The 72,089-nt window shown below is 38.8% G+C and overlaps 7 protein-coding genes across 7 annotated transcripts in view; 3 read left to right on the forward strand and 4 right to left on the reverse strand.

The window, feature by feature from the left end:
• Positions 1-2,690: 2,690 nt before the first annotated feature.
• Positions 2,691-3,656, reverse strand: LOC103302841 (olfactory receptor 52N5). The gene has a single exon (XM_008159899.2). It carries the CDS (start codon positions 3,654-3,656, stop codon positions 2,691-2,693), a length of 966 nt encoding a protein of 321 aa, XP_008158121.1.
• A 14,936-nt stretch (positions 3,657-18,592) lies between these two features.
• LOC103302814 (olfactory receptor 52N2-like) lies at positions 18,593-19,555 on the forward strand. The gene has a single exon (XM_008159877.2). It carries the CDS (start codon positions 18,593-18,595, stop codon positions 19,553-19,555), a length of 963 nt encoding a protein of 320 aa, XP_008158099.2.
• Positions 19,556-27,507: 7,952 nt separating this feature from the next.
• Positions 27,508-28,473, forward strand: LOC103302815 (olfactory receptor 52N2). Its single transcript, XM_008159878.2, has one exon. The coding sequence runs from the start codon at positions 27,508-27,510 to the stop codon at positions 28,471-28,473; it is 966 nt and encodes a 321-aa protein (XP_008158100.2).
• Positions 28,474-36,269: 7,796 nt separating this feature from the next.
• On the forward strand, positions 36,270-37,214 carry LOC103302840 (olfactory receptor 52E4-like). Its single transcript, XM_008159898.2, has one exon. It carries the CDS (start codon positions 36,270-36,272, stop codon positions 37,212-37,214), a length of 945 nt encoding a protein of 314 aa, XP_008158120.2.
• Positions 37,215-45,888: 8,674 nt separating this feature from the next.
• On the reverse strand, positions 45,889-46,830 carry LOC103302813 (olfactory receptor 52E8-like). The gene has a single exon (XM_008159875.2). It carries the CDS (start codon positions 46,828-46,830, stop codon positions 45,889-45,891), a length of 942 nt encoding a protein of 313 aa, XP_008158097.1.
• Positions 46,831-59,239: 12,409 nt separating this feature from the next.
• On the reverse strand, positions 59,240-60,172 carry LOC103302812 (olfactory receptor 52E8). Its single transcript, XM_008159874.3, has one exon. It carries the CDS (start codon positions 60,164-60,166, stop codon positions 59,240-59,242), a length of 927 nt encoding a protein of 308 aa, XP_008158096.2. The 5' UTR covers positions 60,167-60,172.
• An 11,636-nt stretch (positions 60,173-71,808) lies between these two features.
• LOC114229086 (olfactory receptor 52E8-like) overlaps positions 71,809-72,089 on the reverse strand; it is a 948-nt gene continuing 667 nt past the window's right edge. The window contains exon 1 of the mRNA XM_054725673.1: positions 71,809-72,089. This exon is cut by the window's right edge and continues 667 nt beyond it. Coding sequence (XP_054581648.1) covers positions 71,809-72,089 — 281 coding nt within the window.

Here is a 72,089-nt window from a genome sequence, read left to right on the forward strand (position 1 = left end):
ACTGTTCTGATTGGGTGCTTTCTGTTGTTCTACTTCCAAATTACTGATTTGGTCCTCTGCTTCATCTAATCAACTGCTGATTCCCTTTAATTTATTCTTCATTTCAGTTATTGTATTCTTCATTTCTGATTGGTTGTTTTTTATGTTTTCTTTATCCATTTTTATGTTTCCTATCTCTTTGTTGAAGTTCTCACTGAGATCATTGAGCATTCTCATAACTCTACATCTGGTTAGAGTTAAATTGCTTTTCTTCCTTTTATGTAGTTCCTTTTCTGGAGTTCTGTTCGGTTCTTTCATTTGAGGTATGTTTCTTTGTCTCCTCATTTTGGCTACCTCCCTTTTTTTGTTTCTACATATTAGGTAGAGCTGCTATATCTCCTAGTTTTGGTATAATATCCTTTTGTAGTAGATGTCCTATGGGTCCAGTGGTGTAGTCTCTGTGGTCACTTGAGCCAGGTGCTCCAGGTGTAGGCTGTGTGTGCCTTCCTGTTTAGTTGAGCTTTGATTATTGTTGGTACATCAGTAGAAGGGATTGACCCCCATGTTAGTTGGTTATACGGGCTGGCCATGAATACAATGGAGGAGTGTTGAGGAGGATTTGCTTTAGCAGGGCTCTGTCCAGTCCCACCTTTGGATGGTGTTGTTTGTGGAGGTTGTTGGACAGTTCTCTTGTGTGATCTAAAGCTGGACCCCATATGGGTTGGTTCTGGTACCTCTTGAGAGAAGCTCTGGTGCAGGCCAAGATCAGCTGCTGCCTGTGCCCTCCTCAGGGCCACTGGGTATGAGTTACAAAGCAGAAGGTTTCTATTTGTGCTGGAGTTGGAGATGCCTGGAAGAGACTAAGCAGTGAACTGAGGCCTGCTGCCACTTGTGTCCAGCGTGGGTCTGCTTAGCAAGAGGTGCATGTAACACTAAGGCCAGATACTGCTTGTTTAGGATTTGTGAACCTCCAGAACCTCACTCTGAACCCAGACAATTAAGTTCCTCCCTATATGTCCCTGGCACCTTTTAAGCTGCTGCCCCAGCACTAGAACTCAGGGCAAGTGAGTCTGAATAAGGATGAGCATGGATCCATTAAGCAAACTGCATGGGTCTCAGCAGCCCTCCATCTCACTCAGCCACAATCTCCTCTGGTTTTCACAGCCAGAAGTTCTGGGGTCTCCTCTTCCTGACATTAGAACCCTGGGCTTGGGCCTTGTGTGAGACTGGAACCCCTCATTCCTCAGGGGGGGACCACTACAGCTGAGATCTCCATCCTGATTTTTAATTGCCACAAATAGGTGTGAGACCATAACTTTTCTCATCTCCATCCCTACCAGTCTTGTCATAGCTTCTTCTCCCTTTATTCTTGGTAATAGGACTTCTGTTCAGCTAGACTTTAGATGGTTCTCAATGATGGTTGTTCTATAGTTTAGTTGTAATTTTGATGTGGCTGTGGCAGGAGGTGAGCATAGAATTTACCTACTCTGCCATTTTGACCAGAAGCCTTTCTGTTCAAATTCTTTTTTTAAAAAATATTGCCTGGGGTGTGACATTTTATTTATTATTTTTTATTTTTATTTCAGAGAGGAAGGGAGAGGGAGGGAGAGAGAGAGATAGAAACATCAATGATGAGAGAGAATCATTGATCGGCTGCCTTCTCCTACATGCCCCACACTGAGTATCAAGCCCACAATCTAGGCATATGCCCCAACCAGGAATCGAACCATGACCTCCTGGTTTACAGGTCAACACTCAACCACTGAACCACACTGGCCAAACCCTATTAAAATTCATAAAGTATTTATTAATTGATTTAAAAGTAGCTATAACAAATCTATTATATTACCATAAAACATAATTTTGTGACTTTATAGATTCCCCAAATGGTCTTGAGGCCCCCAGGTGTCCATTAACAATACCTCAAGTGCTACATTAGATGTTCCAGAGGTAAAAGTGGAGGGAACTGGACACAGATCACTGATGATCAGTGAGCAAGTAAAGAGATATTATTGAACTGAGAGATTATAGTGGAGAGCCTATGTCCAAGATGTTTTCACACAACCAGTGATTGTGAGCACTATGTAAGTGTCCATGGGTATTCTTAATAAGTAATTTTATAAAATAGAGAAAAAACTCTGATATCAGTAAATAACTGAAGAAAAATAAATTATTTTTGAGGACTAACCTATATATTATACATGTTCTTTATTTATTGAGTAAATTCATCTGCACAGCTTTTTACAACATGATTTCTACTAAATGTCATCCTCTTAAAACCCATGACTGCCATTTTTACTTATATATTGTCAGCGTACTTTATAAGCTGAATTTTGGCTTGAGGCACTGCCCAGGCTGGAATGTCCTGCATGAGAAGCCATTTCACTTTATATCTATAAGGAGAATTACAAACATAGATGAGACACTTGGGAACTCTCTGAAAAGGTTAATAAAATATCTTATATGAATATATTAGTAGAAAGTTGTAGTGGCCCCATATCAATGACCTGATTAAACTGGTAATGGAGAAAAAAATAAGAGAAAGGCATCAGGATATAAATCCAGAAATAGCTATAAATTTCTCCACTATCATTGCAGAAAACATACATCTTAGGTCATGGGAAATAAATGATACCATATATGAGTAAACACATGATGTCATTCATGGGTTTCTTTTTGTTGTTTTTCATTCATTTTTCTTCTATCTAATTTCAGTTGTCCTGAATGCTTGCACCTTTCTCACCCCGGAAGAGCTTTATGACACTGTCACGGATCTGCTTTGTCTTTACCCCATAAACAATAGGGTTCAGAGTTGGAGGAAGAAGAAGATAAAGATTAGCCACAATAATGTGAAGAGAAGGGGGAATAGTGTGTCCTCCAAAACGGTGGGTAAAGAAAGTGAAGAATGCTGGAACATAGGTGATGATAATGGCAGATATATGGGCAGTGCAGGTGCTGAAGGCCTTCTGCTGAGCATCTGCTGATGAAAGGTTGACCACTGCACGGAGGATCATAGTGTAAGACACGGATATACAGCAAATGTCAAACACTCCAATCAGGAGGGCAACCATCAGACCATAAATGACATTGACCTTGATGCTAGCACAGGATAACTTCACCACTGACATGTGGTCACAATATGTATGAGAGATAATATTGCTTTGGCAGAAGGGCAAACGCTTGACCAAGAATGGAAAGGGAATCATTAGCAACACACCCCTCAAAAAGGTGGCAAGCCCAGCTTTGGCAATGATAGAGTTAGTGAGTATGGTAGCATAACGCAGTGGGTAGCAAATAGCCACATAGCGGTCCAGAGCCATGAGCATGAGTACACCAGACTCCACACCTGTGAACCCATGGACAAAGAACATCTGAACTAAGCAGGCATTGAAGTTAATTTCTTTGAGATTAAACCAGAAGATGCAGAGTGCATTGGGTAGAGTGGTGGTACAGGTAAAGAGGTCAATGAGGGAGAGCATGGCCAGAAAGAAATACATTGGACGATGTAAGGACTCTTCATGATAAATGAGGTACACAAGGCCAAGATTTCCCACAAGGGAGATGATATACATTGTGCAGAATGGGAGGGAGATCCATACATGTACTCTCTCCAGACCAGGAATTCCATCAAGAATAAAAGATTTTGGAGCCACATATGAATTGTTGGAAGCCAGCATAACTAATTCAGTAGACGAATGCTAGTTTTCCAGAGGTATTTATTCTGAGAAGAAATTAAGAAGAAATTTAATTCAGATCATCCTTGAGAAGGCAAAATTAAGTTTGGAATAAAATTGTATTTATAATGACATTAATAATTTTTAATAATAGAGACTGAAAATACACCATTTATTGAATAATGTTCTATTACAGGTAATATTTAAAAAGTTTTATAAGCAGCCTAAATGTAATTTTTAAAGTCATAATTACAATGTTGTAATTGTCTTTTATCACCAAATAGAATAAGAAACTGAGGCACAGAGAGATCCAATAGTGTTGGACATTACAAAATTAGATTCAGGGGCAGAAATGATATTCATATATTACTCTAACATCCATGTAATGTCTTTACATCCTGGTTTGACAGAGTCTATGGCTTATAAATAACAAGTTATAATTGCCTGAAATTTGTTTATTGCATTTTGTGAAGATTATGATTATTTAAACAAAATGTGATCTTATTCAAATTTCAGGTCTTTCCATACCAATTGTAGGACTTCATATTTGAAGCATCAGTCACTCATATATAATGTGAGGTTAATGATAGCTACCTGAAAGAGTTATGAAAAATAATCAAAAGTTATTTTACCCCTAGGTTAGTATCCTCTGGAACTGGATATACTAATTCAAAATGCAAATGTAGATGCTATATGAATATGAGATACACAAACAGTGGTCAAGAAGTTCAATCTAGCTCGATTGTCCCATGAAAGAGAAAAAATAAAAACCCTGTAATCCCTCAAAGTCATTGAGGTCATCTATTTTTTTTTCATGTATTTTGTCTTAACACAATTTAGAAAAAGCATATTCTCTGGACTCCCTCTTTATTCCCTTTCTTAGAATAATGTTCACTCTCAAGACTTCAAATATAGCCAACAAGAAAATAATTTTCAGAGAACCAAGATGGCAGCATAGGTAAATGCCTATACTTGCTGCCTCCCACAACCATATCAAAATTACAACTAAAATACAGAACAACTGTCATCCAGAGCTGCCAGAAAGCTGGCTGAGTGGAAGTACTACAAGTAGAGAGGTAAAGAAGAAAGCACATTGAGACTGGTAGGAAATGCAGAGGCACAGACAGGCTGGTCCAGCACCTAGGTGTGCCACTTTTATAATTGAGAGGTATATTGTTTCTGCAGAGGCCACCCAGGAGAGCAAGGGGTCCCAGTCCCACACAAGACCCTATGCCCAGGGTTCCAGAGCTAGAGAAATAAGTTCCTACAGGCAGTAAGAACTATGGACTGTAAAACCAGTGCATATAGAGGCTGAGTGACACACAGGTTGCTGGAGACCAAGCTGCTCCTCTTTTTTTTTTTTAATATATATTTTATTGATTTTTCACAGAGAGGAAGGGAGAGGGATAGAGTTTGAAACATCGATGAGAGAGAAACATCTATCAGCTGCCTCCTGCACACTCCCTACTGGGGATGTGCCTGCAACCAAGGTACATGCCCTTGACCAGAATCGAACCTGGGACCCTTTACTCCACTGGCCGACACTCTACCCACTGAGCCAAACTGGTTAGGGCAAGCTGCTCCTCTTGAAAGGCTGGCACCACAAACAGAATTTACAAGCTCCCACTTCCTCTGAGCTTCAGCAATGGGGCAAGGCTCTGGGGTCCCAGACATATTCAGGGAGAAATTGGACTGTCAGGGGCTTTCTTCCAGATGGAGGTGCTTGCAGTAGTCATTGTTCTTGTGTTGGGACCTCCCCAGTGCAGGGCTGACTGGCAGCCATTTCTGTTTGTTCTGCCCTGGTGACTCCTGAGACCCCGCCCCACCCAATTTACAACCCCACCCAAGCTGTGTGCAGCGGCTTTTGCATATGAACAGTCTGTCCTTTTTCAAGCTAAAACTCTGTCAAACAAGCTGCAGCTTTGTTAAGAAGCCCCAAACCTATCAATAAAAGGCCCAAGGCCAGGCACCAGCACCAGCCTGCCTCCCTTCACATCTGAGCCTTGTCTGGGCACTTCCAAACCTGATACAAAGAGGAGGAATCTACAGATCTCTCTGTAGGTCCTGCTGGGTGGCCCCAGCCAGTGGTTGACTTTGCACCTCCCTGGAGACTCAAGAGCCAGTGTACCCAGTGGTCAGTGTGAGACCATACCAGATTACAACTCTTCACATCCACAAGTAACACACTCAAGGGGCAGACTCAGTGAGCACCAAAGCCCCACTGAAGCAAGTCCTGCTGCATAAGGGTGTCTCCACAGCAGCTCTCCCACTGTAGTTGCAGCTGGTCCCTACAACCAATTGGCCTGGAGGTCAATTCCTCCCAGTGACACCAAAAGCAATCAAGGCTCAACTACAACAAAACTGTTCACACAGCCCACAAAGGGGTGCACCAAGAGTGTCCACCTCAGGTGATTGTGGAGGTTGAGCCACTGGGCCTACAGAATACCTACTATACAAAGCCACTCTAACAACTCAAGGAGACTTAGTAGCAACCCAATACATAGAAACAAACACAGGGAAGCAGCCAAAATGTGGAGACAAAGAAACATGTCACAAATGAAAGAAATGGAAGAAAGCAAACAACTGGATATAGAGTTCAAAACCACAGTTATAAGGTTACTCAAGAATCTTTTAGAAACCTCTGAGGAATTTAGTGAAACTTTCAAAGATCTTACTGAGAATGCCAAAAAAAAAACAAATAAAAAAATTAAAAAGTTCCAGTCAGAAATTAAGCATACACTGACTGAAATAAAGAATAATATACAGGGATTCAATAGTAGACCAGAGGATCCTGAGAATCAAATCAATGATTAGAAATATGAGGAAGCAAAAGCACCCAACCAGAAGAGCAAAAAGAATCCAAAAATGTGAAGATAGTGTAAGGAGCCTTTGGGACAACTTCAATTATACCAACATCCAAATTATGGAGGTGCCAGAAGAAGAGAGAGAGCAATATACTGAAACCCTATTTGAAGAAATAATGACTGTAAACTTCCCCTACCTGGTGAAAAAAAATAGACTTATAAGTCCAGGAAGCACAGAGAACTCTAAACAAGAGGAATACAAAGAGGACAACACCAAGACACATCATAATTAAAATGCCAAGGGCTAAAGACAAAGAGATAATCTTAAAAGCAGCAAGAAAAAAAACAGTTAGTTACCTACAAGGGAGCAACCATATGACTATCAGCTGATTTCTCAACAGAAACTATGCAAGCCAGAAGGGAGTGGCAAGAAATATTCAATGTGAGGAATAGCAAGAATCTATAACCAATATTACTCTACCCAGCAAAGCCATCATTTAGAATAGAAGGCCAGATAAAGAGCTTCATAGACAAGAAAAAGCTAAAGGAGTTCATTACCACCAAACAAGAATCATATGAAATGCTAAAGGGTATTCTTTAGGAAGAGGAAGAAGAAAAAGGTAAATATAGAAAATATGAACAACAAAGTGACAACAAATACATATCTATCAACAAGTGAATCTAAAAATCAAATGAATAAAAAAATCTGACAAACAGAATAAACTGGTGAATGGAATTAAATCAGGGGCATGGAAATGGAACAGACTGACGATTATCAGAGGGAAGGAGGTATGGGGGGGTGAGGGAAGAGATTAGTCAAAGATCTTATATGCATGTATGCATTACCTATAGACACAGACAATAGGTTGATGAGGGCCTGGGATGGGGTGGGAACTGGGTAGAGGGGAGCTATGGGCGGGGGTAGGGGGAGGGACATTTTTAATCATCTCAACAATAAAGATTAATTAAAATAAAAAATTAACCTCCAATAAGTAGAATTTTATCATATATCCCCCCAAAATGAAAATAATTTTCAGATAATGAATTTATAAAGAAAGTTATGTCACAAGTGTGCACTCCTTCTGAGGGCATACTAGATATTTTCATTTTAAATTTTCATGGACAGATTAAATTGACCATATACAAGACTAAACTCATCACTTAACCTTCTACCCCATGCCAAATAGGCTCTATTCCTGGGCTCTGTTTTTTGGATAATAGTGCCATCATCTGCCACATGACCTACCAGCATATTTGTGATCTCATCAAATATCTCTCTACCTCATCTTAGTTATAATTTCTTTATAACTCAAAGTGTCTTGCTTCTTATTCTAATCAGGTTACATCAGCATGTCTGTTATTTGTACTCTATCCTCGGATAAGAAAAACTTCTATTTTTAATCCAGAAATATTCTAAGTCAACCTTTCCTTTCTATTACCACTCTATTGTCTTTTAAAGATCACCTAGATACATCCATCTTTTAAAGATCACCTAGATCCATCCATCCGTCCTAGATACACTGCTTAGTCTCTTTTAAAATAAATTTTGTCTTTATAGCAAAATTTTGAAGACATTTTAATCCGCTGCTTAAAAATCCTCAATGTCTCTTCCATAAATTTGAGGCTAGGGCTCAAATTTCTTGGCATAGCATTCAATAAAGTTAAATTTAGATCTTATCTAAATTCATTTCCATTTTATTTCTTTCCATTCCCTAAGCATCCAAAAGTGTTCTGGTTTGAATGATAAACTATATCCTAACATTAAATGCTTAAATTTTGCTCGATTACTTGCTAATCCCAAAATACTGCATATACTTCAATATTATGTTGGCTTTGCTCAATTTATTTCCCTTATTTGAAAGTCACTCTGTCATATACTCATATTGATAAGTCTTTTTTAAACTCTGAAGTAGAATGTCATTTCCTTTAAAGAGTACTGTGTATTTCAGAGTTCAGGGTAAGTGTTGTTATTAAATTCCCTGACCCAGGCACAGGATGTTGAATTTGCTTTCCCAAAGCTATTAGTGATTAACTGAAAGTGAAATCCATGTTTTTCTAGTTCAGACTCATATCTGTTTAGCTAAAACAAAATCCTTTATAAAGGCTAAAAACAGTAAATCAGTGATTTGTTTTCTCATTTATTTGTTTTTGTGTTTGTTCACTTCACCCCCCTTCCCATCTGTTTCTGACTTGAGACCTCTACATCTCTGTTTCTTATAATTTCTGCTTGCCCAGTATTTCAGACATCTCCCAGGTAAAGAATAAGAGGGTTGTATGGAATTATTTATACTGTCTCTTTCAAAGGAGAAGGTGATTTGGTTACAAGTACCATTCAGACTTATCCCAAACCTCCTCCAATTCATTATTTTTGCCTGTGGTTCTGGGGAAGCAAAAAGGAGACATGATATAGAAAATTATCAGAAGTACAATAATGATTAAAGCACAGGAAGCGAGGTACACTTCAAGGTCTTTCAGTCTTACAGTGAGCCTTTTTCAATGAAAGAAACAAATCAGCATTATACTACAAAAAGCATACCACATCAAGATATGCCACACTATACCACCTCATATCAATCACGGTTTCTTTTTCCTTGTTGATGACAGTAGTTTCTTTTACCTGGTCCACATGCCTTAGTCTCCAGGATCTGTTGACTGATGCTCTCTCCCTGCTGTTTCTGCTACTTCCTCATCCCACTCTGGGCGGCCATTTGGCACAAAGTACATACAGCACCCATTTTTGCCTCTGGCTGTTTAAAACAGAAAACAGGCCCCTTTAGATTACCACTTGACTCCAGTGCCCAAAACAATTAGGATGAATCATCTAGAAAGGCCAACAAGTTTTGCTTTTTCACTTCCTTCTCACTTCCATGCCATGCTTCTCTAGAGATGGCCTAGGATCGCAAATTTTTAGAGGAAGGCAGGGGGGCTGGGACACAGGATAAAATACTATTAATCATTTGAATAATCTTCTCCCTGATCTCCTGAAGAAGGATGTCAGGAAAAAGCTATATTTAGAAAGAGTTCTAGATTTTCTAAGACTGTTTCATCATTTTGTTGTTGTTCTGAAATGTTTTTCCTGAAATGTCCAATTTAATTTTTTTGGGGAGGAAAGACACATAGTGTTACCACTAAACCTGAATATTTCAAGTGTATGGACTCTAACTATAGTTAAACAATTCTATTTGTTAATTTTTATTAAGTTTATTGGGGTGACATTGGTTAATAAGATTATATAAGTTTCAAGTGTACAATTCTATAACACATCATCTGTATATTGCATTGTGCATTCACCACCCAAAGTCTAGTCTCCCCTTGACACTATATATTAGACCCCCTTTACCCTCTTTATCCTCCCCCCCTTTCTCTCTGGGAACCATACTATTGTCTGTGTCTGTGAGTTTGTCTGTTCATTCAATTGTTGCTTTCTGTTCTGTGTTCTTTGATGGATGGTTAGATAAAGAAGATGTGGAACATATATACAATGGAATACTACTCAACCATAAGTAAAGAATGAAATACTGCCATTAGCAACAAGAAGGATGGGCCTTGAGAATATCATGCTAATTGAAATAAATCAGACAGAAAACAACAAGAATCATTTGTTAAATTTTCTAAAATTCTATTAATCCTTCATCAGGTGCCAGGCAATGACCCTTTGGCACTTAGCATAAGGACTTTCTATGCCTCTACTCTAGTTCTTTTAGGTTTATCTTGTACATAAATAGCCAACTGGCATACCAACTCAAATATTAACCCACATTTTTATACCTAAAAAACAACAACCAGCAGTACTATTTGGTTGTCTGTATTTACCTATTTAAATATATTCACCTATTCATTATTTAAATTTATGTATCAATTTAGTTACATTCCTGTAAGGAATCAACCAGTTCAATATTATCATAGCCAGTTTATCTAACCAAGATTCAATATGGTCAGCAGCTTGCCAAAAAATACTGAATTCTGTGCTCTCTACACTGAAAACTGGTGAAATACATCCCTTTCTCTCTTAAATTAAACCAGGTTGTATACTTGAAAGCTCCTCTTTGTTACTCTCATAGTTTCCCCATTTCTCATAATGGTGAAGACCTGGGGACTTGTGCTAGAACTATTTGTATAGTTAGCATACCCCTTACTAACCTATTTTACTACATAGTCCAAGTTTGTCACCTATTTTACTTCATGAATGAGGACAGAACCTGGATTTAAAAAAAAAAAAAGTAAATTGAAGTGTGATTGGTTGTTTTTAAGTTATGTTACTGAACTGAAGAAAAGAAATGGGGTGGGGAAGAGTAGACTAGTGACTTGGAAGCAAAAGGAAGTGCCTATTTATCTTTTCCTGATCTGAGACATGGTAAGGTTATTATTGTCTAATTCTCTGTCACGTCATTACAAACATATTTGTAAAAATTGATAAATATAAAGAGAAGAATTTTCTATACTCTAAAGGAGATGTTGAGAGCATCTAGCTTTTCCCTTGTCCACACAGGAACACACATCCCTTGCTGACATTGTCTGGGCTTTGAATGTGGAGTGAACATGTTCCTCCTATTTTTTCCCAGACTAGGAAATCACCAAACATCCTCTATACAACAATGCCCTTCATCCTTGTAACTACACACAGGCAGAATGGAACAAGACTAGGCTTTGTCACACAATAAGCCTAGGATCAACATGTCTGAAAGGCTTTACCTTACCCACAATATAGTTCCAGACAAGAAGAAATGTGAAAGGTGCTCATGCCAAGGAGAGGGACCAGGAAGTATATAATGGTGGCACCCTGTTTTCACCTTATAAAACATAAGCCAGAAGTCTAGCTGACTTCCCAAAGGAAACACACATAATCTCATAATAATCTCATATCGGGGAGACTCCCAAATCTCAATATGAAATAGGGCTTAAGAGTCCCCAGGGACCACACAGCCCTGGGGGAAAGCATGGTACAACATTTCAAATATGCATTTAGGGGGAAAATAAAAAGCCCAACCATAGCTGGCCTCTAATTGAGGGCAGTCTAGAAAGTAATTCACATGGTACAGATATGACATCATTAGGATTAGAAGTTGAAACTTCTCATCCAATCTTTTCTCTCTTTCATGGAATTTATTTTACACCTATTATACTATTTTAAACATTGACATATAAACACCCTAATATGATAAACAAGATACACCATCACTTATGGTCTTCAAACATTATTGCACTTTAACTTTGATAATTTGGCAATGAATTCATGATAATTAAAATAAAACAAAATGCATAATGTGTGTTATTTTACAAGTGTTTAGTTGTTATTCTGAATTCTCAACTATTACACTCATTAATTTCAAAAGAAAAAATGTAATAATAAAAATAATTTTTATATAACAACTTCCGATTCTGAGAAATCCTGTTATTAAGAATTTATTTTTGGATAAATTCTTCCTTTGCCTTGGTAGTTTTCTCTTTTAATGTAAATCCTAGAAGTTAAGCTTTTGTTTCCTGGAAAGAATTTCTACATCTTTCCTTTTAATATTTTTTTACATTGCCTTGTCTTTTTCTTTCTTTTCTGTGATAATTTTGCAACTTTATTTTTCTTTCCTTAAATATTTTGCCATCATTCATTCTTTTTTGTTATAAGTTAGTTTCTAATTGTCTACTTGCTTCTCTTTTTATAGAAATTCTTTCATTATTTTATGGGTGAAATATATTATCAAATATTTCTGAAAGATATTGATGCTGAAAATATTTTCCTGCAAAAAATAGTAAGGATGGTGACATTTGACCAATACAGAGGAAAATATATCTTGATTTTGTTGTAAAGTACATACTCAATATTCATATTATTATGCATATAATAATGCTAAACTTATTTCAGTTATATGATAGGAAAAACAAACAACTTTCCTTTTTAAAAATATATATATTTATTGACTTCAGAGAGGAAAGGAGAGGGAGAGACAGAAACCTCAATGATGAGAGAGAATCATTGATCAGCTGCCTCCTGCACACCCCACATTAGGGATGAGCCCAGGCAACAACTTTCTAATCCCTTTTATCACTAGGACCTCTTACACATTTCATTTCTTTCCTTCTAAGTCCACTCATAAATATGGAAAAATAATCTTTAGTAGACATCATGACATATTTTTTTTTTATAACCCCCTAGCTCAGTGGTCGGCAAACCGTGGCTTGCGAGCCACATGCAGCTCTTTGGCCCCTTGAGTGTTCCAACTCCACTTCTCCAAAATAGACTCATCCAGGCCGAAAACCAACTTCTGCACACGGGCCACGAAGTTTCAATTGCACTGTATGTGCGCGCCTGCACGTGGTATTTTGTGGAAGAGCCACACTCAAGGAGCCAAAGAGCCGCATGTGGCTTGCGAGCCATGGTTTGCCGACCACTGCCCTAGATGATATTAAGAACTATCCTATCTAATAAAAGAGAAATATGCAAATTGACCATACCACCACTATGCCCAAAAGCCATGCCCACCAGCCAATCAGGAGCAAGTATGCAAATTAACCCAACAAATATGGTGGTGGCCACAGAGCTGGAGCAAGCAGGAGGCTTGGGTTGCCCCCAGTGATGGAGGAAGTCAAGCTTCCCGCTGGCCCTGGCCTGCCCTGGCCTCCACTCAAGGCTACAAAATTTCAATTATAGAAGATAAATAAATCCCAGATACCAGGGCCTCCACTTGGGTTGCCGGGGGATGTGGCAGGCCTGCAAACCATCACAGGCCCCTCGCCCAAACCGCCCCACATCCCAAGGGAACCCCCACCCTGATCTGGGACACCCTTCAGGCCAAACCAGCCAGCCCCCACCTGTGCACCAGGCCTCTATCCTATCTAATAAAAGAGTAATATGCAAATTGACCATCACCCCAACACACAATATGGCTGCCCCCATGTTGTCAAAGATGGATGTCCCCATGTGGACATAAGATGGCTGCCACAAGATGGCCAGCAGGGGAGGACAGTTGGGAGGGACCAGGCCTGCAAGGGAGGGCAGTTGTGGGTGATCAGGCCAGCAGGGGAGGGCAGTTGGAGGAGACCAGGCCTGCAGGGGAGGGAAGTTGGGGGTGACCATGCCTGCAGGGGAAGGCAGTTAGGGGTTACCAGACCTTCAGGGCAGGGCAGTTAGGGGCAATCAGGCTGGCAGGGGAGCAGTTAGGCATCAATCAGGCTGGCAGGGGAGTGGTTAGGGGGTGATCAGACTGGCAGGCAGATGTGGTTAGGGGCAATCAGGAAGGCAGGCATTTGAGCAGTTGGAAGCCAGCAGTCCTGAATTGTGAGAGGGATGTCCACTGGGATCAGGCCTAAACGAGCAGTCGGACATCCCTCGAGGGTTCCTGGATTGGAGAGGGTGCAGGCTGGGCTGAGGGAACCCACCCTCCATGCATGAATTTTTATAGATAAACAGATTTCGCCCTGACTGGTTTGGCTCAGTAGATAAGAGTGTCGTCCTGCAGACTGAAGGGTCCCAGGTTGGATTCTGGTCAAGGGCATATACCATGGTTGTGGACACATCCCCAGTAGGGGGTGTGCAGGAGGCAGCTGATCAAAGTTTCTCTCTCATCGATGTTTCTAACTCTCTATCCCTCTCCCTTCCTCTCTGTAAAATATCAATAAAATATATTTTAAAAAAAGAAAATCAAATAAGATAATGCCAGTGTTTTTTAAAAAAATAGATAAACAGATTTCATTTCACCTTTCATACCTATGAGTTCTTACATCATAATATTTACAAGCATGTATACATGTTTAATATAGTTTCTAATTATAAAATCAGACAAAAATATTTTAAGCAAGTATATTTCAAAGTTTTTCTACCTTAAGAAACTTGGAGCATGTTTGCCATCTGCTAGTTTATTGTTTAGGTCATTTAATTAATGTTTTACCCAATGCTAGTAATCTTGAAATGAAGCATACTTCAAGAGGAAGGCTTTCCTAGGCTTTTCACTTATTGCAACTCTCTTTTGGAACAAAGCTGTACTTCCTGTACTTTTATTAACTGAAAATTTACTATGGGTAGAAGCTCTGTGGTATAGAGCTGGTTTTGTTTTATCTTATGTGCTTTAGTGAATGATTCCATTCACTGCAAAATAAAAATCTAGATCTGCTGGGTTTCTTCCCATTTTAGCTGCCTGTTCTAGAAGAAAGATGTACCATTTCACCAGATTCCTTCTCACTGTTGTCATCTTCCAATATATCCTTCACTCACTTCAACAAACCCAAGGGATATTAAATTGTCATGTTGTTCTCTACTTCCTTCCCCCAAATCCCTTCACTATTGAAAACATTCAGTCCAGTCTTCTATATTTCCTTAGACTTGATCAAGATCCACTAAAAATATTTACAACTTTAAGTAAAACTGTATTTATATTGAGGTAGAGGGAAAACATTGCATTTAACAGTGCAATGTTTCAAATGAACATAGTATACAAATGTATTAAATAAACTATATTTTAGTAACTTTCTAGTACAGCTGATCCTGAAATTATTTATTAAACATTTTTGAGAAAGCTTTGAGACCTATACATGCTACATAGGTAAAATTATAGCAAAAGTTATAAAACTTAAATTGAAGTGTTCTGGGAAGTTAGATGCAATTCCAGGTTTATATTTCAATAGATATCAGACACAGTTCATATATTTATCTAAAAGAGGTTGTTAAAATTTGAGGATAATAATTAAGGTCACTTTCCCCCTGCTCAAATACCAGTATATTTTAATATACAGGTGTAGCTCCAACAAAGCTAAATTTACCTCCTCTCCTATCAGAGACCTATGAGACATTTATCTGGGAGCCATAAATAAATATTCATTCCCCTTTTGCTTGGAAAATCCCCAGAGATACCACTAAGTGAGTTAAATAAGGTTCCCAAACAGTACTGTGCAATTTTTCTGAGCAATATCATCATGAGTGGAAATTTTAAAACATCTGGCATCAGGGTGAGTTTGGGTAACAAAAGAAAAAATATACAAGATGCACAGAAAATGTGCAACTAATTAGGAGGAATTTGAGTCAGAGGGTAGTTGATCAAGGAAAACTTGTATTATGTCACTCTTTAGACTTCTGCAAACAAAGAGCATGGCAAACTGCTTTAAAAAGGGAGAAGAAGAAGGGGGAAGTGTTAAATGTAGTTTAGGTAGTGGAGGAAGGAGACTCCATGATGCTGATGTGACCAGGAGAGGAGGATAATGTTACAGGCAAGCACATTTCCATACTATAATAGAAACACTTCTCTGCTCTTGATAGATAGAGGAGTCTTTCTTTGGAAGAGACAATGACAATGAATTAGTGTAAGAGTTTGGAGGAATCCCAGTGACCATGTAGTCCAACTTCTTATATCATGCGTGACACATGTTATCTCCCTTTGCTGCATACATCTGATGATATTTTTTATATTACTGGACATTTCTATCTGCATGAATCAACAACATTCCTTGAACCAAAATCTACATTTCTATAACTTTTCCTATTCACCAGATGTATTCCCTTAGCATGTAAAAAAATAATAGAAAAGGCAGTTATTTGCATCTAATCTGTGTACTCATCCCAATTATAAATATCGCCAATTTCATTTTTTTTAATCTTTAAAATTTCAGATATCTTGTAACTGTGTTTGCCTTCCTCTGATACACTCTTATTTTTCAATATGCACACTAATTTCTTAAGGTATTTATACATAAGTAAGAAGAACAACCAAAAAGAAGGTTTTGAAGTTCATTTATTAATTACACAACATTTTTCTTGTAACAGTCACTATTTTAAGTGCAAAAGATATAACAGTGAACAAAATAACTGAAATTCCTGGATGGACCAGAGGCAATACTAATTGCAGTGGAGTAAGGAAAATATGGAAAGGGATATTTTATACCAAGATTGTCAGGGGTCTGAGGTTGCAATTTTAAACGGGAGGTAAGCCTTACTTTGGGGTTGGCACTGAGTCAAGACTGGGAACTGCTGAAGGTATGTGCCATGGTATTATCTTGGATAGGACAATACCTGCATTGGAAATAGCAAGTGGAAATGCCATGAATTGCACACATGTTTACTGAGATTGAGAAACCTCCAGTGTGTATGAATAGACTGAGAAGGTCAGAGTTTGAATAGGGGGAGACTCATTCAGAGATTTAAAATGGTCTTAATAGTGTAGGATGTTGTGGCTTTTGCTCTGAGAGAGATGTAAGACTACTGAAGGTTTAAGTAGTACATAGACATGGTTTTACTTACATTTACTTTGCAAAGCACAACCAGGGTAATAATATTAACAATACTGTGACTGTATTATATAATTCGTTTGTTATGTTCAAAGCTGCGGTGAAAATCTGCATGGTTTACTCCACTTAGTGTTTACAGCATTTTACAGTTGAATAAATTGCTTTATAAAGTCAGTGCTAATATTTTCCTGTTTTCTAGAAAAAATTTGCTTGTATCTCTTTTGTATGTTGATATTATTTATATAGCATAATTTTAAAAGTTTTCTACTGTTTAAAACTAATGGTTTGAAAAAACACTTATATAGAAAACCTAGGCTAAATCAGCTCCCCGCCCCAAATAAAATAGAGAAAGAAAAAAAAGAGAAACTATCAGAATTAAAATGTTGGAAAAGTCTATTCTATAGAAAAGAATAAAATATATTATATTAAAATATAATATAAATTATAAAATAATTTTTGAAAAGGCTATAAAGTATATAATATTATGCTGTGGTAAGATGATTGATCATGAATGATCCAAGTTCATGATCTCAAATAAACAATATCCAAGGAAAAACTTTTAGAAACATAGGATAAAGAAGATTTTTCAAAAAAAAAAAAAATTCCTGGAGTCTTATTATTTTCATAAAAAAACTTTCAGGCTAGATCCTTGTCCTGAAATATGAAAAGCTAAGTGTTATCAAAATAATTAAATAATGAAGATTCCATCTTATCCAACATAAATTTTCATAGTCATTTGAGGGCTAAAAGCAATACACAAAAAGGAGACACAAAAATTATAAATATTTAGAGATATAGGCCATGCTTATCTACATAGTAATTTGAGAAAATTAATAGAAACTATGAGAATTAATTAGAACTCAATAATGTCATTGGTAAAATGTAAATACTAAAATCTATCATGTTTAGCAGCAAGAAAAAATAAAAGATATAATGCAAAATGCACATAGCCATGTTTTTTTTAATTTATCTTTATTGTTGAAAGATTTACAGATGTTCCCCTTTTTTCCCCATTGACACCTTCTAGACTGCACCCACCCCCTGTCCCAGCATAGCCATGTTTTTTTTTAAGTTTTACTCAGTATAAATTTTTTTTTAAAAAAATCCTCACTCGTAGATATGTTTAGAGAGAGGAAGGGAGAGAAAGGAAAACATCCATGTGAGAGAGAACATTGTTCGGTTACTTCTGTACGTGACCCGAATGGAGATCAAACCCAAAACCTGGGTAATTACCCTGATGGGGAACCGAATCAGCAACCTTTCACTGCAAAGGATGATGCTCAACTAACTGGATGATGCTCAACCAACTAAGCCACTCTGGCTGGGCAGTATACACATTTTTGACCTACCAAATCTTCTGTCCTTGATTATTCTGACTTGGAAAATCCAGACTTGCCAGATTAAGACTTGTAGATAGACCTTTCTCAGCCACATAATATCTGTGTGCAATCAGTAGGTGCTCACAAAATTTGATTGGCTATAATCCAGTGTACATATCTGAAAGGATTTATTGGAAGAAGGACAATTATGTGAGGAATGAATGGAACCAGTGTTATTTAAACAAGGTTCATAATTTGGAAATTGGTCAAGAGGGCAAAAACAAGTATTAGTGACTGGACTGGGAAATTATTCATGTACATACAGACAGAGTTTATAATACAGTATAAAAGTAACTAAGACTATGGCTTTGTTACTATGTTTGCACATGTTTAGATTCTTTTAATTCAGTCACAGGCTCAAGACCTCTAACTAGGATCAAAGAACACAGTGTGAGTACAAAAAGATAATTTCTCTCTTGAAATTATTATTTATAGTATGCAAAAATACTTATTCATCTTTTGTCTCCAGCTAAAAATAAAATCACTGCTATCTTCTTGTTTAGGACATCTTTCTTAATCGGAAAGGTAACATGTTTTGCAATTGACCATTATGCATGGAGCCAACAGTACCAGCCTGACACCAAGATACTTCATCCTCAATGGGATTCCTGGGCTGGAAGCCTCACACATCTGGATCTCCCTGCCATTCTGCTTCATGTATATCATTGCACTTGTGGGGAATTGTGGTCTCATATACGTCATCATCCATGAGGAGGCGCTACACCGACCCATGTATTCCTTCCTAGCCTTGCTGTCACTTACAGATGTTAGTGGGTGTACTTCATTTGTCCCCAATATGTTAGGTATCTTTTGGTTTAGTCTTAAAGAGATTGACTTTAATGCCTGCCTTGTGCAGATGTTTTTCATCCACATGCTGACAGGCATGGAGTCTGGAGTTCTCATGCTTATGGCCCTGGATCGCTATGTGGCCATTTGCTACCCTCTACGCTATTCCACCATCCTCACCAACACCACAATTACCAAGGTTGGGCTTGCCACCTTCTCTCGAAATGTGTTAGTCATGATCCCATTTACATTCTTGATCAAGCGTCTTCCTTTCTGCAGGGGCAACCTCATCCACCATACTTACTGTGACCATATGTCTGTGGCCAAATTATCCTGTGGCAACATCAAGATTAATGCTATTTATGGTCTCATAGCTGCCACATTGATTGGGGGGTTTGATATGTTCTGTATCTCCATGTCTTACACTATGATTATTCGTGCTGTAGTCAATCTGTCATCTGCAGATGCTCGACACAAAGCCTTCAGCACGTGTACATCGCACATATGTGCTATTGTCATCACCTATGTCCCAGCCTTCTTCAACTTCTTCACTCACCGCTTCGGGGTACACACCATACCACACCATGTCCACATTTTTATAGCCAATCTCTACCTGTTATTGCCTCCCACCTTGAACCCAATTGTCTATGGAGTGAAGACCAAGCAGATCCGTGAAGGAGTTATCAAATTGTTTTTTAGAGAGAAAGATATATTGAGTATGAGATAAATCTATGAGGGCAGAATTTTAACTTCAGCATGAAGATAAAGAAAAAAGTTATAGTAAAAGAGTATGTGCAAAATTAGACCATCACGAGATCAGGAGAAAATACATCAATATTCTGTTATTAAATTTATTTAGCAATCACACAATTTTTAACCTAAGATCTCTAATTAGATAGAAAAAAATAAAATACATAGGAAATAATTATACTCTTTGCACAGTTTGACTTTAGTTAAACCCTGTGCAATGGACACAAGAGTGGAATAGTTAGGATATTCCACTTCAGGTAAACTCTTACTGATTCATGCACTGTTTGGCCTAGGCAGTGTGGGGAAGTATATCAGAAAGAATAAAGAAGGTCAGATAGGAATCATCAGGAGATTGGGAAAGGCACATAAATAAACTGCTTCTATGTGTTACAGGGAAGTAAGAAACACTTCCCCAGAATGTCTGTGCTGGACTCCATAGGTCCTTTGAATGTCATATTGATGTGAAGCTTGTATAACTTTATAAACAAATCCTTGTCTGCTCATTTTATCTCTGGTTACCTAGTTAATTATTTTGATTCCTATGACTACACTACTGAATATAGAAATTAAGCGGGAGAAAATAAGATCACTGGAGTTTATTGTAATCTGGGAGGCACTCCATGGAGTTAATATGAAGCAGAATTTTGGAAGACATTGTGGATACTATTTGGCAGCTGTTTGTGGGAAGGATCTATAAATAGTGGAAAGGAGACTTGAAGAAAATCTAATGTAATTCACCAATCAAGGATGCCTGAGTTTCAGTGCTTTGTTTGACTTTAATTCAGAGGGAGAAATAGTTGAGTGCTCAGGAACAACGGGGAAAGGAATATTTTACTTAAATTTCTGGATATAACAAAGAAAACAATGGAATGATTAATGTGGTATGCAAAAATAGCAAGATTGAATGAAAAGTGAGAAAAAATAAGAGCATGTCTGACAGGAAATTGTAGTAACACAATGTGATCCGGTTTGAATACCAATGCAAATGTAGATAGAAATATTAAGTTATATTGATTGAGTATATTCTTATCTGCTATTATAAAAATATATTTTAATGTCATGTTACATAGTCAAATGATTATAAAATATATTAATCATACCATGTATTTTTATAATATAACTAGGGGCCTGGTGCATGAAATTCATGCACTGGGGGGTTGGGGTCCCTCAGCCCAACCTGCCCCCTCTCACATACTGGGAGCCCTCAGAGGATGTCCTACTGATGGCATTCTGGCCTCCCTTTGTGGGAGGCAACCAGGCTGATTAGGGGAAGGCACCAGCCTCATCACCCCGCTGCTGCAGCCACTGCCAGTCACCACAGCCACCAAGGTGTTTTCATCAACACGGACTCCAGTCCCTTCACCAAGAAAAAAATGACAACTTTATTTAGGCATTTTCAAGATGTGTCTTTCATAGGATATGCATTTCTTTCTTTCTTTCTTTTTTTTTTTATCCTCACCTGAGGATATGTTTCCATTGACTTTTAGAAAAATGTGGAAGGAAGAGAAAGGGAAAGACAGAGAGAAACATCAAAGTGAGAGAAATACTTTGATTGGTTGCCTCCTGCATGAGCCCTGATCTGGGCCCCAGCCAGGGAGGAGCCTGCAACCTAGGTACATGCCCTTGATCAGAATCAAACCCAGACCCTACTGTCAGCAGGCTGAGGCATTATCCACTGAGTCAAACCGGCTAGGGCAGGATATGACATTTCTTAGCCCTCCAGCAGTGGACCTTCGTTTTTTTCTCCAGAAGTGTGGTGGAAAAACCCTAGATCACCTTTTTGGATTCTTATTACCCAAGTTACTAAGAACATTACCAGTGGCATACAGGAAGCTTAACCAATGTGCAGTCAGAAAAGGTGTTTCCTATAGAGTTCATACCAATCGTAGGCTGGGCCCTGGCGAAGCCTAAAGCCTCTGGCCGAAGATTTAGGCTTGGGCAGGGGCCCTCCAGCTCCCTCTGATCACTGGCTCCGCCCCTGCCCAGGCCTGCGCAGACCAAAAGCCTTTGGCGGAGGCTTTCGGCCTTGGGCAGGGCACCCCCAGCTCCCTGGGATCGATTGCAGGAGTGGACCCCAGCTCCCTGCAATCAATCACAGGCTCCACTTCTGCCCAAGGCTGAAAGCCTCCACTGGAGCGGACCCCCATCTCCCTGTGATGGATCTCAGGAGCGGACCCCCAGCTCCTTGCAATCGATCGCATGCTCCACTCCTGTCCAAGACCAAAAGCCTTCGGTGGAGGCTTTCGGCCTTGGGCAGGGCACCCCCAGCTTGGACAGGAGTGGACCCCCAGACCCCTGTGATCGTTTGCAGGAGCAGACCCCCATCTCCCTGCGATCTATCACAGGCTCTGCTCCTGCCCCCTCGTTCTAATTGCAGGCTTTGCCCTGTCCAGGACCCCCCTGATTTAGGCCCTTCCCAGACTGCTCTGGGCCCACGCAGCCTTACCTCACAGTGACCTGGGTGCCAGGTGTTCCTGGGACACAGGCACTGGGCGCCTATGTATGCAAATTAACCACCATATTTTTGGGGTTAATTTGCATACTCATTCTGATTGGCTATGGGCGTAGCGAAGGTATGGTCAATTTACATGTTTGTCTATTATTAGGTAGGATTTTCACATATTTTAAAGCAAAACCTGTGTTTAAAAAAATATTTAGCCCAACTGGCATGGCTCAGTGGTTGAGCATCAACCTATGAACCAGGAGATCAGGGTTCAATTCCCAGTCAGGGCACATGCTCAGGTTGTGGGTTTAATCCCCACTGATGGCCATGCAGGAGGTAGCCAAACAATGATTCTCTCTCATCATTGCTGTTTCTATCTCTCTCTCTCTCACCCTTCCTCTCTGAAATCAATAAAAAATATACATTTAAAAAATACGTAGATGAGTGAGTGGATCAAAAAGCTGTGGTACATTTAAACAATGGAATTCTAGTCAGCCATAAAAAAGAAGAAAATCCTGCCTTTTATGACAGCATGGATGAACCTGGAGAGTATTATGCTAAGTGAAATAAGTCAGTTACTGAAATACAAATACCATATGATTTCACTTATATGTGAAATCTAAGGAACAAAATAAACAAAATAGAATCAGACTCATAGATACAGAAAACAGACTGATAGCTGTCAGAGGGGAGGGGTGTTTGGGGGGCTGGCTCTAAAGGCAAAGGGATGAAGAAGAAAACCTCATAGACACAGATAGCACTATGGTGATCACAAGAAGCAAAGGAGGTTGAGGGGAGGTATAAGGGGGGGTGGTGGTGATAAATGGTTATAAAACAAACCTTGACTTGTGGTTCTCAACACACAATACAATATACAGATGATGTATTATAGAACTGTACACCTGGAGCCTATATAAATTTATTAATCAATGTCATCCTAGTAAATTCATTAACAATTAAAAAGTAAAATAAAAAACATTTAGATTATAAAATGCCTCTCTATGGTATAAATTATAAATGCATAATCAGTACATTTTCTATCTCGTGGAGTTGAGTTTTGGATTTGGTAGATTTTGTTCATCAGGTATTCTCACTTAAATCACACCGGGGCAGTAGCAAACAAATTAAGAAATTATTTTTCCTAAACTGCTTCATATATAATGTCATTAAACTTTTACTTCCAAACTATAGGGTTACTGTAATGATCTTTATTTCATAGATGAAGAATATTAGCTACAAAAAATAGGAAGATTGCATGAATATCAGAACATTGAGATTATAATTTAAATATCATATGTTAAGGCTTATGCTGTGTGGAAGGGGTGTCAGGAGAAACAATAACAGCATAAGCAACAAGGTAAAATTGGAACATAAACTTAAAAATATGGAGAAATAAAATATAATAAATGAAAATTGAGTAACAATCTCCAATTAATTTTGCCATCTTCCTCATTGCAAACTGAAAAATGGATTTCATGGGGGGGAAAACACACAACTTTAAAAAGGAAGACTCACAACTGAATTAGAGCAAGCAAGCCAGAATCATTGAGAAATTTAAAAATAATTATACGGTAGATGAAGAGGAAAGAAAATTCTACTCACTATTCACGGGAAGAGAGAGAATGAAGGGGAGAGAAAAGGAAATAAGAGATATGAGAGGTAAGGACTGGGAAAATGGTGTAAGACACTTCATTTCAAATTTCCTCTCCTACTCTAGAAACCAAGGCAGAGCTCAGTGGGCCTGGGGGAAATGCCCAAACCTCCCACACCCACCTCTCACCATTTGATTAGTTCTAGAACCAATCAAGGTACCAAGTACAAAGAACTCATGCCAACATTTCAATTTAGTTAAAGCATATTTTCTTTCAAACTATGAGATATTAATATTCCCAAAGTAAAGGAAGTGGAAGGAAATTACAAGGGAATACCAAGGCTAGTGAAAATTATCTTGTTCCCACAGAATCTCTAGAACCATTTGGACAACCATTTCAGACTGGTCATATGTGTAGATGTACAGAGATAAGGCAAATGAAACAACAAAACAAAACCATACAAATGGCAGAACACAAAGTACAGTGAGCATTCTATATGACCTTCTCCAAGGTCTCTCCTAACAGATGGGTTTTATGCTTTACTAAATGGCAATATTAAGTCAAAATATATAATTGGAATCTCATCTCACTCTTTCCCTGAGTTCTGTCTCAGCACTGAATAGCAAATGTACTTTTCCTTAAAATTAAAAATACCATAGACATAGCTTGTCTTTCAAAAACAAAAACAAAACCTAAAACTATTTCCAAAGCAGTTTTATAGAAAAACTAACAAGATTGCACAAGAATGGCTTTTGTCGGATGAGAATCAGAGGTGAGAATTTTGAATTTAACATTTTTATATTAGAGATCAGAAATCAAAGTACTTTAAGCAATAGAAAACAGGTTTGATATTGGTCTGAGATTCTCCCTTGATTCCTTTAAAGGGATTAATATCTGTAGAAATTGTGCATACCTATCTATATTTTGGGTGATTTTATGTTAGATTGTCACAGCATAGATTTGTTTTTCAAACTAATGCTATGTTTATGCACCCAAATACACCCTATACCTTCACATAACAGTAGGGAATAAAGAGTTTGTAGGCAAATGTATTTGGGTTTGAGGGTAAAAAGTGTTGCCGGGAGATGGAGAGGTGCTATGCAGGAAGAGTTGTGTGTGAAGTAGGGCATTTTCCTAAGTATATTAAACATTAATACTTTTATTGTTTTTCATTTTTACTCCTGCTTAAAAAGCTGATAAATATAGAAATAATCTCAGAAGTCCCAAGGGATCTTTACTCACACCAGAGCCCCCTGAGGGCATCTACTATGGAGATCCAATCAGGTATAGACACTCAAAATCCTCAAAGGGTACAGAAATGCTATGCAGAGTGGGACCTGGTTGTTGTAGAACTCTTCGATGCTCTGGAGTCTCAGCCATGCCCATGAGTCTGGTCTTTGCCAACACTAAGGTGAGTTTAGATGATTCCCCAAAACTTGTGTTTCCTCCAAATGTAAATAAAGCTTGTAGTACAAGAAATATCAGTGTTGGAGATGTGGCTGATTGGCAGCTCAGTAATTCTTCTTCACTCCAAACAGAATAGATGATCATTTGTGGGACTAAGAAGAAAAGCAGAGTTCCCTTCATTGTGAAATAAAATTTAAATTACCTCATAATTTAATGAACATAAAAATGTCTAGACAATAGTAGACACCAACAACTTGGAAAAAAAGAGGTTTTTTTTTTCTGAATTGATGAATATTGATAGTCATCTGAATAGCTTCTAGTGGAAATCTTCTTTGTGAATAAATAATAGAAGATTAGACTTGAATCCCAGAGGCACTGAGGCAGATTTCTGGAAGGGCTTCCCTATAAAAATCTTTCCATAGAACTCAGTGTATGTAGACAAGACCAGGATTAGAATGGCAACTAATCTCATAGATAGGTTCTCTCTCACAGACAGGTTCTCTCTCACAGACAGGTTCTCTCTCACAGATAGGCGTTCTCTGTATAGAGAGCTCCCTTAGCTAAAGACTAACTTTCTGCAACTTTATACATTTGTTCTATCTACTCCATAAGATATTATTAAAAAGAAGCTTTCTCCTATGCCATCATGATTTGTTTAAGCTAGTTATGTTCAGTTTATGCAGTTATATCTCAAAATTAGAATCTGTAAGTTAGGAAAACATGTATAAATTGATCAAACCCATGGCTTCAGTCAAAATCATCTGGATTTGAACCATGGCTCTACCAACTTTTAGTATTTGTGGACTTGAGCATTTTATTGATTGACCCTGGACTTACATTTCCTCATGTATAAAATGAGGACTTACTTTTTGTAAGTTTGAATACAGGATTAAGTATTAGCTCCATAAATGTAGAAGGTTTTGTCTGTTTGGTTCATTAATGTATTCCTAGAAACTAGAAGGATACCTGGCATGTGAAAGACAATCAATAAAGATTTGTTAAGTATATTTTAGCACATAACATGGCAATTATTATTCATTATAATAGATAATCTACATTGATTACCTACTAGATTCCAGGTACCACTTGGAGGATTAACTCTCACTGAATCATTCTAACACATCTATAATCGGTATTTTTATCATCCCTCCCCCTTTAAAAGTCACAAAATTATAAAAAGGACGGCTTAGCTTGTTCAAGTCCATCCAGCTAGTTAGTATTAGAAACTCCTGGAGTCTGCATGTCTATGTCTGTATAAACAAGCATGCAGTAAAGCTCTGCTCTCATATTTTCAGAGAGCAGACACTTATCTATTTTGTTTTCCTTCTTTGGAATATGCTCTAATAGCAGAATTCATGTACCTCTTTCAGAAAGAACTGGCAGGGAAGGTGTAAAGAGAGATCATTTACTGAGGAGGCGGGGAGGAAACTGGCCCAGAGTTTATCTGTTAGTTTGTTTAGTTATGAGTTGAGTGTAGATCAATTGTTTAATTAAATGGTGTTGATGCTTGGAAGAGGCTGAGGATTTTCCATGATGGATGATCAGTTTGAGTTTACAAGCCAGACATGCAAAGACAAAAATTCTTCCTCCTCTGATATCTGAATATCCTGGTCTTTTCTTTTCAGTCTTGTGGCTCCAGTGCCCTCTGGCTGTGTTAGAAGGAAGTAGACATCAGAGGTGTCAGCTCCTGCACACCGGTTCTCATTGCAGAAGTTCCGATGTCCACAGGCTTAGTTACCTAGATCAGCAGGAGCCTTTCAAGGCTTTAGCTGGACAATATGTCCCTGGATTTCATTCCAGGGTTGAGACATTTATAATGTTTCCTGTCTAAAATGTGAGAATATATTTTAGTCTCTTGGAGTCCTTAGTAACCAGCATTTGCTTTCTAAAGTTCACTTTTCAATCACCCCATGTAACTGCAATTTTCAAAATCTCATACTACCTTTCCCACCATAAAGTACACAATACCACTTGAGTTACAGCAGGGTTGAGCAACTTCATTTGAATGTTCTTGATATATTAATAAAGGTAAGTTTGATCACATGGGGTGCTTTATACTGTGGTAGAAAATAATAATAGTAGTAGTAATAACAGTACTATTACAGCTAATATTTATTGAGTATTCATCATGTACTCTGCACAATTTTAACACATTATATAAATGGTTTTATTGAATAATCTGAAAATTTTCTGAGTTTGGCACAATTATTAGCCCCATTTTAGATTGAGAAAACTGAGCCACAAAATGGCTAAAAATTTGTCAACATCACATACAAAGTAAAAAGATGGAATGTGCAGTTTGACAATGTGACTCCAGGGCAACTTGATCACTTCATATTCAAAACGTTATTAGTGGGGTTTACTGTTGTTGTTGTTCATTTGTTCTGCATTTAGTTTCCAAGTCCTCTACTCATTTTTGAATCACTTCTTTGTCCAGCAAACTTCCACTTTTAAAGGAAGTAAAATGCACATCTCCTGTCAGCCATTATGTGGGGAGCCAATAGCTCCAGCCTGACTCCCGAATTCTTTATCTTGAATGGTATTCCTGGGCTGGAAGCTGCACACATCTGGATCTCCCTGCCCTTCTGCTTCATGTACATCATTGCTGTCTTGGGGAACTGTGGGCTCATCTACCTCATCAGCCATGAGGAGGCCCTGCACCGGCCCATGTACTACTTCCTGGCCCTGCTCTCCTTCACAGATGTCACTCTGTGCACCACCACTGTCCCCAATATGCTGTGCATATTCTGGTTCAACCTCAAGGAGATTGACTTTAATGCCTGCCTGGCTCAGATGTTTTTTGTCCACATGCTGACGGGGATGGAGTCTGGGGTGCTTATGCTCATGGCTCTGGACCGTTATGTGGCCATCTGCTACCCTTTACGTTATTCCACCATCCTCACCAACCCTGTCATTGCTAAAGCCGGTCTTGCCACCTTTCTGAGGGGTGTGATGCTGGTCATCCCATTCACATTCCTCACCAAGCGCCTGCCCTATTGCCGGGGCAACTTCATTCCCCATACCTACTGTGACCACATGTCTGTGGCCAAGGTGTCCTGTGGCAATTTCAAGATCAATGCTATTTATGGTCTGATGGTTGCTCTCCTTATTGGTATGTTTGACATCTGCTGTATTTCCCTGTCTTACACTATGATACTGCGAGCTGTCGTGAGCCTGTCATCAGCAGATGCTCGTCACAAAGCCTTCAGCACCTGTACATCGCATATCTGTGCTATTGTAATCACCTATGTCCCAGCATTTTTCACTTTCTTCACTCACCGTTTTGGGGGACACAGTATCCCACACCACATACACATCATTGTGGCCAACCTTTATCTGCTACTGCCCCCGACAATGAACCCAATTGTTTATGGAGTCAAAACCAAACAGATTCGGGAAGGTGTCATCAAATTTTTACTTGGAGACAAGATTGTCTTTACCCAAGACAACTAAATCATAAAACAGACATATTGCTGGGGTGTTGAAGATTAAAAAAAAATGAGTGGAGGAGAAATTTGTAATAGAAGTGAGAAAAATGGTATTAAAAGCATGAGTCCTCATGTATAAAGTCTCTGGAGCCTTTGTGAGTATATATTATGAAATGTTTCTTTTGTGCAAAAATCTGCCAAAGAAGAGAATGCAGAAGAAAGAGATAACATATCTATTCCTTGTAAATTTTATGTTTTACATAGGGATGTATAGACTCACATGTGTAGTGAGAACAGAGAGGCAACAAAATGAGGGTTGCAGGCCTGGTGGTAATGTATGCATTGCCTATAAGAAGAGGAAGTTGTGGTGATGTGGAGCAAGCATGTCCTCTACACAAAGGACAAATTCTATTCCATTCAAGCATTCAAGCACATTGTTGCCATGGGATACCACAGGCCCAGTGTTGCAAAATTTTTCAATGTTTTTAAGAAAAGCTAAACTTAGACGTTTTGTGAAATCTTCCAATTTTAATCACTGGCTAAATATTTGTTTGTTCTTACATACTCTACATTCCATTTAAGACATGTCTAAGAGTTCTGTTTTCCCCATTTCATCAGGTTGGGACCTCCATGATTTTACACCTAAAAAATAAAATTGTAATTTTACCAGTCAAGCAGCTAAAATTATTGATTAAATTATTAGTATGTGCTACAATGTATCCACTTCTTCATTCATTTTCTGATATATTTATGTAGGTGATATCATTGGTCATACCTTGGGTTTAATGAGAGAGAGAGAGAGAGAGAGAGAGAGAGAGAGAGAGAGAGAGAGAGAGAGAAGCATTGCTAAGAGAGACACTTAAAATAGAGTCAGGAGGCTACTAAGGAAGTGAGGCCTGTGCACCTCCTGTGCCTCAGTTTTCAGAGCTTCTATTAAGTTCCTAAACTTGTTGCAAAACTCAGCTCAAGGACAACCCTGGAACATCCTGGAGCCATAAATATGCTGGAGCCACATGGACACACACTTCCTTGCAGTTTTCGTCTCCCCACCTTTCCTTGTTCTCTCTAGAGCACACTTTGGGTTACTACCTGAATCTGCATCTCTTGGATTTGACCCCAAATAAACTTTTAATTTATTCTACAGCCTCAGATTTTTATTGGTTAACATACCATCAACATTTTTCACGACAATAAGTATACTTCCAACGTATAATTCTGGCTTTAGATAGTGATCATCTATTTTGTTTTGTAAGGGAAGGAAAAGTTTTTCTCAGTGCTTTTAGAGTCCCTGGCTGGATCTGAACGTTAAACTGACAAAAACAGATTAACAGGAGAAAAGCATACAAATGTTATTGAATTTTTACATGTACACAGGAGTCTTCACAAGAAAATGAAGACCTGAAGAAGTGACTAGAGAAGAAATCTTTGACACTTGTTAGACAAAGAAATAATCCATTTGTAAAACAAACAAACAAACAAAAAAAAACAATTGGAAAAAAACCTTGACAAACCTTTGAACTGGGGAAGTAAATAGTGAAGAAGTAACTAGGAAGATAACAGTTTAACAAGGTTTTGTTTGCAGATTCCTTTGGTGCCTTTGCTGGGCTAATAAGAGTTTGTCTCCAGGAAAAGAAGTTATTTCCTGTCTCTAGGCAAAAAGGGGGAGCGCTTTTTCTATTTTTGTACTTACTGCTCCATCTACACACACACACTCACACACACACACACACACACACACACACACACACACACACACTAGTGGTGGCCCAGTGCATGAAATCCATTCACTGGGGGGCGGGGGTGGGGTGGGGGGTGTCCCACAGCCTGGCCTGTGCCCTCTCGATTGATCACCCCAAAGAGGTAGGCCCTGCCCACCCATCCAGGCTCCTGGATGGATTACCCCAAAGAGGTAGGCCGGAGCCAGGGGTCCCACCTCCACAGCCTGTGCAGGGCAGCGAGAACCCTGGCAGAAGCCACACAGAGCAGCTGCTGGGACCCTCCTCTGTGGCACAAGGTGGTGGTGGGGACTCTCCATCGAGACCGGCCTCCTCCCCACCGTGCAGAGCTGTGGGACCCTCAGGACTTGCCTAGCAGAGCAGCCGCCTGGCCCCACCTCCTCTGCGCATGCAGCCATCTTGTGACAGCGTGAGGGCATCATGTCATCAGGGAATGACCACCTAGGCCATATATATATATTAGAGGCCTGGTGCATGAATTCGTGCATGGCTGGGGTCCGGCCAGCCTGGCCATGGGGAGACATGGGCGGTTGTCCGGCCTGCCTGCTGGTCGAACTCCTGGTTGAGGGGACAATTTGCATATTAGCCTTTTATTATATAGAATATACACTGAGTGGCCAGATTATTATGTGTTCAGAGATCATAATAATCTGACCACTCGGTATATATATATATCACTTTCTTTAACTTTTTTGTACTTATTGCTTCTTTGTTGTCTTCAGCACAAAATAATTTTTAAGTCAAAGAAGCATATTTCATAGTAACAATCCTGGTTTCCTTCAGCTTCATATATATATATTGGTCACATATGTATAAAATTTAATATTTAAAATTATCAAATTCTATGTAGTAAGTAAAATAAAATTTCCCACAACCCACTATTCCTCTCTGGAGGCAACCACCATCAACAAATCTTGTATGTTCTTCCAGATTCTCCCACAATGATAGGCTTTTAAAATCCAAATGATAGCATACTCAATACTCTTTTTTATTGAACAATATATTGTGATATTCCTTTATCCCATATCTCTGTATAGAACATCTTTTATCTTTATATAATCTTTTTTTCTTTACATTTGGAGTGTGTCTAAGCAATGTTGGAGTGCATAAACTTTACCAAGCTCCTTTTGTCCATTTGGAAGCTTCAAAACTATTTCTAGAAGGAATTATTAGATCACAGCACATTATTCCTTTATTTAGAGAGGTGGTATTACCAATTTGTACCCCAAATTTGTAAAGTAGAAGACCAACTTTTCCCCAACACCCATTAAATAATGTTTTAATAAGTTTCAAATATTTTGCCATTTGAAGATGTAAAACAATATAACTGTTATTTACATCCTATCCAATTTTGAATTAACCAGATTTCTATATGCTTATAATTTATTTAGTTTTATGTGCATACCTATTTATAACCTTGACTGGTATTTTATTAGGCATTTAACAATTATTTGCTAGATCTCTTTATTTATTTAGCTGTTTATTCCTTTGCCCATGAGTCACATAGTTCCCTGCCCTCATATCTCTTTTTATCTTGTTTATGGCTATTTTTATCATCAGAATTTTTTAAAGAGTCAAATGTATTAATATTTTCTTTAATGACTACTAAGTTTTATCTAAGGTTTATAATGGTTTTTGCTCATCTGAGATTATTGGAATAAAAATATTCTCCCATATATTCTTCTATATTATTTCTTTCATTTGAATCTTTACTTTTTGAATAAGTGAAATATAACACATTTGCAAAACAGTGCACAAAGCTCAGTAAATTGTCAACATTCATGTAACCTTTTTCATCTCATGGCACACATAAACTAATTACTAAAATTCTGCAACACACCAAAAATATATCCTATTTCTGCCAATCTGACAAAAAAATAAATATAATATTAATTTACAAAGGGTGGCTATTGTTGTGTTGGCTGTGGTCAATTTTTTGACAATCTAAAGGGAAAAAAGGTCAGTGATCCTGATTAAATAGTCAGGTATTACATATTTTAAACATTCTTGTGGCACACTGCTCTATGTCATACCAAAGTGAAACAACCAAGTGAATTCCCTGACTCTTATCCTCAAACTGAGAGGCACACTCTTAGTGATAGGGGCAGAAATAGAATATTGGGGGCCAACTATAATGGTAAGAAATATTAATCATGCTCTGTTAACCGTGATTGTTTTGTTCTGGTTAAAGAAGGCACATTCTAACCTGGCTGGGTGTGGTACGGGACCTGGGAGCTCACCTGAAAATGCAGCCCATCCTCCCCATCAAGGAGCTGCCTATTATGGAAATATTAACAACCTTGTTGCAGAAACCAGAGCTGCCAGCCCTTTGAAGACCCCCAGCCTTTGCACATCTTCAGGCCTTTGCAAATCTCCAACCTGAATTACCTATAAACTGCTCATTTGGCATACCTTTTCGCCTACTTCCCTGTGTAATCTTTGTCCTTCTACCTAATATAAGCAGCTGTTGCAGAGCAGATTTTTGTGGATGACCTGCTGCTCTCCCATACTGCCAGGAGCATTCGAATAAATGCTCGTATGTGATTAAACCCTGTTTCTGCTAATTGGCTCAAGTAGTGATAGGCAGCACGAACCCATTGATTGTTTGATTACATTAGCACACAATCAGTGAAATGATATTCAACCTCATTAAATGGGAACCAGGAGAGAGGATCACAGTGTCTGGTACATGTGAACACTTGATTGTGATCTTCCATCTTCTTCCCCCATCAGGAAGTTATTGATTGCAAGGGAAACCACGTGAATTCACTGAACGTAACAGCTGAGCTTCCCTGGTTAAGGGGACAAATGTAATGAGATTTACTGTATTCCCAACCCTGTTTTATGATGAAAACACTGGGATGCAGAGTCTCTTCCCATGATTGTTAAAGGGTTGGCTGCTCATGCACCAATCACTTAGTTCATACATACAGAGGATATTAAGGAAGACTGTGAACCATCTAGAAGATGAGGACAATGAATATTACAAAATTTTACTCTATTCATATGAGGTTAGAATTGTTAAGTTATTCCTCAGGTGTGACCCTGGATAAATCCCATGCCAAAGGTCTCCCTGGGAGAGTGATCTGATGACTTGAATCAGAGTTACTGACTTCCAACTGTAGACACCACTGCATACCAATTCAAGGACTGTAAAGATAAATAATTACCACTAGGATATCCAAACCTTTTGTAGTTGTCATTTCATGCCTTATATCTCTCATGGGTCTTGGGGTAAGAGAACATTGGCACAAAGACTGACGCAAAGACTGCCTGCTTCCCCTGAAGAATTAAATGAACCATTTGCCCAGTGATACGAACACCCTGAATAAAGTCATTCTTTGGCAGTGTTTATGAGTACATTCTTCACCATTGACCAGTATCATCTTCAAAATTGTCACATCTCAGCCTTCTATATTTCAATAACCTGGGTTTCTGATGGAACTGAGTCTGACAAATAGAGACCATTTCTTGGGAATAAGTGGTCCAACTGTTAAGTAAGGGTTAATCTTTCAGATTTCCTGCAGGTTGGTCATTCAGAGAAGCAGCTGGTCTCCTATAGAATACCATGAAAACTGGAGACAAATGAGTAATAAATTAAATGATGGAAGAATGTTGAGAAACTGGACCGTGTTAATGGTTGACCATGTAACATAGGGCAGTAAATTATTTACTTCTCTGCTATTTCTTCCCCTTGTTTTATTCTCCCATTTCTCACTGACTTCTCAGATTTTCATGTTGCATTTATTTAACCTTTATCCACTTATATATTGTAGGATTTCTATCCTCCAATTATTTTGTTGTCCTGCTTTGGTAAACCTGTCCATCCACAGTGTAGTCTCGACCCTGGGGACCTAATATATGTTGGTCTGAACAAAAAGGACATTGAACTTTGAGAGCATGAAAAGGAATGCCTGAGCTCTGAATTCTGACATGGCTAAATAGGACTGATACTTTCAATCACAATAGTGTTGGGTCCCAGGAAAAGGGATTCTGGATCTCTGTGTAGGAGTTGAAATGTAATTTGTAATGACCTAAAAACCTGCTACTGCTTCAACCTCTATGAAAATCCACTAATGAGCACAATTCTAGAAGATTTGACATTGTGCATTGTCTGGCCACTTCCCCTTATTTAACCCAGAGTAGGAATATTTCAGGAGTCTTTAGAGCCTATCTGCTCACTGCTATTCCAGACCATTTTTACATGCCATAGCATTCGCATTATTTTTATACTTACTGTTTCTCCAGTATATATTACACCTTTCCAATTATATTATCATGCTTTTGTTATTGAAAGTGAAAGCCAAGATATTTTAAGAGTTTAATGCTGCTAAACCAAAGGTGAAACTCAGGGGTGGAGTCTGTGGGGTTGTTCCAAAGTGGAAACTAATAATGGAAGACATTAGCCGTAGATCCCATGGTTCAGAAATATAGTCACAGGAGAATAAACTATTTCTTTCAGAAAGAGGAACCTTCCAGACCCTAGGGCAGTGATGGCGAACCTATGACACGCGTATCAGCACTGACACGCATAGCCATTTCTGATGACATGCAGCCGCATGCCGAGGATGAAACATTTGCTGCTCCTGAGGATGAAACATTTGCGACTAGAGTCTTGGAGTTAGTTTTTTCCTCAAAGTGACACAATACCTGAGTTATGCTCAGTTTTTTGGCGAAGTTTGACACACCAAGCTCAAAAGGTTGCCCATCACTGCCCTAGGGATTAATGGTCCTGTGGGAGATGAGCTGGGGGTTGGAAGCCTATCAGAGCATAAACATTGATGTTCCTTTGTAGGCGGTCACAAATAAAGTCAGGAGAGATACTGCTCTAATCTGATCCTAAAGGGATCATGGCCATGGCTAAAACAGGTGATGCTACTCAAGGCTGAGCTCTGGGAGTGAGGCACCAGAAATGAGGTTTGAGAAATAAGTGACAAACTAGAAACCTCTGAAACTGAAGCTGTGAAACAGGACTATAAGGTAGGTGTTGTTTTAATATTCTTGGTAGGGTACAGTGTCCTACTTTATTTCTTCTTAATTTCAGTTTTTTTAAAGTGTAGGTCAAACAGAATGTGTTTTTTTAAAATTTATCTTTATTGTTGAAAGTATTACAGTTGTCCAATCCCCCCACCCCACTTCTGACCCCTTCCCAGGCCTTCACCACACTACAGTCTGTGTCCATAGGTTATGGATATATGCATATAAGTTCTTTGGTTAATCTTTTTTAACATATGTTTTCTTTCTACCCAGAATTTGTAGAATAAATTTCTATAGAAATTTCAATAGAAAACTTGAGCAAACCCTTGGAAGTAAGTTCTTTCTTTGTCTTACCTGACTCTCACTTAGCTTAGGGAACCTTTCAAGCAAAAGTACCCCCAACTCTGACTTACCACACCAGCCATGTATCACGGAAGAAAAAAATAAGGAAGAAGAAGAGGAAGAGTTTGATTTTTTCTTTACTCCTCCTCACAAACCTGCTTCCTGTTTCCTCAGAAAGTTATTGACTTTTATAAAGCCATTGTTTCACACCTTATTAAAGCTTTTCACATACCAGAGGGCTAAAAAAATATTCCTTCTAGAATTTAAATTGAAGTGTCATCTCGTGTCTTAAAGATACTTAATGTTCGTTATTAACTTTACCTTAAAATCATCCCCATATTGCACTTTTATATCTGCTTAGATGTCACTTTGTTAGGACTTCCCGGATGATAAATTTAAAATGACACCAGTTTCATCATTACTCAATTGCCATTGCTGTTTTCCTTTAAAGTACTTATATCTCCTACATCTACATCTACATTTATCTATCTATACACATTTACATAATGATACATATTTTAATAATATTTAATATTATAAAGTGAGAGATTTTGTCTGATTTCTTTGCTATACTTAACAGAATTGTTAGTATTTTTTCATATCTTAATGAGTCCATACTTTCAAAGATGGTATATAATCTTCACAATTTCCTGCTCATTGCTGCTTCAAATTTATTATATTACTTTATTTGATGTGGTTTGACTTTAAATGTTTTGATAATGTGTTTGTTTTTCCATTTGATTGCAAAGAAAAAAACAGAGAGGGAATGTCTCCCTCCAATGACACCAACTTCCACCCTTCCTCTTTCTTCCTGCTGGGAGTTCCAGGCCTTGAAGAGATGCACTTTTGGATCGGGTTTCCTTTTTGTTCTGTATATTTGATTGCTCTTTTGGGGAACATCACTATCCTGTTTGTGATCAAGAATGAGCACAGTCTTCATGAACCCATGTTTTATTTCCTGGCTATGTTAGCCTCCGTTGATCTGGGCCTGTCCACATCTACTATCCCAAAGATGTTGGGCATATTCTGGTTTTCTTTAAACGAGATTAGCTTTGGGGGCTGTGTCACCCAGATGTTCTTCATTCATATATTCACTGCTATGGAGACTGTCGTGTTGGTTGCCATGGCCTTTGATCGCTATGTTGCCATCTGCAACCCTCTGCGGTACAGCCTGATTCTCACTAACAGAACTATTGGCCTCATCCTTGTGGTGGTGTTTGGTGTCAATTTCATTTTGGTTATTCCTCTGGTGTTTCTCATCTTGAGGCTTCCCTTCTGTGGACACCGTAGAATCCCCCACACATATTGTGAGCACATGGGGATTGCTCGGCTAGCCTGTGCCAATATAAAGGTAAACATGATATTTGGATTAATTCTTATATCAATGGTGTTTGTTGATGTGGTTCTGATTGTCATCTCCTATGTGAGAATACTCCAAGCTGTCTTTCGCCTTCCCTCTTGGGATGCCAGGCTCAAAGCTCTTAATACGTGTGGCTCCCATATCTGTGTTATCCTAGCCTTCTTCACTCCAGCTTTCTTCTCCTACATGACCCATCGGTTTGGCAGGAATGTTCCCACATACATTCACATTCTCCTGGCCAATTTATATGTTGTTGTTCCCCCAGCCCTAAATCCTGTCATCTATGGAGTGAGGACTAAGCAGATTCGGGAGTGGGTTTCAACCTTCTTTTTGAGAAAAAGGCCAACATAAACTCCCTCATAGATACTCATTTTAAAATAGGGAAAAGCAATGTGTTTCTCAATTACAGATGCTTGCAACAACAACAAAAAAGACTTTGAACTTACTATTATTTTATTTATAATTTCTTTAGATATCCCAACTAGAATATATAATGTGATTACTGTCAAAGCAATCATGAAAATTTATGGAATACCTACAAATTTTGGATAATTTAGTTACAAGATTTTATTAGGATTAGGTCTTTAAATAGGATTGTATGGAATAAAATGCTTCTTTTCATTTTCAGGAAGTCTATTGTTCTGGCCACATTGCCCAATTTATATACATGCCTACATCAAGGACTACAGGTTTTTAATACTTGTAACAGATTCATTCATTCCTTTCTTACTTGCTTAACTATTTTTATCCACAATCTTATTGATACTTTATTATATACCAGAATCTGATGTCATATAAATAGGAATATAGAAATGTACATGACATCTTAAGGGTCTTATAAGAAGAAGCATTTGGAGAAATTTTGCATGGATTTTTCTCAGAGTCATCATGTAGATGCAGATCTCTCATTAAGTAACCTATTGTTCAAAGTGAACTGGTCTGTCTGTAGATGTGTATACATGCAATACTGCAAAACATATATAAATGTAAATATACTTACATTTTAATCAATCTATCTCCATCTCTATTGAGAGAAACAGAAAGAGGGAGAGAGTGAGAGAGAACTTCATAGAAACATCAATATGGCAGGGAAAATAGGTTACTCAAGAATGAACATGCCTAAATGGGTGAAATCCTATACATGTCAATTATGTTTTCAAAGGTCAAATCTAATGCTAGAGAGAGTAATTATTTTTAGATTCATACATTTTATTCATTGTGTAATGTTGAGCCCTTTCAACTTGTACTTCTTTGTGGCTTTTCAGATTAGCCTCAGTATCTTACCCATGTTTTATAGTTTTTGACCAATGATATGCATTTGGTTAATGTTTACCTAATGGTATGCTGCTACTCACAGTGTAATTGCTTAATAATTGAATTTTTACTTAAAAATATAATCTTTCAAAGAAGATAAACAGCTGGTCAATACGCACATCAAAAAGTGCTCAAAATCACTAATCATCAGGGAAATACAAAACTACATATGACATCACCTTGCTTTTGTTAGAAAGGCTATTATCAAAAATAATAAGGGTGAGTGAGGATGTGGAGAAAGGGGGATACTTCTGTACTTCAGATAGGAATACAAATTGGTGCAGCCATTATGGAAAACAGTATTAATGTTCTTCAAAAAGCTAAAACTAGAACTACCATATACTCCAGCAATTCCACTTCTAGATATTTCTCCAAAGGAAATAAAAATACTAACTTGAAAATATATATGCACCCCCATGTTTATTGCAGCATTACTTACAATAGAAAAGATATTGAAGCCACCTAAGTGTCCACTGGTGAGTGAACGGATACATAAAATATGGTATATATACAATAGAATATTACTCAGCCATAAAAAGGAAGTTCTGCCATTTGCCACAACACTGATGGACCTTAAGGGCACTATGGTAAGTGAAATAAGTTAGACAGAGAAATACAAGTACTGTATGATTTTATTTATATGTAGAATCTAAAAAAAGAAAACTGAGATCAAAATAGATACAGGAAACAGATTGGTGGTTGCTAAAGGTGTGGGTTGGTGCTAAATGGGTAGAGGTGGTCAACAAGTGCAAATTTCCAGGCATAAAAATAAATAAGTCATAACTACTGGTATGCAATGTACAGTAGAGTAACTATAGTAAAAAATATATTGTAGTGTAGATTTGAAAGTCACTAAAAAGTAGTTCTTAAAAGTTCTCATCACAAGAAAACATTGTAATTATGTGGGTGATGGATGTTAACTAGACTTATTTAATGATATTTTCACAATATTCACAAATATCAAATCATTATTTTGCACCCCTGAACTTAATATAATGTTATATGTCAATTATAACTCAATAAACAATACAAATACCCTTTTACTGAATACAGAATATTTGTTTTCTATAGCTATTATAACAAACTAGAGGCCTGGTGCATGAAATTCATGCACAGAGGGGGGGTTCCTCAGCCCGGCCTGCACCCTCTCCAATCTGGGACCCCTTGGGGGATGTCTGACTGCCCTATGGAATTGGGCCTAAATCAGCAGTCAGACATCCCTCTAGCAATCCAGGATGACTGGCTCCTAACCATTCGCCTGCCTGCCTGCCTGATCACCCCTAACCTCTCTGCCTACCTGCCTAATTGACCCTAACTTCCCTCCCCTGCTGGTCTGATCGCCCCTAACTGCCTGCCTGCCTGATCACCCCTAACTGCCCTCCCCTGAAGGCCTGATCGCCCCTAACTGCCTCTGCCTTGGCCCCCACCACCATGGCTTTGTCTGGAAGGAATTCCAATGTCTGGAAGATGGCTGGTTGACCCAGTCTAATTAGCATATCACCCTTTTATTAGTATAGATAGATTATATAGGATAGGATTGCTTAAATGGGGGGGGCATCCTTTTTCATCAGGAGGAGATGCTCTTGGCAGACAAAAATACATAATCCCTATATCTGGACTGATAGCCAGCCATTTGCACTATACTGCCAAACCGGTCATTGAAAAATTGAATCACTTTCTTATACCTTACACCAAACAACTGTTGCCCTTAAAACTCCTTCTCAGCCCTCACCTTAGGTTCTACATTTGCATTTCACTCAGATTTGGTTCTGATTAGTTGGTTTTTATGCCAGTCAGCATCAAAAGCTCCGCCTCCTAGGCAGCCATTGGCTCCTCGCACTTCACCCAGATTTGGTTCTGATTGGTTGGTTTCTATGCCAGTCAGCATCTCCGGGCCTATCTCTGGGCCTGATCATAGAGGCAGGGCTGATCAGCAGCCATCCAGGCTGCTGGCAAGCGGGCTGAACTGCTGACCTCTGGGAGAGAAAGAGAGAGGCTTGGCTGCTGGTGAAGCCCAGAGAGAGAAGCAGGGTCTCATCACCCTGCTGCTGCTGATGATAAGCCCCACCTCTCTCTCTCCAAGAGGTCAGCAGTTCAGCCTGCTCACCTGCTGAGCACGCAGCCTGGCATTCAGTTGAGCCTCCGGTCTTGTGGATGTTACGACCCTGGCTGTTTTTATATACAGTGTAGATTATCACAGACTTCATAACTTAAAACACCACAAATTTATTATCTTATAGTTTTCATAATTCAGGAGTCCAGCACAGGTCTCACTGGGCTCAAATCAAGGCGTTGAGAAGGCTGCTTTCCCTTCTGGAAGATCTTGAAGAGAACATCTTTTCCTGTGTTTTCTAGCATCTAGAAGCCCCTTTTCTCCATCTTCATAGCCAACAGTGTTACTTCTGCCCTTCTTCCATACTCACATTTCCATCTGACTCTCCTCTTCTGCCTTCCTCTTTACTTTTAAGAATCCCTGTGGTTACATTGGAGCCAATGAGTCATCCAAGATAATTCCCTCTTTTCAGGTCTACAGATTATCTGACTGTCATCTGAAACTATTCCCCCTTGCTGTGTACCCTAACACAACCATAAGGCTTTAGGATGAGATCATTTGGGTGCCATTATTTTGCAAGCTTTACAATTTGGAAATTATGTGTGTTAAACTCACTATTCTTTATTCATTTTAATCTCTAGATTTGTTAATGATAATAGATGTACTTAAATGTACAAAAATGTCATTTTGTTTTGTTAATGTTTCCTTGCTTCTTAGTTAATATTTTATATATTGAGGCTATGTTGATATATACATATACATTGCCTACTTCCACATATCTTGGTGGTTTGCAGTATCATCTGAGTGTGGGATCCCCTCTGACAGCTCTTTTTCTTTTGAACTGCCTTTTGTGCTTCTCTGTCTAGTTCTCTTAATTTATTTCCTTAATTTATTCTCTCAGTCACTCTTTCCTGGATGATCTTGTAGGTTGAAAGCTTCTTAAGCCCTGAGATTCTCTTGAGCCCATCCAAGCTTCCCACAGGGCTCACCCACCTCACTCATTAATGGCCCAGCAGTACAAGGTGCTGTGATTGCCATTCAGAAGTCCAGAGGTAATGCAGAGGGGAAAGCTCTAGACCTGATTCCTGGATTGTGAGAATGTCAGAGATGGAGATGGCTAAGCAGTCAGGTATCAGAGTATCCAATTAAAAACATGCCAAAATTAAAAGAACAGTGAAGCCTTGAATAATTTATTACAATAGCATAAGGCAGAGGCTAAATGGGAAGAAGAACTAACTTCTCCACTCCATTTCCCCCCACAGTGCACAAGTTGAGGGTCAGGTGGATCAGCACAGACATGGAGGTTGCTCACTGCTAAGGAAGCTTTGAATAAAAGCCTCCTGCAGTTTTGAACACGGGGGCCACAAGGAGCTCAAAGGGGAAGGGCTAGGAGTGAAAAAAAAATACAGAGCACTGAATCAGAGTGCAGAAAAGTGTCTTCAAGCTTTCCCCATAAGGAGACCTCCAAATGGAGGGGCCTGGGCTAAGAATATAACTATGCAAAAGAGCATGGCATGAGACAGCAATGAACTGGCTGTGTACCAAGTCTGCTGTGGGAGGGCATCTTTACCATGTGATGCCTGCCCTGTGAGGTAATTGCCAATGGTTGGGCCCAAAAAATAATATATTACATTGTCAGCCTATAGCTGGACTCTTCAATTCCACCTTAATTTTTTAGGAACTGAGCTAGAAATATAGGCTACCCCATCATAAATCTGAATGGGTGAGAATTTAAGTAGTTATGTCAAGAATGGGGTAATTAATTGGAGGCAATATTAGGCTAAGGCCATGTCAAGCTCATTCCAAGTGGAATGAGACCTGTCTGAAGGGCTGAACATAACCATGAGTCTCAAAAGTCACCAAATCAGGAAAAGATATCCCATAGTTGCTAGGGTCTCTACCATATGAATTCACTCATATGTGAAATGTAATGAACTAACAAACAAAATAGAGACAGACTCGTAGATAGAGAGCAAGCTCACAGCTCTGTAGAGAGAAGGATGGGGATATGTGTGAAGAGATTATTATCAATTATTAACGATAGTTGATATTATCACAGAAGGATCTGGAGAGAACTCCAGACTTGTATGTTGGTTTCATTCTCCCTCACCATTTACTATATCATGGTTGTCATTTTCCCAGGTGTGTAAATAAAGGCATATGCTTATGAAAAAAACAAATAAACAAAAAAAGAATCATATTCAATGGTCTAGCAATATTCATGATGGCTAATTTTGCACCACCTTGAGTTCTTACCTTTAGCTCATTTCTTGATTAACTGAAATATGTTTGACTAGTTATCTTAGGATACATATATAGTATAATGTGCGGAGTGTTGTATATCAAAAAGTTTTTTCCCCTTGTGTAATTATGTTGAAAAATCATGTGTTTATCAGTGTGTTGTTGTTGTTTTTCCATTTTGAAACTATTACAAATAAAGCTGCTATGAACATCCAGGTACAAGTATTTGTGTGAACAATTGTTTTCTTTTGGGTACATACCAAGGAGTACTTTAGTTGGGTCATATGATAGATGTATGTTAAACAATATTTTTAAAACTACAAAATTGTCCTCCAAAATCTTTTTCATTTTGCATCTAATTAGCAATGAATGAGAGTTCTGATTGCTCCATATCCTTGCTAACATTTGGTAGTGCCAGTCTTTTTAATTTTAGCCATTTTAATTGTATTGCTATCTACTGTGGTTTCAATTTACATTTCCCTAATGACCAATGATGGTGAGCATCTTTTCATATGCTTAGTGATGATTTGTATACTGCTTGTGAAATATGTATTAAAATTTTACCTTATTTTAATAGGGTTTTGTCTTTTTAAGATTGACTTATAAAATTTTTTCATATTCTGTATAAAAATTCATTATCTGATCTATGCGTTGCGTGTAACTTCTCTAAGTCCAGAGCTTTCATTTTCTATCATTTTCTCAATAGTGTGTTCTGAGAAATACATATATCTATATATATAAAAGCCTAAGTGACCATTGCAACTGAACAGATGACAGAACAGACTTCATGGGGCAACTAGGCCAGCAGGGGGATTAGTGAGGGGTGACCAAATGACAGAGCAGCAGACTGCATGGGGTGACCAGGCAGCAGGGGGGTTAATGAGGCACAACCAAACGACTGAACAGCAGGCTGTGTAGGGCGACCAGGCCGGAAGGGGAGGGGGGAAGTAAGAGGCAACCAAGGCCGGTGGAGGGGGCAGTTAGGGTCGACCAGGCAAGCAAGGGGGGAGAGTTGGGGGCAACCAGGCTGGCAGGGGGGGCAGTTAGGGATGACCAGGTCAGCGGGGGGGAGGGGGGCAGTTAGGGGAGAGCAGGCAGGCAGGCAAGCAGGTGAGCTGTTAGGAGCTAGTGGTCCTAGATTGTGAGAGGGACGTTCGACTGCCGGTTTAGACCCAGACCGGACCTAAACCGGCAGTCAGACATCCCCCGAGGGGTCCCGGATTGGAGAGGGTGCTGGCTGGGCTGAGGGGACCCCCCCCCATTCATGAATTTTGTGCACCGGGCTTCTAGTATATATATAAAGTCTGTACATGCAGAGTAGAGACTTCTGAAGGTCAATTGATCAATGGAGTCTTAGGGCAGGTCCATCTCACAGGGAGTTAATGTGTCCCCAGAACCATCCTGTGGTTATTTACCCATTTTCAGACAGCATAATTGAAAGACATATACTCAGCAGCTAGCAGAATTATCTCTTGCTTGGGGAAAGTCAGTATTTTGTTCTATTCAGGCACTCAACTGATTAAATGAGGCCCACACATAGTTTTGACTATGCCACCAGTAAGGTTTAAAAGACCCTGAGTAAACTGTGTCTTGGCTTGCACAATTTAGGGTGGTTCACATCCTATCTAATAAAAGGGTAATATGCAAATTGACCATCACTCCAACACACAAGATAGCCACCCCCATGTGGAGACAAGATGGCCACCACAAGATGGCTGGCAGGGGAGGGCAGTTGTGGGCAATCAGGCCAGCAAGGGAATGCAGTTAGGGGTGACCAGGCCTGCAGGTGAGGGCAGTTGGGGGGGACCAGGCCTTCAGGGGAGGGCAGTTGGGGGGGACCAGGCCTGCAGGGGAGAGCAGTTAGGGGGGACCAGGCCTGCAGGGGAGGGCAGTTGGGGGGGGCAGGCCTGCAGTGGAGGACAGTTGGGGGGGGACCAGGCCTGCAGGGGAGGGCCATTGGGGGTGACCAGGTCATGAGGGGAGGGCAGTTAGGGGTAAATAGGGCCAGCAGGGGAGCAATTAGGCATTGATCAGGCTGGCAGGGGAGTGGTTAGGGGGTGATCAGGCTGGCAGGCAGAAGCAGTTAGGGGCAATCAGGCAGGCAGGCAGGCAAGTGGTTGGGAGCCAGCAGTCCTGGATTGTGAGAGGGATGTCTGACTGCCCACCAGGATTGGGCCTAAACAGGCAATAAGGCATCCCTCGAGGGGTCTCAGATTGGAGACAGTGCAGGCTTTGCTGAGGGACACACACACCCCATGCACGAATTTCATGCACTGGGCCTCTAGTTAAAGATAAAGCACATCCTGTGCAACTGAGAAAGGGTCTCAGAAGTTGTGTTTACCTGTCATATCTGTTTCTTTCTCCTGCTGTGCTTTACCTTGACCTGAAAGCCTAAAATGAGTATACCCTATGAAGTCTCACAGGTCCTTTCAGATATTTGATTCTATGAAATAGCAGTTGCTATTTCAAAATTTATAAAATGAAGTACAAAATGCCTATGATGGCTTACTGATTATTTCTTCCATCTGGTTACATGATTAAAAGACCCAGCTTTGCCATGGAAGAAACAAGATCTTTGTTTAACTTCTTTGACTAGTGCTCCTGGAACACACACCAAGCATTGTGTAGTCAGTCCCATTACAATTGTGATAGTTCTTGACAACATAGCACTCCTCCACCATAATCAATGAATTCTAAATAAAGAGACTGTTTAAAAAATAAATAAATAAAGAGACTGTTTACTAGTACTGTACATGAGTTTCAATAAGTCTTTATCTTCAAACCCTGATTTTAATAACCATTACAGAAATAAATGGTACCTATTTATTTAAAAAATAATATTTATATTTAGTCTAGGAACAAATATTTGCTATGTAATTTATCTCCAATTTGATGCTGCCCATAACTGAGAGAACATTGTGTTTCACATCATATTCTGTAAAGCATCCTACATAATAAAAAGGTAATATGCAAATTGCATCACTCCGCTACGCCCACAATTGGGCCGGCTGGAGGGGCAAGGGGCAGGACTCAGGGTGGCCGATTGGCTGGCGGTAGGAGTGGGACCCATGCGGCCGGCGGAAGACGCTGGTGGCAGAACTCGGGGTGGCCGATTGCGTGGCTGCCGGCACCAGTTTTCCACCAGCAGCAGTTTTCCTCTGGCCACCCGCCTATCGGAGTTCCTCTCGGGGTGGTCGATCGTGCTGGCAGGAGGCGCTCTGATCGGCGGGTGGCCAGAGGAAAACTGCTGCTGGCGGAAAACTGGTGCCGGCAGCCAGCTGAAGGAAAAGTCTATTGCACGAAACTTCATGCCACGGGCTCCTAGTTTACTCTATAGTAGCTTAAGGATACTTCCCCTTTTTAAGGATGAGAAGGATGGAAAGATTTAAGGAATATTTCCAAATCAAGTGCTCAGAGTCAAACATCCTTAAAAAGGAAAATTGTTACCACCCGATCTCGAATCTGCTTGGTTCTCACGCCATAAATAATGGGGTTGAGAGCAGGAGGAATTATCACATAAAAATTAGCCAGGAGGATGTGGATATAACGTGGAATATTGTGGCCAAATCGGTGAGTCAGAAAGGAGAAAAAGGCTGGAGTGAAGAAAGCTAAGATGACACAGACATGGGAACCACAGGTATTGAGAGCTTTGAGCCTGGCCTCCCAGGATGGGAGTCTGAAGACAGCATGTAGAATCGTCACATATGAGATAGCAATCAAAATAACATCCAGAAGTATCATGGAGATAAGGGTTAATCCAAATATTATATTGACCTTTATGCTGACACAAGCCAGACGGGCAATGCCCATGTGCTCGCAGTAGGTATGGGGTATAATATTATGCCCACAGAATGAAAGCCTTAAAAGGAGAAACACAAGTGGAAAAACAAGCACAAAATTTTTCAACATGCCTACAACAGCAATAATACAAATAGTTCTGTTGGTGAGAATTGTGTTGTAACGAAGTGGGTGGCAAATGGCAACATAGCGATCAAAAGCCATGGCTACAAGCATGAATGTTTCAATGCCTGTAAACAGGTGTATGAAGAACATTTGAGCTAAGCATCCCCCAAAGGCAATCTCACTGAGGCCAAACCAGAAGATGCTCAGCATTTTGGGAATGGTGGCAGTGGACAGGCCGAGGTCAGTGAGAGCCAGCATGGCCAACAAGTAGAACATGGGCTGGTGAAGGCTGTGCTCAGTGTGGATCACAGAGAGGATGATGACGTTTCCCCAGAGGGCTATTAGATACACTATACCGAATGGGAAGCCAAGCCAGAGCTGCATATTTTCCAGGCCTGGGATTCCCAGCAGCAGGAAGGATGAGGGGTGAATACATGATGTATTGGCTGGAGACATACTGGCAAGGGCTTCTGATGGTCACATCCACTCATTTGAAGGAATCTTTTGTTCTGTATAAAGGTTCCCAGTGCCTCATCAATACAGCTAATAGTGAATAAGAACAACAACAAAAAAAGATGTAATTGGTACATTTTATCTAGGAACACAGAAATAAGATCATGTTTTTCTTAGACTTCTCTTTCTCTCATTTACTTTCATTAATATCCTATATAATAAAAGTCTAATATGCTAAGTGTCTGGTCGTCCGGTCTTCCATTCAACCAATCAAAGTGTAATATGCTAATGATATGCTAAGGCCACTCAACCACTCGCTATGATGTGTACTGACCACCAGGGGGCAGACACTCCGATCAGTAGGTTAGCTTGCTGCTGGGGTCTGACCAGTTGGGACTGAGCGAGACTGGCCAGACATGCCCTGGAGCCCTCCCACGGCCACTCCCCAGCTGGCCAACCTCCCATGTCCCTCCCCAGCCCCAACTGTGCACCAGTTGGGTCCCTTGGCCTGACCTGTGCCCTCTTGCAATCCGAGACCCCTCAGGGGATGTCAGAGAGCCAGTTTCAGCTCGATATCACAGGCCAGACCAAGGGCACCCACTGGTGCACAAATTTGTGCACTGGGCCTCTAGTATATGATAAGTGAAGGAGAAGATTCCTTAAAAAAGTAAATGGATATTTGGACATTGCACAAGATAATCTAAATTAATTTAGGTGTGAATGTATACCAACTCAGTTGATATAAGATTCTTATTAGGTTCTAACTTTTTGAAATATTTAATTATAAATTTGGATATTAAATTTATATCATACGAATAATTGATTACAATCCATGAGCACTGTCAATATTGTAGATCTCAGAAGCATCCTTTAATATCATTTGAATGTTTATTTAGAAATATGAGTCCAATATATGCCTCTGAGCATTTCCATGTATAATGTCCTACTTAAGAGGGCCTCTCTTTCTTTCTCAACATACTTATAAATAACTTTCATTAAAATCTAAGCATATTAGTTTGCTCCTTCTTAGTATGTGTTGTTACTTTTTATCTTTGTCATCAGTGGATGAAGATATTTTCTTTGTTCTTTGAAATAAGAATCTTGCCTTACATGGCCACTGATTTCACAAAATTCAATGCAGCATAATTAGTCTTAAATTTGAAACCACCATTTTTTAGAGAGATTGACTCAGGCTTAAGGCAGTGACCGAAACTTTCAGGCTCCCCATTTATTTCCCCTATTCCTCATAGCAGACAACTTGAACTAATTTCATTTCTAAATAATCTGCAATATCTCCAACTTGGTTTCTAAGTGGGGTATCATGGATAGTGTTGTTGTTGTTGTTATCATTGCTATTAGAAGGAAAGGAACAGTTATAAAAATATAGTGTTATATCAGAATTTAACATTACTCCAGTTTCACAAGAAAATTTTAGACAAATCATACCACTTGCTACTCACATCAGCCTCAAGAGGGAAACAGGACAGATTCTGGTTCCTGAATAAGTGTATTTCTTGTCCTAGATTTCTTCCCAGTTTATTTTTCCTCATTCTCTACAATCTTTTGAGAATTTTACTAATATAATTGGTCTAAATACACATTTTTAAAGAAGAGGGAACCAAAAGTGAGTAAGTTCTTAATTATAATTCATAAAAAATAGCCATTAAAGAAGATGAAACAATGACCTTTTCCTAGAAGCCAGCGAAGTGGAGACATCGCACAGTACACAATGCATTTGGGGTTTTAGAAAATCAAAGTACATATTAATAATGCAAAAGGCATGACCCTGTGAAAGACATTAAGAAAGACAAAATCACTAAAAATGGAGATGTACCTGTTCAAAGGATCCCCAAAGCAGATGTGAGGAAAAGACAAGAGGAACCAGCATCATCCTGCTGTTACTAGTAATCATCCAGGTCTGTACCTTAGACACCCATTCTCAGAGAGACATTCACTGAAATCAGTGTCTCACTGCTAATATTCTCTCAGAACCCTCTTATTCTACCACAGAGCTCTTTGTATGGGTATATAATCAATGCCCAAGTTCCCAGAGTTTTTTGCAGTCACAGAGGGGTTTTGTTTGTCATTATTTCTCTAGCACAACAGCTATCACTGTTGTGCTAGAGAAATAAGGCCAGGAAGTGGTTTTGTTTGTCATTATTTCTCTAGCACAACAGCTATCACTCGAAAACATCTATACTAATAAAAGGGTACTATGCTAATTAGACCAAATGTCTTCCGGACAACCTTCTGGACATCCTTCTTGACAAATCCAGGCACAGGGAAAGCCACCCAGGGTCCCAGGTGCCTGTGGCCGACCTGGGCAAAGCTGCCCAGTCCTGGGCATTTGCAGCTGTGGCCATCCCAGGTGAAGCTGCCATGGTCCTGGGTGCCTGCGGCCGGCCCAGGTGAAGCTGGCCCAGATCCTAGGTCCCTTAGGTGCAGGGGCCGAGGTAAAGGTGATTAGGGTGAGCAGGGGAGCAGTTAGGGATGATAGGGCAGGGAGGCAGAGGGGTTAGGAGCCAGCGGTCCCAGATTGTAAGAGGGATGTCCAGCCAGGCTGAGGGATCCCCCTCCCCCTGTGCATGTATTTCGTGCACTGGGCCTCTAGTTTGCTAATAAAAGACTAAGTAATTAATTATTAATTTTAACTCCTGATCAAAAGTCCTCGTGTTAGAAGAATGATGGGCATAATATGCAATAGAATTGTACACTTAAAACCTTAGACTTGTAATGAATTCAGGAGGCTTCCATGTAGGAGAGCATAAACTAAGACAGAAAGTAGGAAAAGAATCACTGCAAAATCTACCTAGCCCTTCATCCTACTTAGAATGAACTACAAAAGCTCAAGAACCACACTAAAACCAGAAATATTTCCTTGGGGTGTTCTATAGTACTGAGGAAAGGGGTACTTCTCTCTGAGATTAGAATTGTTCCTCATGACTGAGCAGGCCTAGTGCAGAAGCAGCTGCCATATGCCAGATATATGGCAACTAAAATAAGATCCATCCTCCTAATCCATACCAAATAAATTGAAGATGGATAGCTAAATAAATAAATTACATGATCTAGGGGAGAGAAAGAAAATTGTCTTACTTTTTCCAAGATAGACCCTAGTAATAGTAGAATAGTAAAAGTCAGATAGACTGAAAGAGTCAATAAGTAGCAATTTCCTCCAATAGCAATTTTTATAGGAAAGAAAAAGTGATATCATTTTAAACACTCACTATTTTTCAGTTGCTGTGTGTCTTACCTACAGCTTATATATTTAGTGCTAAAATTGCTTGCCAATATGGAAAACTAAAACAAAAGAGAATATGTACATAAACATGTTCTGATAAATCAGGATGGAAAAATTCATTATGATTTTGAAAAGCTATATACTATTTGGAATCTGAAGGTATTTAACTATTGAAGCTCTTCACCATAAGTGACAATGAAATAGAAACGAAATTTTTGATTTGGAAAAATGTTGAGAATGCTATTTTTATATTAAATACAAAAAAATCTGAAATAACCAGCAGCATGCATGATTAAGTTCAGTAGAATTAGGCTAAAAATGAGAATTAGAAATGGGAGGGAAGGATTTGTTAGGGAGTGAATGGGGGAAGGGAAGGGAAGAGGGAAGGAGGGCCGAAACCGGTTTGGTTCAGTGGATAGAGCTTCGGCCTGCGGACTGAAGGGTCCCAGGTTCAATTCCGGTCAAGGGCATGTACCTTGGTTGCGGGCACATCCCCAGTAGGGGGTGTGCAGGAGGCAGCTGATCGATGTTTCTGACTCTCTGTCCCTCTCCCTTCCCCTCTGTAAAATATCAATAAAATATATTTTAAAAAAAAAGAAAGACAGAGGGAAGAAGGGAGAGGAAAGGAGAGGAGAGAAGTAGGAAGTCAGAAGGAAGAGAGGGAGAGAAAAAGAAGAGGAGATAAATTCAACAATAACTCAACAAAACAATTTGCTTGACTGTTTGACTGTTTAGTTTTTCCTTTTTCTTTTCCTTATCATTAAAAGTAGACATACTTGTAAAAAAATGATAAAACACTAAAATATGTAGAATTACTTGAAATGAACATGCAATTATTTTGATTTATCACCTTCAAATTAATATTTATATTATACATAAAGTGAATGAGAGTATTAAATCAATATATTCAAGTCCAAACCTTCCCAAACTATATGTTCAAATACCTACAGGAGCTAAGCCTATTGACAACTCACCAAGTATAACCAGTATTGAAAGAATTCTGCAAATCTGACTAATCACTTCTCCAAGCATGTCTCAGCATCATTACTGTGGTTCAAGGAGAAAAGTTTACACTGGGATTGAAAGTCCTCTCCCTGACCAGGAGCAGCTGCTCTTCTTGGGCTCCATGGGATGAGACCATGGAAAACAATGAATTCACAAGTTCTCACCACAGGTTTATGAGCATATAAAAAGCACACGGGGAAAAGGAAACCTTTGGGACTTTCAAGTCTTTCCCCTTAGGTTCTCAACTTGCAAAAATTTCTCATTTTCTAACAATCCACAATTGCTCTCTTGTCATCAGTCCCATAAGGGTAGTGTCTGAGCCAACCTATAATTTTCCATCTTGTCACCAGGGTTGTTATAGTCTCTAATGTTTGTGTCACTTTTTTCCCAGAAAATTTTATTTACTTGATCTGGAAGTCACATTAGCAAGTGTGCACTTGTTTGTTTAAGATTAAGTATTGCTCAAATGTGTTTTGCATCTATAGGCCTTTCTCCCACTCCAAAGCTTATATTCTGAGTGCATAGATAATACTAAACACTAATACAGAAATATGCAAAAATTAAGTTTTTAAGTTATATGGTGCTAACTATAGAGATACAGAAATGCAGATAACCAGTACATCTTCCAAGCTTTAACTCACTTTCTTTCAGAAAGGAGTTGAAAGGTGGCACAATAGAAACTGCAAAGTAAGATAAAAACATATATTAATTGAGAACATTTCAGAAAGATTGGATGATGTGTGTAGCCTGGATAAGTATAGAATCACAGGAGAATGAATGACTTTTTTTGAGAAAGGATAAAAGGCAGCTCTTAAAGCTGTCAGCTGATAGCTGGCATGGCATTAACACCCTGACTATGGTGATGCCCACTGAAAACATACAACTTCACAAAATATGAACATCAGACAAGGTCACTCTGTGCTCATGATGATGTAGTTAAGTGAAAACAAGTCCTTTCCATAATCATGCCTGAGCAAAGAAAATATATATACTGCGCCCCCACCAAGAACTGTCCTCCCAGGAAATATGAGTGACTGGTCATTTTTATCAAACATACCTTTAGTCTCCACTCCATTCCTCTGATTTTTTACATATAAACTAGAGGCCCATTGCACAAAAATTCATGCAAAACTAGGCCTTCCTTTCCCTGGCTTTGCTCCCGGCCGCCCGGGACCCTGCAGTCTTTACTCCCAGCTGGAGCGCCACTCCTATAGCTCCCTCTGCCCCCACCCTTCCTGTCATAGCAGGCATCCTGACCCACCGGGCCATTCTGCGCCTGCATGTGCAAATTAACTTCCATCTTTGTTGGGTTAATTTGCATGCTCACTTCTGATTGGCTGATGGGTGTCACAGAGGTATGGCCAATTTGCATATTTCTCTTTTATTAGTGTATGCTAGAAACCCTATGCGTGAAATTTGTGAAAGAGGAGGTCTTCCTTCCCCCAGCTGCCGGCACTGGCTTCCCTCTGGTACCCTCACAGCCCTGGCTTCATCTGGAAGGTTGTCTGGAAGGACATCCAGAAGGACATCTGGTCTAATTAGCATATTACACTTTTATTATGTGAGGCTGTGTCCCGGGTCTGGGTGAGGCCGTGCGCCCCTGGATCTGGGTGAGGCTGGGTCCCGGGTCCAGGTGAGGCCACGCCCCTGGGTCTGGGAGAGGCCATGCACCCCTGGGTCCAGGTGAGGATGGATCCCGGGACCAGGTGAGGCCGCACACACCTGGGTCCGAGTGAGGCCACGCGCCCCTGGGTCCGGGTGAAGCTGGATCCCGGGTCCGGGTGAGGCCGTGCGCCCCTGGATCCGGGTGAGGCTGCGTCCCGGGTCCGGGTGAGGCCGTGCACCCCTGGATCTGGGTGAGGCTGGGTCCCGGGTCCGGGTGAGGCCGTGCGCCCCTGGATCCGGGTGAGGCTGGGTCCCGGGTCCGGGTGAAGCTGGGTCCCGGGTCCAGGTGAGGCCGTGTGCCCCTGGATCCGGGTGAGGCTGGGTCCCGGGACCGGGTGAGGCCGCACACACCTGGGTCTGGGTGAGGCCACACGCCCCTGGGTCCGGGTGAAGCTGGATCCCGGGTCTGGGTGAGGCCGTGTGCCCCTGGATCTGGGTGAGGCCGGGTCCCGGGTCCGGGTGAGGCCGTGCGCCCCTGGATCCGGGTGAGGCTGGGTCCCGGGTCCGGGTGAGGCCATGCGCCCCTGGATCCGGGTGAGGCTGGGTCCCAGGTCCGGGTGAGGCCATGCGCCCCTGGGTCCGGGTGAGGCTGGGTCCCGAGTCCGGGTGAGGCCGAGCCCCTGGGTCCAGGAGAGGCTGTGCCCCTGTGTTCGGGTGAGACCTAACCAGAGGGAGTCAGACCTGCATTACCACCATTTGTCCACCATCCAGAGCTGAAAAATCAGTGCCGACATGTACACATAAGGAACTGGTGGACATTGAAATTGTGTCTCAAAAGAACTGTTGGTCCAGAAAGAAACTTATTACAGACTGATTCATTTGCCTGTCAGCATAACTATTATTGCTTGTCTCACATTCGGTTCTTATAAGTATATTTCTAGTAACACATGATCTCACTCATCTAGGGGAAATGATGAACAACATAGACTGATGAACGAGAACAGACCCAGAAACAAGGAGGCATCGATCGGACTCTCGGGCCTCAGAGGGAGGGTAGGAGAGGGTGGGGGTAGAGGGGAGAGATCAACCAAGGGACTTGTGTGCATGCATATGAGCCTAACCAATGGTTAAGAACAACAGGGGGGTGGGGGCATCCGTGAGGAGGAGTGGGGGATGGGAATGGGGGGATGAGGACAAATATGTGACACCTTAATCAATAAAGAAATTTAAAAAAAAAGAATAGTGCCTTGGTTTGGTTTGGTTTTGATATTTAAATAATGTATTAGTTTAATTTCTAATTTATGAAGAAAAAAAGAACAGTGCCTTTGATGTTATAATTAAGAATACTTAGCATTAACCAAAGATTTTCTTTCATGTGGTCTTCTAAAAGTTTTAAGTATTGCCTTTACAATGTCTGTCATTTCTTGAGATATATGTTTAAATACTATTATTGAAGTGTACAACTTCTAGGAAAAAGCATTTCACTAAGTACCAACACCAAACAGATTAAAACAACAACAACAGAATATTGCTTGTAATTCAGAAGCCACTCCATATCAGCACCCAATTACTACTACTTGACATTTAACACCATACCAGGTGTACCAGTTAATAATGCAGATTTTGTGATCAAAGAAAACATGATAACTTCAAGAGAAACATCAAAAGTGCTTTATTCAAAGTAACATCCATCACTAGCTACACATTTCCTCCATCTTTCAGGTAATTTGTGGATACTGTCCCAATAGAACTTTTCTTGTTTTGAGGGAAACCATTCAGATACCCAATTTTCCACTTCTTTGTACATTTTGAAGTGCTGCTCAGAAAGTGCGTGTGCCATCGATCGGAACGTATGGTTATCTGAAGGAGCAAGGTCTGGTGAATACAGCAGATGGGTTAATACTTCCCAGGCAAGATCTTTTAACGTGTCTTCAACTGGTTTTGAAGTGTGTGATGGTGCATTATCATGAAGCAAAGTTACTTTGCTGTGTCTTCTGACCCATTCTGGTGGCTTTATGATCAAAAGCGTGGTTCAAATTAATTATTTGTTGTTGGTAGCGATCAGTACCAGGTGTACTGGTTACTAATGCGGATTTTTTTCAATAGCTGGAGTTACACTGATATATATTCGATTTGATATGTACCTGTACATGTCAAATCGCAAATATCTCAACACATGTGTAACTCCACAGCTGTTTTCAATCTACTAAAACAACATCACTGAATGAGAAGTTGGGAAGAGATATACACACGGGTCTCTCTTGAGCCAAAATGAGCTGGGTCCAACATGTGTATCACTTTCTATAATTCTTAGCAAATAGTTTGAAGAAATTGGGATTATATGGCTTTTGAAACATGTCTTAAATTAGTTTCTCTGAGCTATCAGATTGAGAGAGACATTAAAAACTGTAATGGGCCATAGACACTTTTCAAAAGAGAACATTCAGAAAGCCAAGAGACACATAAAAACATGCTCAAAGTCACTAATCATCCAAGAGGTGCAAATCAAAACAACAATGAGGTACTACCTCACACCTGTCAGAATGGCTATCATCAACAAATCAACAAATGACAAGTGCTGGAGAGGATGTGGAGAAAAAGGAACCCTTGTGCATTGCTGGTGGGAATGCAGACTGGTACAGCCACTGTGGAGAACAGTATGGTGTTTCCTCAGAAATTTAAAAATGGAACTGCTATTTGACCCAGTAATATCACTTCTAGGAATATATCCCAAGAAAACAGAAACACCAATCAGAAAGGATATATGCACCCACCCCTATGTTCATAACAGCATAATTCACCATAGCTAAGATTTGGAAACAGCCTAAATGTCCTTTAGCAGATGAGTGGATTAGAAAACTATGGTACATCTACACAATGGAATACTACGCTGCTATGAAAAAGAATGAATTCTTACAATTTGAAGCAGCATGGATGGAACTGGATAGCATTATGCTAAGTGAAATAAGCCAGGCAGGGAAAGAAAAATACCACATGATTTCACTCATTTATGGATAATAAAGAACATTATAACCTGATGAACAAAAAGATAGATACAGAGGCAGAGAAGCATCGAGCAGACTCAAATTACAGCAGAAAGGCTGGGGAGTGTAAGGGGGGGAGTAAGAAATCAACTGAAGGACTTGTATGCATGCATATAAGTATAACCAATGGGCACAAGACACTGTGGGAGTGGGGTAAGGGCATGTGCCATGTGCCGGGGGTAGGGGAGGCCGGGGGAAGGTCAATGGGAAGGGGGGGGGGAGATATATGTACTACTATTTGTAATACTTTAAACAATAAAAAAAAACTTATTTCAGAAATGGATAACGCCCATTTCAAGGACCAGATCAGCCAACCACTCAATTTTATCTTATCTAAAAGACAAATTACACTTATAGTTGCAAAGATACCTCTCGATTTAAAAGCTCTGGCATCAGCATTCTGAAACCATGCATTTCTCTATGAAGTTATTCTTGTTTCTCTATACCAAATGTACCAGTTCATAATGTGGATTTTTTTCAATAGATGGAGTTTCACATATATATGCGATTTGATATGTATACTGTTTTGTTGTATTGTTTTCTCTAATTACAAAATCCGCATTAACCGGTACATCTAGTAAACTATGGTTCCTTACAAGGAAGCAAAGCAGACCTGAAACCATTTTCTCTTTCTTCCCTGGATGGCCCACAGAAAACAATGACTCTAAGGATAAACAATAAGGACAAATCCTTGGTATTCATTTATGTGAATCTGATTTGACAATTCAGCTCTTGTGTTACCACTCCTTTTTTTTAAATGTCAGAATAGATATAATATTTTTCTATCTGGCTTATTTGCTGTTTATACTTATAATTTGTTCATTCTAATTGCTGCACAGTGTTTTACTATTTAAATATATCACACTTGCTTTTCAAATTCTACTACTAATGTACATTTGAGCTGTATCAGTTATTGATTATTGCATATAGTGCTTCTGTGATCATTGATGCATCTTCAGATGGCTTTATGCAATGCTTTTGTTGGGATATTCCGAGGAGCAGAATTTTGGTCATAGAATATATACACGATTATTTTCTGAGATATTGCTAAACAATTTTCTAAAATAATTTTAGCAATTTACCTTTCACTGGAAATATATGAAGATTTTAGTTGCTCCAACATATTGGCTACTACTTAACATTTTTCATTTTATTCATTCTGATCAGTACATAGTTGAACTGCTTAGTGATTTTAAATGTATTTCTCTTCTGGGTAAGAAAATAGAGCAGCTTTTCATGTTCATTAGAAATTTGGATATCCTCCTTTGCGAAATCTCCATACAAATCCTTTGCTAATTTTTCTATGTATGGTGTTCCTTTTTCTTATAGAATTATAGGAGTTCCTAAATATTCTGTAATACAAGTCATTTGGCTTGCCTATTCTCTCCATTAATGGTAGATTTGATTAAATATGATGAGCACACAATACAACATACAGATGATATATTATAGAATTGTATACTTGAAACCAATATAATTTTTTATTATGAAGATATCTTTATTGATTTTAGAGAGAGAGGAAGGGGAAAAAAGAGTGAGAGAGAGAGAGAGAAGCATTGATGTGAGAGAGAAACATGGGTGGGTTGCCTACTGTATGTACTCTTTCCGACCAGGGATTAAACCTGCAACCTAGGTATGTGCCCCAATTGGGACTCGAACCCACCAACTTTTGGTGTATGGGACAATGCTCCAACTAAATGAGCCACCTCAGGGTACACAAGAACAGAGGAAAGAAAATGAAGAAGCACATCATCACTCAAATATTTCCTCTCAGAATTGACACTAGTCAGGTTACTTCTACAAATACTTTATTTATAACAAGTCCCATGGCCAACTCTAACTGCAAGAGGCTGGACACATAAATCTCTCATGTTCCTCAAAAAAAGAGAAAACTGAAAATTCCAGTAAGCACAAGTAATGTCCAACTTAAGTATGCCAAACAAATAATTTTTATTTTCATCCTTTAATTATTAAAGTTGTATATTCTTCCTCAAAAGTCCTCAGACAATTTTTTTCTTACTGTGATTATTTCATCCAAAGTCTCAAGTTGCTGTAAAATGTCATTAATTTTCACATCTACTTATATCTGAATATTATATTATTTTTGCTTGTAAAGGGACCAATAGCTAAGCTCCTTTGTTGCCTATTTTGATGATTAAAGCTTTCTTACCTTATCTAGAGCCAAGAGTCTTTGACTATACTGGTTAGCTTGACTTAGTTAATTTGTCTGATGTCTGTTTATTAGATTTTGGTCTATTAGATTTTCTAAATACAAAAAGTAATAACTAAAGTTTGTGGATATTTTAAGCAAATATGATATATAAATATCTATGCTGTCTTATTTACAATATTTTGCTAGATGTAACTACAAGATTTAGAAGGCAATTGCTAATTTTTTAGAAGGCAATATCTATATTTTCTTGTCAGGAAGTAGAAATTCTATGCTCATAAATGGAAAAAATAAGAACTTTTAGGTTAAGTAAAAGAGATAACATAACTGGCAGACTATCTTGTATGTAGTTTCAAATAACAATTCCTTAATGGACTAGGTAAATAATTTCCATATGATTATTTTAGAAAGTGAAAACAAGTCAAATATATTTCTAGTTTTATGTGGATATCTTCAATATACTGGCTCAGTATTTGGAATACTTATTTAATATCATTACAAAGTTTCTAAAATGTTCCTCCCAAATATAAATTAATATACAATTCTAGGCATAAGTTTCTTATGACATGGGATTCTGTATTTTCATCTGCCTATCATTAATATTCATTTAATGAATATATATTTTATAATTATGCACAATTATTCCCTGTTCTATTTATTTTGTTTCTAAATGTATGCCTTCTTATCTTTCCGTAGGTGCCAGGAGCCAAAATCTGGATCACAATTTGTTATGAATAATTTTCTGATCCACTCTTTAATAGTATGAAATACAAATATTAAGAGTAACCACATCATAGAATTCACATACGAAATAGATGTGCTAAAATCAGCAAATTATTTAGAACAGTATATGCTAATGAGTTAAATAATGTCATTGTTATTAGTGTGGTAATTCTGGCACCAAAATTACCTACAACCCTGAGCAAATTTCATTCTGCAACTTTCATATTTCCTTTGGTGAATCAGAAAGTGGACCAATTTAAAAACGAACCTATTTAATAATCTACCTCCCACTAACAGCTGGATTTTCAGATGTATTATATAATAATTATATAATTATATATATGTATATAATTATATAATTATTATATAATATCAAGTTTTCATTTGGAAAGCTGTGACCATAATAACTACATAATAAGATTGATTATCAATATAAACATAAACCTTTCTAAAAGATGCAAACCTTAAAATTATAAAATTATCATCAATAAATTCATTATTATCCTTAAGATCAAAGGATTATTTGCCTTTGCTCCCTCCCTCCCTTTAAACCCCTTATAATGAGCATATAAAGAAAATATGAACAATAAAACATTCTAAGACTACCAATATTTAACCATCTTTTTAAAAAATCCTCAAAACTCGCTCCCTAATCTGCTTGGTCCGGACCCCATAGATTACAGGATTGAGAGCTGGTGGAACAACCACGTATAGATTGGCTAAGAGAATATGGACATATCGGGGAATATTATAGCCAAAACGATGTGTCAAGAAGGAGAAAAAAGCAGGTATGAAAAAGACTAAGATAACACCAATATGGGATCCACAGGTGTTGAGGGCTTTGAGTCGAGCCTCCCAGGAAGGCAGACAAAAGACTGCATAGAGGATCCTGGCATAGGAGAGAATAATTAGGAGCACATCCAATATTAAGAGAGAAATGTTGCCAAGGCCAAACATTATATTCAGTTTGATGCTGGCACAGGCCAGACGGGCAATGCCCATGTGCTCACAGTAGGTATGAGGGATGATATGATGCCCACAGAAGGGCAGCCTCAGGAGGAGAAACACCAGCGGGGCCACCATGTACAGGCTCCGCAGAATGGAAATGCCTGCAATAATGCCGATGACTTTGCTGGTGAGGATCATGGTATATCGAAGGGGTTTACAAATGGCAATGTAGCGGTCAAAGGCCATGGCCACCAACACAATGCTCTCCATAGCGGTGAAGAAGTGGATGAAGAACATCTGGGAAAGGCAGCTTTCAAAAGATATGTTCCTGAGGTTGAACCAGAAAATTCCCAGCATTTTGGGGATGGTGGCTGTGGACAGGCCCAGGTCGATGGTGTCCAACATGGCCAGGAAGTAGTACATGGGCTCATGGAGACTATGCTCAGTCTGGATCACAATCAGGACAGTAGCATTCCCCAGGAGGGCAACAAGATACACAAAGAGAAAGGGGAATCCAATCCAGACATGCATGTCCTCTAGCCCTGGGATGCCCATCAAAAGGAATGAGGAAGGATGGAACCGGGTTTCATTAGGCATAGACATCCTTCCTGCCACTGTTGTTGATTCTGCATATTGGTATTAGATAACATCTTCCCATGAATGATGCTTGCTCCACTTCTTCTTTTCTAGTCTCCTGGTAAAATTCAAAATAACTGTAATATTCATTTTCTCTCATTCAATGTTATTAAAACTATTCTGCCATCCTTACCTGGACATCAGATGGCTCCGGGAATCAAGCCAGTCCCACTCTTCCTCAGATCATTCCCATTCATAAAAGGTTGAACAAGAAGAGAGAGGAGAATACCAATGAAGTTGATATTCAAGGAACAGAAATATTAGAAGGTATTAGAAATAATAAAAGTCTTTGTTTTTTGTATTTTCTGGTGTTACATACATTGTATTTAATGTATATGAAATATACTTTAGCATATGAAATCCAACACATTATTTTATTGAGGAACTTGAAGACCATTTATATATGTATTTGAAGACGATTTATCTATGTATTAGATATACATATACTAGAGGCCCAGTGCACAAAATTTGTGCAATGGGGGAGGGAGGTCCCTCAGCCCAGCCTGCGCCCTCTCGCAGTCCGGGACCCCTAGCTCTTTACTACCTGCCTGCAGGGGAGGCAGGAGAGGATCTCATTATGGCTGATGCACTCGCCAACCATGAGCCCAGCTTCTAGCTGAGCTCCTGCATTGAGTGTCTGCCCTCTGGTAGTCAATGTGCATCACAGAAACTGGTCGTTCACCCACCGGTCATTCAGCTATTTGGTCGATTTGCATATTAGGGTTTTTTATGTAGGATATGCATATTTTTTACTGTGCCTATATCTTTGACTATTTGATCCTGCAATCAGAAGCCACAAATGTACTTTTGTTTATTCATACACATAAAATTGCATCACACATACAAATTCTCAGAAAACAATGTTTCTTACATGATTGAGTCAGAGAAAAGTCATACAAACATCTAGCATACATCAAGTGATTAATAACATAGTTTCCTTCTTAATTTGATATTCCAAAAGCCATCGTCATCCAAAATATTTTGGATCATGAATAAAGACAAGAAAATGAAGACATGTTGCACAGGGGCTTTTAAAGTTAGGACAAACTTTGATTTACCAGTGTAAAATATTCTAAATTGAAATGATCTCATTTTCCATTGAACAAACAAAAATTTAAATTAATTTAAGAAGCTATCTTGGGAAATGTAATCAGGGAAACTTAAAGAGTTTTGCATTTTTTTAGCTCCCATATTCAAGTCCATCTAACTCACTTATACATGGAAAAGGAGGTATTACCTTAGCTACCCTTCAGATTAGAGTTTAGTAAAGTTGTCCTCTATCTCAGTCTTGATGCTTTCCTGAATGTCTCCTTTAAGTACTAAATGAAAAAGGAGTTTGTTAAATGGTTCTTTATATAGTAACTAGCTTGAGTGGCAAAATCCTGGATTTATTTATCCTGAGTTCATATTTTAAGACAATCAAGAAAGAGAAAGTTATTTATTGGCTAACTTTCTAAGTTGAAGCAATTTTGAAAACAGTGTGGAAATGATAGTGTATGGGGCCAGTTGCCTGGAAATTGAGGGAGTTCATATTTGAGTGGTACCCATCAGAGATAGGTGCACAGAAAAAAGCCTCCTTTAATCCAAAATAGTACCAGCCTGTAGCAAAAAATGTGGCCCATCTGGGGCCTATTAGGAGTAGCAGAAAGAAGGGATAATTTGAGAAATTGGGTAGAAATTTGGATAGAAAATTTGAGTAAGACTTGGCCAACACTCTCGCAATGTGATGAGGGTGATATAAAGATGAAATTTTAATAAAATGTTGCATGATGGTAAAAAAAATACAGAAAATACTGTGGGTATGGATTAGCACAAAATAAACTTTATGTAGGATATTAAATGGATAAAAAATCAACTATATTTTACAAAGAAGCATAAGAAGTTTATTGCAGCTAGAAACGCACGTGTGTTTTAAAGAGAAACTAAAATTATCATGGGCCCTACCTTGAAGGCTGAGTTCATGGTTTGTCCTCTAAGAGTTGGACTCTGTGACCTGTGCAACCTTCTCTAGATTCTGGAGATTAATGGCTCTATCGTTCGGTGAAAACTGTCTGAGTCACTCAAATAACCTAGAGCAGTGGTCAGCAAACTGCGGCTTGTGAGCCATATGCAGCTCGCGAGCCGCAGTTTGCGGCTCTGTTGACTAATGAGTTTGCCGACCACTGCTAGGGAAAAACACTTAAAAACATTTTAATAATGTACTAATGTCTTTAACTTGAAGTCAAAACTTCTGGGTAAGGGTAATGCCTTAGAGCATGTGGTGGTAGAATTATTATGGTTTTATCCACAGAAGAAAGCTCTTTCCTATTCTCACCCCTGAATTTCCAGGAGTGTTACACAGAACTGATCAGTTACCAAAGAGCAAAACAACCAGTTATTTACTCATTTCGTAAGTAAAAACCAATCTATCCCATCAATATAGATGTATACAACCTCAGGTCTTTGCCAGGTTCAGTGATGAGACTGGGCCCCAGCTTCTCCTCTTTGGGACCATGGTTTCTAATGTTCTGTGATGAACTTATATCAGACAGCCGTTCTCTCAGTTCTGCATCATGTTGGTACTCCACTATATTCCACACCTCCACTTCACCTACCCCAATGTACATTAGCACCATTTCAAGTCCTCTAACTGATAAAGATAACAAAAAGAGATTCTTTATACCAGCGGTTTGCATCAGGGTTGATTGCTCTCCCCTTGGGTATATTTAGCAATGTCAGGAAACATTTTTTATTATCACAACTTGAAGGAAGTATTACTGATATCTAGATGCCAGGGATGTTGCTAAACATCCTACAATGTACAGAGCACACACACACACACACACAGAATAATCTGCCCCACAATGTAAATAATACCACGATTGCAAACCCTGCCCTACACCTCTTCATCTTATCTCTGCCTAATTCACAGTCCCATGGCATACTGGTATGCTACTAGGAAATGACCTGAACTAGTTAAAGGTTATCTTATTTCTCAGTTAACATTTTACGTTGGTCTTGGAGTCCTAATAAAATAAAACAAAACAAAATATAAAAAACTTTATTAGTAGTCACAGTTATGCTTCATAATTTATTCAGTCAATTTCTCTTTTACTAGGCCTGAAAATGTGTTAGGTGCCAGAAAAGCGTAGTCCTTGGCCTCTTGATGTTGTACCTAGCATAAAGTTGGAAAAAAAAAATAGCTGAACTGATATAGAATTTTCTTCTGTATCTCACCTGCTGTTGTATGTGTGGGACTATGGATGTGAATATATGTAGCCATGAAAATTTATGGTATAAAATTTGTAATGCCCAAAGCTTGTCTGTGTATTCTTTTCATCCTTTTTCCAATGCTGTGTTACACACTTATTTTTCTTCCCTCACTCTATTCTAACTTCGCATGAACTCATTCCCAATTTTCCACAACCCTAACTATGGGTAACAGTCTTACCTTGCTTTCCAAATGTCTCTGAGAGAACAGAGTTTGAAAGTATAATCTGACCTCTCTCTGGGTCCACTCCTTGCTGGCAAGGAATAGGCATTTATATTGGTGCAGTGGTCCTGCGTCCAGTGGGATGGAGACTGTAGTCTCCCTGAGTTCCTGGAATAGACTAAGTAATATTCACTGGAGAGTTCTTCCCTACACTGGCACTATGGGGCAAGAGTCACCTGATCTTTATCTTTTCCAATGACAATGTAGCTTTTCTGCTTTCCTAATTAAAAACCTAAATTCCTGATTAACATTTAAATTCCTGATTAAAATGATTATCTGCCTTCTTCAATGACATGTCCCATCAGTCTTCTCTCTTTGTTCTACATTATCTCTGTCATAGCCTAAATTTGATATGCCTATTATTCCTTTGCCCCACTCCTCATGAACTATTTAAGTGAAAGACCAGATAAAGCAACAAAAATGTGATGTGATAACCCAAGATTCTAGAGATAGGAAAGCTCAATAAGGTGAGCAAACTTCTTACTCATGATTACCTCATCAGTTGTTTAATGATTATATGAGCAAAGAAAGAGGCTAGTCACCAGGACATAGAGAAACCACTCAGACACAAGGAACCTTGCAAAGTTTAGCTCCAGATAAGAGTCTTAGCTGAGCCGAGGCCTAGACATATATAAGTAAAGAGACTAGCGTTGGATCATCTACCCCACATGTTGCAGTCTCTAAATTATTTAAATCGGTTTCATCCATTAGAGCTACCCCAACTGAAATGCTGTTGTGTAGGAAAAAAAATGAGTCTTCCCTGGTGTGTTTTTTCTGAATTCCTGACTTATAGAATTTGTAAACATAATAAAATACTTGATTTGTTGTTTTATACACTTAAGTTTTGGAATTTCTTATACAAAAGAATAGAAAACAAGAGAAAATTTTCTACCTTAAATTAGGTTCTATTTTAATAAACCCAAAACATGCGCCATTTGTTTGAAAACCATACATAGAGAGAAAGACTGATGGACCTGGAGGAAAATGAAGGTAAGGGCAGAAAAAAAATGGGAAAGATGGAACTAATAGCTTAAGTAAAGGGGATAGTTTTTTACATAAAGATAGCAAGTTTGGCCAAACTCTTGCCTTCAGTAACATGAAAAATAGAAAACATTTATAATGAACTGGATTTAACTAAAGTGATTTCCATGCAGAATGTTAGAAGTGTCAAATGGTTTCTTTTATTGATGTATAATAAAAAATCGGATAGAATGAAATTAGTGAAAATGGGATTATTTCATTTTTAAATAATGTCTATAGGTAATATAAAGTAGCCAGGATTTGCTGATTTGTTGTTGTATTTTTGTGTATTTTTTATTGAGTCTATTTTTATTCTCACTATCTCCTCACTGCTAAACATTATCAGAATAAAAAAAATAGCTCCAAGGCAAAGATCAAATTAAGAGTATGTGTAAAATCTTTGTTAAGATCTCAGACTTAAATTAGTTTCTCATACATCATTTCTGACAGATTAAAAACACTTTCAAAGTTTTAAAGAAATGCCTCACAGACTTTCTTTATTAAGCTCTAAATCTTCTAAGAACCATTTTTTTTATTGTTGACACTATTACAGATGTCCCCCATTCCCCCTCACCCTTTGTCAACCTCCACCCAGCCCTCATACCTTTCTCTGGCTTTCACCACACTGTTGTCTGTGTTCATGGGCTATACCTACAGGTATATGTTCTTTGGCTAATCTCTTCACCTTCTTTTATCCAGTCCTCTCCACTCCCATCCCCTCTGGCATTTGTCAACCTGTTCCATGTATTCATGTCTCTGGTTCTATTTTGTTTGTCAGTTTATTTAGGTATTACTACTACAGAGGATTGACAAAAGATCTAAGGTAGAGAAGAACTTATCGTGAAGAGAGTTCTAGTTAATGGGACTGATTTATAAATTGATAAATAAGAAACCCACAAAATTTTAAGAGAAATTATATTAGCTTGGGATGAAAGGGACCAAAACAGTACAAAATTCCTTTTGACAGACAGGAAGAAAACTGATAAAAATTATCTAGGTGCCAATAAGAGCTATTTTTTGTTGTTGTTAATCCTCGCCTGAGGATATTTTCCCATTGATTTTTAGGGAGAGTGGAAGAGGGAGGGAAAGATAGAGAGAAACATCCATGTAAGAGAAACTCATCTATTAGTTGCCTCCTGCACAAGCCCCGACCAGGGACCAGGCTGGGGAGGAGCCTGCAACCAAGGTACATGCCCTTGACCAGAATACTAATAAAACCAAGGACTGCTCTATCCATGAAGCCAAACCGGCTAGGGCAACAAGAGATACTTTTTATCAAAAAGAAGTATGACTCGGCCCTAGTTGGTTTGGTTCCATGGATAGAGCATCAGCCTGTGGGCTGAAGGATCCTGGTTTGATTCCAGTCAAGGGCACATACTCGATTCCCAATAGGGGGCATGCAGGAGGCAGCCTGTCAATGATTCTCTCTCATCATTGATGTTTCTATCTCTCCCTCTCCCTTCATCTCTGAAATCAATTAAAATATTTTTTAAAAAAGAAGTATGACTCAGATGGTGGAATCAAGAGCCCAGAGAGCAGAACCAAGAGCACTAAGTGATCACTTCCAGAGTACTAACCAACAAACTAAAAATATATGGCAATTTCTATGGACCAGTGATTACTGTGTCCCTCCCATTTTCCATTTATTGAATTGGAATGTCTAGTGTGCTTATCTTGTGCCTCTTTCATTATTATATGTGGGGGTGTGTAGGGCAGGATAATTTCCACATGAATTCACAGGTCTCTATACAAGGATGAATCACACCCAATGTACCAAACATGAAAAGTGTCATTGCATCAGGAACTTCCATGAGATAGTGTACCTTCAGACTAGACATGATACCATAATGGGATAGGAAATTCTGTCCAATTGTTTGCTTTGTGTGAGGTAGAAATTAAATAATTGTGGCCGGAGGTTGTCAGAAAGTAGACTGTGATCTTTTTTTAATATTTTGAATTGTTAGAAAATACATATAACATACCATTTACCATTAGTGACATTTAGAACATACACATGTTGCTGCCATCACTAGTTCCAGAGCATTTTTAACACTTCAGAAGAAAACCCTGTACCCATGAAAGAGCAAGTGCACATTCCTCCCTTTCCCCAGCGCCTAAGAACTACCACTATGAATTTTTCTATTCTGGGTATCATACTGTGTGTAGCCTTTTATATATGGATTATTTTACTTTCTATAATGTTTCAAGGTTCACACATGTTTTAGTATGTGACAGTACTTCAGTATTTTTTGTAGCTTAACATAATTCAATCATACGGTTACATGACATGTTGTTTAACCGTCTTCAATTTATTTGGGTTGCTTCTATCTTTTACCTATTGTGAGTAGTGCTTTTATAAACATTAGCATAGAAGTTTTTGCTTGGACACCTGTTTTCAATTCTTCTGAGTGTATACACATCTAGGAGCAGAATTGCTGAGTCATATGTAATTCTAAATTTGAGTTTTAGTGGAACCACGAAATTTGTATCCACAGCACCCGAACTATTTTACATTCCAACCAAAATGTATGAGGAATCCCATTTCTTTACATTTTGATTAACAACTATTTATTTGTCTTTTAAAAATTAGTATTACAGCTATTTGTGTGTGTGTGTGTGTGTGTGTGTGTGTGTGTGTGTGTGTACAATGACATACCATGCATTTGGTTTGCATTTCCCTAATGACTAAGGATATTAAGCACATTTTCCATGAGCATGTTGGCCATTTATATATCTTCTCTACAGAAATGTCTATTTAAGTTCTTTTCCCATTTTTTTTTATCAAATTGTTTTTCTTACTTACTTGTAAGAGTTGTTTATGTATTCTGGATAGCCTTATGATTTGCAAAAATTTTTCTCCCATTCTACAGATTTTGTTTTCACTCTCTGATAGTGTCATTTGATGCACAAACATTTTTAATTTTGACCAAGTTCAATTTATCCATTTTTCTCTTGTTTCTTGTATTTTGGGTATTATAGCTAAGAAACTATTGCCTACAACTGAAGCTAATATGAGATTGTATGTCAACTATAATTGAAAAAATTTTAAATTATTAAAAATAAAAGAAACCATTGCCAAATTTAAGATCATAAAGATTTACTTCTTTGTATTCTAAGCTTTTCATAGTTGTTCTTATATTTAGGTCTTTAGTTCATTTTGAGTTCAGTTTTTTTAATGTGATGTGAGGTAAAAGTCCAACTCCATTTGTTTTTCATGTGGATATCTGGTTGCCCCAGCACCATTTTTAAAGAGACTATTTTGCCCCATTGAATTATCCTGGTCATAGATATATTTACCCTTAAATACTTGAATTGACTTCTTGCATATCAACTCAATTTCATTTATCTATATATTTATCCTTATGCAGGCACTACATTGTATTCATTACCATAGCTTTGTAAAAAGTGTGAGTCTTTCAACATTTTTCTTTCTCAAGATTAAATGACTATATGGAATCTCTCACAATATGAATTTTAAGATCTAAGTTTTCACTTTTGCAGAAAACGTTGTTGGAATTTTAATAAAAATTGCATTATATTTAGATTGCTTTGAAGAATATTGCCATCTTAATAATAAGTTTTTTTAATCTATGGACACAGAATATATTTCAATTTACTTAGTTCTTTAATTTCTTTCAACAATGATTTTCAGTTTTTATTGTGCAAATTTTGAATGTCCTTGTTTAAATGTGTTTCTGAGTATGTTATTCTTTTGATGCTATTGTAGAGTGGATTGTTCTCTTAATTTACCTTTTGTTTTCTCATTGCCAGTGTATAGAAATGCATTGATTTTCATTTGTTTCTCTTCTCTCCTGTAACTTTGCTGAATATTTTATATATGAGTATAAATGAACATGAATAAATTTATGTCATCAGCAAATATAATTAGTTTTACTATTTCCTTTCTTATTTCTTTGTCTTGCTTAATTGTTCTGGCTAAAAAATTCAGCACTATGTTAGACAGGAGAAAGCCATCATGGAATGGAAGTTCCCTACCAATGAGAATGTCATTGCACATTCAAATGGACAAGCTACCTCTCTGCAGGTTGCAGCCACTTAACTCTGAGCAACAAACTTTTTAAAAACCTCTTTCTGCAAATGTCAGTAGAACAAAATATTAAGGATAAAAAAAAGAATAGCAGGCATGAAAGCAGGCATTCTTGTCCTATTCTTAATCTGAGGGGAAAACCATTCAGTCTTTTATCTCATTGAATATAATGTGATCTGTGGGTTTTTCATAAATGTCCTTTGTCGAGAAGTTCTTTCCAATTCCTAATTTTCTGAGAATTTTATTATAAAACAGTGGCCTTTGTTATTTAAAACAAAGTGGCCCGATGCACGGATTTGTGAACATTGAAAGGGAATCTGGTGAGGGTGAATCAGATTCGGGGCCGACATGGCCCCAGCATTAACCTAATCTACCAGTTGGAGCATCTGCCCCTGGTGGTCATTGTGCATCATAGCTACTGGTTGAATGGTTGAACCGACGAATGGTCACTTAGGCTTTAATATATACATATAGACTAGAAGCCTCTGAGGGGGTCCTCGGCCTGGCCTGCAGCCTCTCACAATCTGGGACCTCTCAGGGGATGTCAGATGGCTGGTTTTGGCATGATCCCTGCAGGCCCGATCCAGACAGGAGGGAGCCCAATCTGGTGCATTGAGCGTCTGTCCCCTGGTGGTCAGTGCCCATCATAGCAACCGGTCAACAGGTCTTTCAGGTTTTCGGTCACTTAGGCTTTTATATATATATATTAGTGACACTCTACTCATCAATAAATGTGAGTCTGATTCCTCTCTCTTTGAATTTGGAGTGGCATATGACCGCTGGAATCAATGGAGTATGCTGAAGGCAGTGCCATATAACTTCACATAATTGATTTTAATAGACAATGTAACTTCAATCTTATACTGATGGGAAGACCACTTCTTGGGACCTTTGTAAGAGGTTGATTCTAAGACCACCCTACTAGAAAAGTTACGTGTAAGTTCCTTGCATAAGAATCCTAGGTGAGCCTATATTTCTATTATTCTAGCCTAGAAGCAAGACATGACAGAAAGAAACCATCCTGGAAATGAATTGTACAATCAACTTCTAGCCACCAGTCATTTGGATCACTCTCAGCAATTTGAGTGATTATATCTGAGGTCCTAAACATTATGTAGCAGAGAAGAGCAATCCCTTTTTACCTTCTTTAAATTTTTAGTCAATAAAATCTATGAAATGAATTAACTGATTATCTTTTAAGACTCTAAACAGGAAATTTATTAAACAATGATAAATAACCAAACCACTTAAGTTTAATTGGAATCACATGAGGCAAGGAAAGTGAAATTCACATAGAAGCAATATTTGACAAGGTATCAGCCATATTTTTATAAAAGTAGTGAAATACATATAACTTTATTCTTAAAAAGCTACAGATTTCAATAATAATGATATTTTTAAAAAATAAATAGCACATTAAGTAAACTTGTTAAAAATCGAAGACAAAAGTAATTAAAAGCTTCAAGCTAGATAAGACACATTAGCTTTGGAAAATCTCATAACAAAACCATAAAGGATGACACAAAAATGTTGAAAATACACCATAAAGAAAAGAATACCATCTTCACCATGGTTCCCTAGAAAGGCTCTGAGATGGAAATGTTATATAGATTTATCCAAAAGTACTCTAGAGATGTAAACTTTTAAAGAAGTTATAATTGCACAGACAGAGAGCTGATGTTTGTTCCACCCTGTGATTTTAATATGCACATGTTTAGTGATGAATTATAAAGAGCATCTTTATGTACTTATTGACTAATTGTTTATATGTTTTTTAAAAGGCATATTTTGTCTATTTTGTATTTTCTTTATTGATTAAGGTATTACATATGTGTCCATATCCATTGCCTCTCCACCCCCCTCCCCCGCTCAAGCCCTCACTCCCCCTAGTGTCTGTGTCCATTGGTTATTGGTTATGCTTATATGCATGCATACAAGTCCTTTGGTTGATTTCTTCCCCTTCACCCCACCTCCCCTGCCTTCCCTCTCATCAATGTTTCTTTGTCTCTGGATCTGTTTTTGTTCATCAGTATATGTTGTTCATTATATTCCACAAATGAGTGAGAGCATGTGATATTTATCTTTCTCCAACTGACTTATTGTCTATTTTTAATTGGGTAATTTGGCTGTTTATAATTAATTTATGAGTTCTTTATATATTTTGATACAAATCATTTATCATACACATGATATAAAAATATTTTCTCACAGACTGTGGCTTGCTTTTTCATTTTATTATTAGTATCTTTGAAAGAAAATATACTTTAATTTTAGTGAAGTACAATTAATCATTTAATAATATTTTCGCCATTGTCTTATCTATATAATCTTGTACCAAGGCTCTTGTTTTTAGTTCTCTGATCGATTGTAGGTTAATTTTCTCTATGGTGGAAAGTAAGGGTCTAAATTCATCTTTTTGCATAAAGATACTAAATTGTTGCAAATCAATATTATCATTAATGTACATATTATTAACATAAAACATAAAACCTACAATTCAAAGATAATGTTATTGGTCTCAATATTTTTCTTTGTCTCCCTTTCTTCTACTTGGTTAGATATAAGAAAATCTAATTTTGCTGGTGGTCTTAATCCAGCATCTAGAAGGGTTCAGGAACCTGGAGAAGGTGCTGTGCGTAAATTAAATAAGAATCCAGAGACGAAACATAATTTTGAAAGGTATTTGGGGAGTCAGAGGAGCTTAGCTAAAAGAACTACGTTCTCTTTGTCTCAGGACCCCTTGCTTTTTATTAACACAAATTGCCCTAAGGCCAGGAAGATATACACTTCAAAGGCCAGGGTTTAGTACACAAATCCTTTGTCAGATTGGGAAATTACCTCTGGCTGTTCAGGTGTTTGGCCACGAGGAGGCAATAATATGTAGATTAAGATGCCCTTAAGGTGTCTGGCAGCAAACAATCATTTTATGCATCCTTCCAGGTTTGGGGAAATGCCCTCAGCCATTCCCAGATGGTTCAGCCCTGCTGACATGCTGGAATTGGCTTCCTGCATAATTTTACAGTGCATGAAACATGAATTCTATTTAAATCTTTCAAGATCTCTGACTGTTTATTTATCTGTCTTGAATAAAATTCTCAGCACTCGCTCCCTAATCTGTTTGGTCCGGACCCCATAGATTACAGGATTGAGAGCTGGTGGAACAACTACATATAGATTGGCTAAGAGAATATGGACATATTGGGGAATATTGTGGCCAAAGCGGTGTGTCAAGAAAGAGAAAAAGGCAGGTGTGAAAAAGGCTAAGATAACACCAATATGAGATCCACAAGTGTTGAGGGCTTTGAGTCGAGCCTCCCAGGAAGGCAGACAAAAGACTGCATAGAGGATCC

Source organism: Eptesicus fuscus, chromosome 13, assembly GCF_027574615.1.
Source record: "Eptesicus fuscus isolate TK198812 chromosome 13, DD_ASM_mEF_20220401, whole genome shotgun sequence".
NCBI lineage: Eukaryota > Metazoa > Chordata > Mammalia > Chiroptera > Vespertilionidae > Eptesicus > Eptesicus fuscus.

Excerpts from the sequence above, each read along its gene's own strand:
- LOC103302841 (XM_008159899.2), bottom strand. The coding sequence starts at position 3,656 with ATGCTGGCTTCCAACAATTCATATGTGGCTCCAAAATCTTTTATTCTT.
- LOC103302814 (XM_008159877.2), top strand. The coding sequence starts at position 18,593 with ATGCATGGAGCCAACAGTACCAGCCTGACACCAAGATACTTCATCCTC.
- LOC103302813 (XM_008159875.2), bottom strand. The coding sequence starts at position 46,830 with ATGTCTCCAGCCAATACATCATGTATTCACCCCTCATCCTTCCTGCTG.
- LOC103302812 (XM_008159874.3), bottom strand. The coding sequence starts at position 60,166 with ATGTCTATGCCTAATGAAACCCGGTTCCATCCTTCCTCATTCCTTTTG.
- LOC103302840 (XM_008159898.2), top strand. The coding sequence starts at position 36,270 with ATGTCTCCCTCCAATGACACCAACTTCCACCCTTCCTCTTTCTTCCTG.
- LOC103302815 (XM_008159878.2), top strand. The coding sequence starts at position 27,508 with ATGTGGGGAGCCAATAGCTCCAGCCTGACTCCCGAATTCTTTATCTTG.